General features: G+C 35.9%; 2 protein-coding genes and 1 long non-coding RNA gene across 4 annotated transcripts; 1 reads left to right on the top strand and 2 right to left on the bottom strand.

Moving 5' to 3' along the window:
* Positions 1 to 2255: 2255 nt before the first annotated feature.
* LOC114480417 (proline-rich protein HaeIII subfamily 1-like) lies at positions 2256 to 3751 on the bottom strand. Its single transcript, XM_028474551.1, has 2 exons — positions 3409 to 3751; positions 2256 to 2540 (listed from the first exon to the last, which is right to left on the bottom strand). Exons 1-2 carry the CDS (start codon positions 3663 to 3665, stop codon positions 2384 to 2386), a joined length of 414 nt encoding a protein of 137 aa, XP_028330352.1. The 5' UTR covers positions 3666 to 3751; the 3' UTR covers positions 2256 to 2383.
* Positions 3752 to 13037: 9286 nt separating this feature from the next.
* LOC114480416 (nuclear RNA export factor 1-like) lies at positions 13038 to 21963 on the bottom strand. Its single transcript, XM_028474550.1, has 7 exons — positions 21911 to 21963; positions 19364 to 19431; positions 17789 to 17837; positions 16683 to 16751; positions 13406 to 13581; positions 13264 to 13324; positions 13038 to 13188 (listed from the first exon to the last, which is right to left on the bottom strand). Exons 2-7 carry the CDS (start codon positions 19423 to 19425, stop codon positions 13150 to 13152), a joined length of 456 nt encoding a protein of 151 aa, XP_028330351.1. The 5' UTR covers positions 19426 to 19431; positions 21911 to 21963; the 3' UTR covers positions 13038 to 13149.
* A 1441-nt stretch (positions 21964 to 23404) lies between these two features.
* LOC114480420 (uncharacterized) lies at positions 23405 to 58123 on the top strand. Of its 2 annotated transcripts, XR_003676093.1 has the most exons (7): positions 23405 to 23513; positions 28211 to 28262; positions 34333 to 34421; positions 57348 to 57438; positions 57508 to 57573; positions 57647 to 57695; positions 58109 to 58123. It is a non-coding gene; the product is annotated as an uncharacterized LOC114480420 (long non-coding RNA). The 2 variants fall into 2 exon arrangements; XR_003676092.1 differs by lacking the exons at positions 57348 to 57438; positions 57508 to 57573; positions 57647 to 57695; positions 58109 to 58123 and adding exons at positions 52711 to 52849; positions 53248 to 53262.
* Positions 58124 to 61824: the final 3701 nt, after the last annotated feature.

Raw genomic sequence — 61824 nt, 5'->3', positions numbered from 1 at the left:
AGCCATGGCAGTCGCCGAGGCAAAAGCCCGGACATGGGAGGAGTTTGGTGAGGCCATGGAGAACGACTTCCGGATGGCTTCGAAGAGATTCTGGACCACCATCCGGCGTCTCAGGAGGGGGAAGCAGTGCACCGTCAACACTATTTATGGTGCGGATGGTGCGCTGCTGACCTCGACTCGAAACGTTGTGGATCGGTGGGGGGAATACTTCGAAGACCTCCTCAATCCCACCGACACGCCTTCCAATCAGGAAGCAGGGCCCAGGGACCCGAGAGTGGGCTCTCCTATCTCTGGGGCTGAGGTTGCCGAGGTGGTTAAAAAGCTCCTCGGTGGCAGGGCACCGGGGGTGGATGAGATCCGCCCAGAGTTCCTCAAGGCCCTGGATGTTGTGGGGCTGTCATAGCTGACAAGACTCTGCAACATCGCGTGGACATCGGGGGCAGTGCCTCTGGATTGGCAGACCGGGGTGGTGGTCCCCCTTTTTAAGAAGGGGGACCGGAGGGTGTGTTCCAATTATAGAGGGATCACACTCCTCAACCTCCCCGGTAAGGTCTATTCAGGGGTACTGAAGAGGAGGGTCCGCCGGATAGTTGAACCTCGGATTCAGGAGGAGCAATGTGGTTTTCGTACTGGCCGTGGAACTGTGGACCAGCTCTACACCCTCAGCAGGGTCCTTGAGGGGTCATGGGAATTTGCCCAACCAGTCCACATGTGTTTTGTGGACCTGGAAAAGGCATTTGACCGTGTCCCTCGGGGATTCCTGTGGGGGGTCCTCCGGGAGTATGGGGTATTGAACCTCCTGATAGGAGCTGTTCGTTCCCTGTATGACCGGAGTCAGAGTCTGGTCCGCATTGCCGGCAGTAAGTCGAAATTGTTTCCGGTGAGGGTTGGACTCCACCAGGGCTGCCCTTTGTCACCGATTCTGTTCATAACTTTTATGGACAGAATTTCTAGGCGCAGTCAGGGCGTTGAGGGGGTCCGGTTCGGGGGCCTCAGTATTGCATCACTGCTTTTTGCAGATGATGTGGTCCTGTTGGCTCCAACATACCGTGACCTTCAACTCTCACTGGATCGGTTCGCAGCCGAGTGTGAAGCGGCCGGAATGAGAATCAGCACCTCCAAATCCGAATCCATGGTTCTCGACCGGAAAAAGGTGGAGTGCCTTCTCCGGGTTGGAGATGAGGTTCTGCCCCAGGTGGAGGAGTTCAAGTACCTCGGGGTCTTGTTCACGAGTGAGGGAAGGATGGAGCGAGAGATCGACAGGCGGATTGGTGCGGCATCTGCAGTGATGCGGAGTCTGCACCGGTCCGTCATTGTAAAAAGGGAGCTGAGCCAAAAAGCGAAGCTCTCCATTTACAGGTCGGTCTACGTTCCAACCCTCACCTATGGTCATGAACTTTGGGTCATGACCGAAAGAACAAGATCACGGGTACAAGCGGCCGAAATGAGTTTCCTCCGTAGGGTGGCTGGGCTCTCCCTTAGAGATAGGGTGAGAAGCTCAGTCATTCGGGAGGGGCTCAAAGTAGAGTCGCTGCTCCTCCGCATCGAGAAGAGCCAGAAGAGGTGGCTCAGGCACCTAATTAGGATGCCCCCTGAACGCCTTCCTAGTGAGGCGTTCAGGGCACGTCCCTCCGGAAGGAGGCCCCGGGGAAGACCCAGGACACGCTGAAGAGACTATGTCTCTCGGCTGGCCTGGGAACGTCTCGGGGTCCCCCCGGAAGAGCTGGAGGAAGTGGCCGGGGAGAGGGAAGTCTGGGCCTCCCTACTGAGGATGCTGCCCCCGCGACCCGGAAACGGCTAAGCGGGAGAAGATGGATGGATGGATGGATAAAAACACAAATCTTCAGCTAATTCAATACAAGGTCCTCCACAGATCCCACATTACCCAACAGAAAATGTATAAAATGGGCTTCTCCCCAACAGACATCTGCTCTCAGTGCACCCAGGGAACAGCTGATTCATATTTACATGCCGTATGGCTTTGTTCACCAGTTCAACAGTTTTGGTTTCTAATCACTGAAAAACTGTCCTCCATTTTGGACTACAGGATTCCTCTATCTCCAAATCTATGTCTGTTAAGAGACCTGACTATGCTTGATATTCCAGCAAACAAATCACAATCCATCCTTGCGGCACTTGCCATAGCAAAAAAAACAATATTAGTGAATTGGAAAAATAAAACATCGTTAAACATAAACCAATGGCGAAATCTCCTCATGGAATTTATTTCCATGGAAAAGATGTCTGCTCTCAGAAAAAATAAAACAACCTGCTTTAAGGAGCGTTGGACTGCTTTTCTAATTGCATTGAATCTTGAATTTTTGTTTTTAGCCTGATGATCTAGCAAGCGACTGCCAGCACCACTCTTTACTAACACACTGATCTAACTGTAGTCCTGGACCTCTATGAGCTTGTGGGGTGGCCTTAACCTGGATGGCTTAGGTGGGTTGCTGGGGTGTTTTGGGTGCCTCTGCGTGGGCCCGTCTGCGCCATCTACCCTCTCCAGTGGCCCGCTATGCGGACGGGCCGGGCTCATACCGGACAGGCCTCCTACATGGCCACTTCACGTCACTCACTCCCAGCTGATCTGGCTCACCCACTTGTTGCACCTCACTCATACCCAACCCTTGGGGGGCTGGATGGTGGGGCTGGGGGTGGAGGGGGCCGCCGCCTGTGCTACTAAGTAGTGGCGCGGGGGCAGCACTCCCACCTCTAGCTGCCCTACTAATCCCACCAATTATAATTACACCTCAACACACCACCCCCCGGAGGGTGGGACCACCACTTCTACCCTCCGGGGCTATTGCATCACACAAATATATACACAGGTTGGATGGAGAGGCACCATAACAGGGTGGTGGGTAGCTTCACACATTTGGGCCTGTCGGGTGGGGGCCCGGCCTCTCTGTTGATGGCTGGGCTACCGTGTAGAGATCAGGAGGGTGCGGTCGGGCGTGGCGGTGGGTCTCTGGGGGGTGTGGAGGGGTGTTGCTGGGGGCTCTCTTTGCAGGGTCTCTCTGGGCAATGCCGGCCTGGTGGGGCATGGGGGTGCCCCTTCCCTACGAGTGGGGCTTGGTGCCTGTCTCATCGTGTGGGTCCGGGGCGGCCTGCCTCGCCTGTGTGGGGGGTGGGCGCGCTGACGGGGTGCTGGCATCTACGGCGGGGCAGGGGCAAGGTCGCTTGGCGCTCCGGGATGGTGCTCTTTGCTGGGAGGCGGCTCTAGCTGTTCCGGTGGTTAGGGTCGGTATCGGCCACTTGGTGGGTCAGTCCTGCTATCTGCGGGCTGGCGGGCGGGTGGGTTCTGCGCCTTTGGCTGGGGGCTGCTGCTTCGCATTGGTTGTGTGCCATTGGGGTGCCTCTCTCCCGCGGTGGCGGCCGCCGGTCACTCTTGCGCCGGGGGGGGCATTGCCCCATGGCTTACGCTGTCCGGTGGGGGGCGGGGCCTGGGCTGCTGTTCTTGCGCCGTCTGGGGCTGTGCGTTCCTGCTGGGTTGTGGCCGGTTTGTGGGCCGGGGTGGGTTGGGCGCCTCTCATGGGGGTTTGGCCCTGGGGCTCACCCTTGGGGGTTCCCTGTCCTGCGATGGTGCCCTTCGGGTCCGGCAGGCCCGGCCGGCTGGTTGGACCGGTCCTGGCGGGTGTCTTCCGGGGCGGGTGGTGCGTGGTCATGTGGTCAACACATGCTAATTACTAATTTCTTGCCAAACATAAAACATGCATATTTAACCTGTACATTCCTACTTCACCTCCTGTAACATCTACAGACCATCAACTTTCCTGCACCTGTGGCTAACCTTAAGTTTTAAATCCTTGGTAAGAAACTAAACCAACAAAAACACTATTCTGGAAGAAAATAGAGATTTTAATTGTGTGGGAACAGATTCATTTAACCACCAATGTACAGGTTAAATATGTATGTTTTATGTGTGGCAAGAAATGAGTAATTAGCATGTGTTGATCACATGATCATGTGTTATCATATTCATGTTACTTTTTGTAGCTTTTCATATACATTAACTATATATAAAAATATTCTTTATATAACATTGTGTTCATGTAAACTGAGATGTGTAAGAATTTGAAGATGCAAGATAGTATTTTATTTCTTGATGTCAATTTATTTATTTTAAACTGTTTTTAAGTTTCCATTTACATGATCAATATAAATCAAATGAAATCAAACATTATTCTATATAATTATAACTGTATATAATGTAATACACTGTATTGTCTTCATAGAGAAGGTATTTATGGCTCCAGGAGGACTTTAATCCAGGTGAGATGAGGTTAAATGGTTCCTTGTAGAGTAAAGGTTACAGACCCCTGACCAGGGGAAGAGGGTTAGGAGACCCCACTATCAGAGCTGGACCCTCTGAATTTAATTCATGGGGTGAAACAATGCAGATTCTAAGTTGGTTATGTTACTGTTAACTTAATTCAAGTACAGCCTTTCTGCAAAATAAAAAAAACAGAATACATGTAACCTGTTGTTATGATTTGCTGTTATTTAAAAAAAATGTTCCGTCTTCTTTTAAAATTGTATAAAATAAATGACCTGTTATTTCAGCCACTGCTTGTTGCAGAAAAACTTAATATTGACACTAAAACATTGAAAAACTTAGCAAATATATCTCGAGTCATTGTCAATCTTTACTTCATACAAAACTACGATACACCAGTTAAGTCAACTATTCATCAGCATGTATGTCTATCCTGTACACTCTCCACCCCTGCTCAAAAAAAAAAAAAAAAAAAGGACAAAAGTGTGAGACCAAATTCTGTGCTGGTGAGACCAGCTGAGAAAGATAGTTGCACCAGTGCCACCACTGGAAAAGTTAGTGTAGAGGTAGATCCCTGCATACCACAATCACAACCATCATCATCCACACATTCATAGTGTTGTGACAGGAAAGCCAAATATGAATATAAATATAGATAAAAAAGCACAAAGCAAACAAAAATGTATAACATAACAGAATGAAAAATAACATAAAATCAATAACACTAATGAAAAATCAATATAAAAATACAACACAATTACCAAATCATTTATAACATAACAAATGGCAAACCTTTAAGAAAGTACACACAAAAACTAGTGGTGTAACAATACATCGATACACATCGATTAATTAATTAACGATCCAATTACATCGATGCACAATGAAAACATCGATAAACATAGTGAACTTTAAGATACACCTTTATTTTGAAATTCACATAGCACGTCTGTACGTCCGTGCCACCATTTCCTGCTTGAGGAGAGTGGCATAACGGAGCAAATGCCACGTGACAACAAAGCCTTGCAATGCCTGCTGCCACTAGGGATGGGCGATATTGACAAAAAAATGTATCCCGATAATTTCTAGTATTTATCATGATAATGATAAAAGTCACAATAAATAAAAACTATGAATAAAAATAAAATAAAAAAATTCACAACTTAGTGTAAACAGGTTCCTTAAAAACACAAATAAATGTGAATACATCAACACTAGACACATTTAAAAAGGCTACAATAACTGCTGACTCAAACAGCTCATGAGCTGATATTTTATGGAATATAATTGTGCATGTGGATCACTATTAGTGTTATTGTATGTAATTCATTTATTTCCTCACTTGAAATAAAATTATTAAAAAAAAAAGCACATTAAAAGCACAAATAACTTCAATAGTGTTTTTACTGCTGATGAAATATAAAAATATTGCGTTTCACAAAATGGGATGATGGAATAGTGACATTAGTTATTATGTTAATATTTATTTCACACAACGTGTGACATGTTCATTTTTATCCTTCCATACAAGTGTTAAATCTGACCATAAACAAATCTGTGGTTTTATGACAGTAAGACTTGTGGCCCTCGCTAATTTCAGACATGGGAATTTATCGTTTATATCGAGGGGTGACAAATTCTTACCGGTGAGAATGTTTTTGACGATAAATCATAAACGATAAAATATCGCACATTCCTAGCTGCCACCCTCAGCAACGCGAGGAGTCAATGAGAAAAAGCCACCAGAGGAAAGAGGTAAAAATGATGAACTATACATCAGGAAATTAAACAATAATCAAAGTGCAGCGCAATAGTAGTGATGCTGATTTTAAGATGATATGAATTAGGTTGAAGAAGGTTGTTTTGTTAGGGGTTTAGCACACACGTGAGTGCACAGACACACACACTGAGATCTGATACTTTCAGTATTTGGTCAGTGCTCGTAAATGGGTTGATTTATACAAACTCCTCACAACAAACAACGTCTGTTCATGTAAATAAACAGAACTACTGAATAACAAGTGTCTGGAAGTCCACTTAAGATATTTATTTAATATTAAAGAAGTTTTATCAAAACCATATATGTAGCATTATTATCTGTGTACCCTTCGTCCTTTGGTTATTCTGTTTTAAAACCAAATCAAAATAAATAAACCATGTGGTCATTTTTGTTTTACACAAATTCATTATATGCCCCTTAAAATACGTTTTTATACTTAGTTATATAACAGTGTGGATTCATTAACATGTCAATGTTAAAATAATAATAATAATAATAATAATAATAATAATAACATGCCAGTGACACTTTTTTCTCCATCTGGTTACAGTTTGTTACAGTGAAATCAACTGTTTTTAAAGCCATATTTTTGTATTATTAAAAACGTATTACACCATAGTAATTTAAATAAAACTATAGATACTTTTTATCACTCACACAATTCAAAGTTTAACACTTAGTTCAATGTTACAGAATGGTGTTTATATTGTTTATTTAATGCCTGAAAGACCTTAGAAATAAATTGGTTAAATCATATTTCTGTTGTTTTTAGTGAGCTGATAAACATGTAAATGATTGTGTGAGGTGATCATATGATATCACATCATATCGATCACAGGCTTGTGAAACTAATCAAATTTGTATCGTGACAGACTTTGTGATATCGGCAAACATCGTATTGTGATGAAGCTAATGATTTACACCCCTACTAATAACTATATCTCTAACTCAAGTAAACAAACATTCCATTTATTTTCATGCTCAGTTATTCTGTTGTTATTTGTTGCTATAATAGTTTCTAGCGTATACTGATGATAAACTCTATTATTAAAGTGTTTTATACATATATTTGATATAGTTTTAGCTTTAAAAACAGACATTTTACCCAGCAAGATAATCAGATTCAAAAAGTGTTTACATTTACCTTCAACAACACAAAATATTCTGTGGTGTGATTCACAAAACAATATCTATAGACCTTAACCATGACTGTACATTGACCCAAAACTTAGCCACATGTGGACTAAAATAAAACAGGGTTGCGGGGGTCTGCCAGTGCCAATCTCCAGCTCTCATTGGGCGCTGGGCGGGGTAAAATAATAATAATAAAATAAAATTAATAAACAGCATTTGTGTTAATATCTCTTTCATAGTACTTAGAGGGGAAATTATTAACGATTGCCTAAGGTTTTCAGAGTTTATCAAAATGGTAGAAAGTCACGTTTCATATATTTATATATATTTAAAAGGGCAGACACAACAAAGACTGTCAGTTGCTCTCAGGGTACTACAGTTATTTTTTTAAGTTATTACTAATTAATGACATTAATACTGGATATTTATGAAAACATAAATCAGATAAAGTATCTTCTTAACTATATTTGCTGTAGTAAATAGAGAGCCCTAATAAAGACTGTCCACAGGGTTATTGGTGTTATTGTTGACGCTTCCTTTGGGGGTGTGACTTTGTAGACGGTCCCTGCCCACTCCTTAGCTCATTAACATAAAGTGTGTTTTTCTGTAGTTTGTTCTCTGTGTTCCACTGAGTACACACAGGTTGTTCCACCTTTACATCGTCACATATTGATAGAGAAATGTGAGTGTGAATGAAGTGGGTCACCAGTTAAACTAGTCTCCAGTGTGTGTGTAACAGCGGATGAATGTGGTGAGTGAGTGAGTGAATGAATGGAAACACACGGAGTGTTCTAACCTCTTCCTTCACAGAGCACACATCTGAAAACTCCTCCGTTTCTTCTTCTCCGCTTTTCTCCATCTTTGGAGCAAACATTCCGTCCCACACATGGTCGGGATGACGAAGCTCCTCCAGCACAGCTTTCCTCCTGCAGCCTTCATCATCATCATCATCATCACTGTCCGTCTTACTCATACTCAGCTTCACTTCCCTCAATAATATTTGTTCCTTTTCCTCTTCTTCTTCTAGTTTAACGGTAGTCATCATCCAGCTCTGTCCGTCCTCCATTTCACTGCTTTGTTCCTGACTCTAGCTGGTTGCCAGATACAACCGACGATTCCCCGCATGAAATATGTTGAATATCCACAGAAATGCCCCAAAAACCATCCGTTCATCATCCAAATAAAACATAAATATCACCTTTAATCCAACGTTAAACTGTTTGATCACTAAGTTAGTTATTTTATAATCTCACAATTAGCGGGAAAATAGTCAACCTGGCAACCACTCAACTGTTGCGCTGACGTCACAATCAACTTTTTATAAACTTTATGACAAACCAGTCAGAATAAATGTGATTATTGGTGATTTAAGAGTGAATGAAGTAGTTACAGCCTGAAGGATTTGGTCTGTGGATGATTTAATGGATTTTAGAAGAAATTTGTTGGGAAGTAATTAAATTATGATTAAATTATGATTGGTTTGTTCTCTAAAACAATAGATATTGTAGATAAATATTGTACAAGCAGTGAAAGTAAAGTCACTGTAGATCAAATTAAATCCACAGTTGCTTTTATCTTATTTAAAAAAAAAAAAAAATATTTTTGTTTTTTTTAAGGAAAATAAATTATTTAAGCAGGCATTGAACCATGATGTTTTTCTTCTAACTTTGAAAATAAATTATATTTTAAAAGCTATTCTACGATGGAGCATTGTAGTCAGTAAAAAAAAATGTTTTTTTTAAATCCTTTTTCCGAATTAATTTTTTTTTTTTCCGTTTTCCGAATAAAAATTTTTTTTATCCGTTTTCCGAATTAATTTTGCTTTGAGTGTCTGTGAAAAGCACCAAATAAAATCCAATGCATCATTAATATTATTATTATTATCCAAAGGTATCCGTGAATTTGCCGTAGTATTGTAGTTGTTGTTAATGAATTCAACCAGGACTCTAAGCTATGCTTTATGACGACTGTGTCCTCTAGAACTAAAGTATCATCTTTACCTGTCCGTCACTCATGTTAAAGTTGTGCCAACTGCAAATCCTTAATATCTTTATATTTTAATTCGAAAAGTAAAAATCAATAAATGGATGAATATCCAGCACTGTGGATGACACCATTGTGATGAACTCTGACCCGAAACCAGTCTCTGTATTAAAAAAAAAAAAAAAAACATTACGAGATAATCCCCACAAGAAAAAAAAAAAATAGTTCGTTAAACGGATTTAAAAAAAAAAAAAATTAATTCAGAAATGGATTTAAAAAAAAAAAAAATTCATTTGGAAAACGGATAAAAAATAAAAAAATTCGGAAAACAGATTTAAAAAAAAAAAATATTAATTTGGAAAACGGATTTTTTAAAAAAATTAATTCGGAAACGAATTTAAAAAAAAAATATTCATTTGGAAAACGGATAAAAAATAAAAAAAATTAATTCGGAAACGAATTTAAAAAAAAAAAAAAAAAATTCGGAAATGGACTTTAAAAAACAAATTCATTTGGAAAACGGATTAAAAAAAATATTCATTTGGAAAACGGATTTAAAAAAAATAAATAATTTGGAAAACGGATTTTAATTCGGAAAACGGATTTAAAAAAAAAATTAGTTCGCAAAACGGATTTTAAAAAAATTATTAATTCGGAAAATGGATTTTTAAAAAAAAATTAATTCGGAAAACTAATTTCGAAAAAAATATTAATTCGGAAAACGGATTTAAAAAAAATATTAATTCGGAAAATGGATTTAAAAAAAATTATTCCGGAAAACGGATTTTGAAAAAAATATTCGAAAACAAATTTTAAAAAAAAAGATTAATTTGAAAAACGGGTTTAAAAAAATATTACTTCGGAAAATGGATATAAAAAAAAAAATTGATTCAGAAAACGGATTTTAAAAAAAAAAAAAATTCGGAAAACGGATTTAAAAAGAAAATTTGGAAAACAGATTTAAAAAGAAAATTCGGAAAACGGATTTTTTTTTTTTTTTACTGACTACAATGCTCCATTGTATGGATCAGAGGTTCTCAACTTGTCTCACCCTGGGACCCACATATTACCACAGTCATTAAATCGTGACCCACTTTTTTTTTTTTTTTAGAATTCAACCAAACAAATGTAGTTTTTCAAAAACACACACACACATATATATATATTTTAAAAATATATAAATCTATATCATGTGCAACATGCATTTCGCAGAATGCCTGTCAAAAATGTTTCTTTCAAATTAAGAGACAAGTCCAAATGAGAGACATTAGGTATTTATTTCTTTTTGACTAGCTGTCTGCGACCCAACCAGTACAGGTTCAAGACCTACTTTGAGCTCCGACCCACCAGTTGAGAATAGCGGACGTAGATTACCCAGTGTTTACCAGTTATATAAATAAATAGATTTTTCAAGCCTTTTTCTTTATCTACAAACCTTTTCAAAATAAAATAGTACCATGCTGACTTTGTGATAAATAGTAAATAACACCGTTTAAATAAATCCAGTGATGTTTGGTTGAACCTGAGGAATTATTTACATTTTATTGACAGATATTTTAACTTATTTTGAAAAACAACAGGTTTTGCCGCTGGGTGGCGCTGCTTTATATACTTGGGTTGGACGGACACTCCTCCGTTTCTTCTTCTCCGCTTTTCTCCAAGTTTGGAGCAAACATTCCATCCCACAGGTGGTCGTGATGACGTAGACAGCCTTCATCATCATCATCATCATCACTGTCCGTCTCACTCAGCTTCACTTCCCTCCATAATATTTCTTCTTCTTCTTCTAGTTTAACGGTAGTCATCATCCAGCTCTGTCCGTCCTCCATTTCACTGCTTTGTTCCTGACTCTAGCTGGTTGCCAGATACAACCGATGATTCCCCGCATGAAATATGTTGAATATCCACAGAAATGCCCCAAAAACCATCCGTTCATCATCCAAATAAAACATAAATATCACCTTTAACCAACGTTAAACTGTTTGATCACTAAGTTAGTTATTTTATAATCTCACAATCAGCGGGAAAATACTCAACCTGGCAACCACTCAACTTTTGCGCTGACGTCACAACCAACTTTTTTATAAACTTTATGACAAACCAGTCAGAATAAATGTGTTTAATGGTGATTTAAGAGTGAATAAAGTAGTTACAGCCTGAAGGATTTGGTCTGTGGATGATTTAATGGATTTCAGAGGAAATTTGTTGAGTATAAATTAATTTATGATTAAATTATGATGGTTTGTTCTCTGAAACTATAGAAAAAGATCTAATGAATACATATTTAATGAGCAGTGAGAGTAAAGTCACTATAGATCACATTAAATCCACAGTTGCTTTTACTTTATTTGAAAAAAAAAAAAATGTTTTTTAAAAAAGAGAAAAATGATTTAAGCAGACATTGAACCATAATGTTTTTCTTCTTCCTTTGAAAATAAATTATATTTTAAAAGTTATTAGCTCCGATTTTTGTGGAAAATATTCGGAAAACAGTTTAAAAAATATAATTCGGAAAACGGATTTAAATTTTTTTTTAAATCGGAAAAAGAATTAAATAATAATCATTTGGAAAACGGATTTTAAAAAAAATTATTTGAAAAACAGATTTTTTTTTTTTTTACTGACTACAATCCTCCTTCGTAATCTATCAAAAACACTCACTACCAACAGTATTCAGGTCAAATATCTGATAAAACGCTTCACATGAGTTCACTTTGACTTTATTTAAAGGGGACATAACATGGTTTTAAATCCTTCCTTTTTACATATAAATCATACAGTTGTGGTCTATATAAAGCGGAACTGCACTGCTTGGGTCTGAATTCCTCATTATTATAGCTCCACCCCTTTTCTGATGTGCTTCTAAGAGCAACTCGTTTTGGTGTGGTCTCTTTAAATGCAAATGAGACACTTCATACCCCGCCCCCTCTCCAGGTTCAACTCCACCCTGCTCGGCCATTTTTGTAGTTTGATATGAAGAGATACGGCTATGTAGCGGCGCAGAAAAAGTTTATTCACACGTTATTTACACAATGTCAACAACAGAAGACTTGTCCATCCAGCCTTACATGTTCCAGCCAGAGTCTGACCCAGTGGAGCGAGATGAAAATGAAGATGATGAACCTGCAGAACCCTAACAAGTGAGCTAACACAAGCACCGAGCTAACGCTAGCGCCAAGCTAACATCACGAAATGCATTTTAATACAGTCTTTTCAAAGACAAAACTGGCAAAATGAAATGACTAATGAAAACTTTAGACTTAAATTAAATCACGTAGGCCATATCATCAAGGATCTAAAACGAGCACACAGCGCTAACATATGAAGACGGTGCAACTGCTAATGCTAACAAAACAATGACAGGGACGTCTTATCATCACACTTTTTAGCGTTATTTACAGCTTACCGAAGTGCTCTGTTCATCGTCTCCAAAGATAGAAGGAATTGAACCCTCAATCAGACAAAGTCTTTCTGTAAATCCTTCTTTATACTGGTGGAGGTTGATGAAGCAGTCATCATTGAAGTGCTTCACACACACAAAAATGACCTTACCCACAGATGTGGTACATTTCTATAAAAAATAAAACTCAACCAGGCACTTTGAAAAGGTTCTGATGCTGGGAGACGGTGTAATGAAGCGTGTGGGTTACTACATCCAACAACCCAACATTTTGACTTATCCTCTCGTAACTTCAGCATCCTGGAGCTCGAAGTGTTGGGCCTGGAGTTGATGTCCTAATTTGGCAGTTCCGCTGACGTTATTGTTCAAAAAACATAATAGAGAATCGAAAAATCGAAACAGATTGAAAAATATGACCAAAACAGAATATAAAGATATCAACGGAGCACCTGAAGAGATTAATTTGAACTTTTCTGTGCTTCTAAACAATCTAAATATACATCAAAATGCATTTAAGGGCTAAAAAAGTGGATTTAGTACGATATGTCCCCTTTAATACAAAAATACAAAGACGTTTTACTTTAGGAACAACAAGTCTGGGATCTTTCTTGCCGTCTGAAACAGAAACAGTTGCTACTTTAGACATCAGCACATTTAAACCATGACGTAGATTGTTTAGAGTCGTGTCACCTTTAACTGAGTGAAGATATGTGCTGCTTTGTTCAAGTCCCACTTGTTGTCCTGCAAACACCTGCAACACACAGACAGTGTTTACCAGTGAGCTGTGACATTCATCCTAGTCTGGTAGACGTCATTAGGAGAGGACACCTACTTCAGGGACCATTCCAGGTTCATGTCTGACTTCAGGGAGAAGGTGCTGAGCATCTCCTGCTGTGGGGCAGTGAGGGTGGGCACTGGGCTGGAGGAAGGGGGCGGGGCACAAAAGCTCTGCTGATCTGCTCCGTTGTAGCCATTCTGATGAAGAGCTGGTCGTTGATGATGCACAAACTGTTCAAGTATGAACGAGGACCACAGGGTTCAAAGGTTAGAGACTTTCTATGGTGTTAATATTACAGTAATATAGGTCACACCAAGGCTGTGTCCCTATAGTCCCTCCTATCTCCTTTCCTATCCACTGTCCTTTAACACCTGGAAGTGTTTAAGTGGTGGCTGTGATAAAAGAGCATTTTCTGAGGAAAGGAGGCGTGGCCGTAGGATTATTACATCACCTAGTGGAAGTGCGTCTGATCGTCAAAACAAACGTGATCACCTTTTCCTAACTGCTCTCCTAACACCTTTCCTTAACTCTATGACATCTTCCACAGGGTTAAGGAAAAGTGGAGAGGAAAGGAGATAGGAGGTACTATTCAGACACAGCCTAAGCCTTAGTTCATCTTTAGTTTGACTGTGAGCAGGGTTTGGGGTCAACTACATTATTCAGTTACAATTACATCTTCAATTACGATGACAGTAACATTTTATCCAATTACAATTATTTTTTTATCCTCTGAAAGTCAGTTACAATTACATTCTCAATTACTAAAGTCCAATTACAATTAATCACAATTACTGATCCTGAAATAAATAACCTAATAAAAGTTAACACTAATACACTAAATATCTATCATCTAATTTATTTCCTATATATTACAAAGAAGCTTCCTAATCAATGAAAATATAGGTTTTAATATTTTTAAAATGATAAAATGTGTTAAAGTTTGATATGAAACATATTGTTAACTACATATGTATAGAGCTGTACATATAGAACTGTAACATGGTTTACCCGTTTAGCATTAAATTATAATTGACAATTTTTATAAAATTTTCATGGCAATTACAATTAATTAGTCAATTATCTGAACTCAATTACAATCTAATTACGATTATGACAGCAACAGAGTTAAAAAAAATGACAATTATAATTATGCTATAATTGTAATTAATGATCAATTAAGCAATTATAATTATATTGTTGCTACAATACAAACATATGTTGGTTTGATATATTTGTTAAAGTTGTTCGTTATTATTATTATCATTATTATTATTATTGATATGAGAAATAAATATGGTAATAACAGGAATATTTTGAGATTACATTATTTAATATTTACTACCACACAAAAGTAATAAAAAGTGGTATCGTTGAGTACCGATACTGATTTACGAGTACCGAGTATCGATTTAAATGTGAAAGGTGCCCATCCCCGGTAATCTCTACAAGGGGAGTGGTGGCCTAGTGGTTAAGGACGCTGGGCTTGTAATCGGAGTGATTGGCGGTTCAAGCCTCAGCTGGGCCATCACTGTGGGTTGTTGAGCAAGTCCCTTAACCCCGAACTGCTCCCCAGGCGCCGCAAAAATGGGTTGGATGGGTTAAATGCAGAGGACAAATTCCATGTATGTAACAACATTACATGGCCAATTAAAGGCGAAAACCCTGATTTAATAATTTAATAACAATGGTTGTTGTGTAAAAGTATTAATGTTTATAATTTTAATTTATGGACAAATAAATATAAATATAGTAAATATAGGAATACACAGAAAACACATGTGGTGAAACTGTTTGTTCATTCCAGTCATACTAGTGGAGGCCAGCATTATCTGAAGCTACAGCTGATAATGAGCACTTTGGTTTTACGTGTGTAACCTACCCAGAATCCACTGCTGGAACTGTGATGAAAACCTTGTAGATTCTTTAGATTTATCATCTACAACAACTGAAAAAGCCAGGAAAGCGTTAGTGAGCAACAGACGAGTTGCAGTGGATCTTCTTAAAACCATGACGATAATGATACTGACCTTCTTTGACGACTCCGCCCACTGTGAATGACAGCAGCATATTCTGTGAAAACAAAGCAGTTTGGCTGAGAGTGAACAACATAAATGCTGTAACTCAGTGTGTGGCAGATCAGACGTGAACTCACTGTGTAGGCGTTTACGTCCACGGTGAAAGAGATGATGTCATGCTAAGTTTTTGGAAGCTCGTTGAGGAGCGCCACCACATTCAGTCGTGTGTGCTTCAGCAGATGGAAACGCATCGCTAGGGCAGTTAAAAAACAAGACAAACATCAGGTGGGCTCCATCATTACTAGGGTTGGGTATCGGTTACTACTCGCTACGTTTTCAACGCTTCTGGTACTTAATCATTATTTTAAACTAACTTCAAAATATCAAAATGCCCTTTTATTTCCAGAGCCAAATTTAACACATTTAACTAAACAAATAAACTTATTAGATAAACTTCACATCAGCGTTTCCCACACATTCATTTATTTATGGAGGATAATGTCATGCACCTTCTTTCAGGCCATGTTTTGTGTATGTGCTACGGTTAGAAATGAGGCCATTGATCAACGATCTGAGCAGCGACAACAACGTCATGTGTATCAAGTAATGTGTGGCACCGAAATCTTTGTTCTTATTGGACCCGGTTACTAGCGTTTCCATGGGAACTGGTCCCATACTTGTTCCAGGTTTCGGTACCCAACCCTAATCATTACAAGTCATACGTTGACTTCAGGAGAACTTACTGGAGTCTTTGGTCCTCTTCAGGTTTCTACTGTCTTTGAAATATTCTCTCAGAACGCTCCTGAAAAACAAAGACATCAGCAGCACTCAATTAAAACGTAGCCATTTAATCACAGTTATACACCTGTGTGTGTGTGTGTGTGTGTGTGTGTGTGTGTCCTTACATTGATGGATTCTGGACGTTGTACGGTGTTGTTAGTGATAATAATACCTCATCATGGTAGACACCCAGCAGTGACTGTCTGTCTCCAGAGTCGTACACACTGTAGTACCTGTGAAACAAACAAAACACACTCTGCATATCACCACCAATCACTGATGTCATTTCCTACTTATTGTTAGAAACGCTGTGAAGCGACATAGGGAAAAGTGTTAGAAACTCACTGTTGCAAAAAGCGCTGAATGTAGACGTTTAGCGTCATCAGAGTCAAAGCAGCTTCTCTGTGTGATCCTGATTCTGATTCATTACAGAAAAGAAAAGGCTTGAATCTAAAAATATAGTGGCTTCTATATTCTTGTACTTTGACAAGTGACGTTTTGAACACAACAGACAATTCAGCATCACACTGACTAACCTTACAAGGTGGGAGAGTGGTGGGTGTGTCCACATCAAAGCCAATGGGTGGGGGGAGGTCATTTCCATCCTGATGAGGGACAATACACAGTTTAGTACAAGTTGGAAAACATCAGTTCATCTGGTGAATATCTGGTGTTATATGAAACATAACATTGTCCTTAAAAACCACTGGAACAAAACACAAACTAAACTCAAGGTACCAGAACAAATCTAATCTGTGACCTCTGAACTAATCTGGTTGGTCCATGTGGATAAAAACAAAGTAAATGAACCAGTCAATAGATATATAGTGACTGGTACATCGTACTCAGGTCCAAAGCTGTAGAACTCATTACCACAGAACTTAAAACCATATCTGAGTTTAAAATGTTCACTTCTAGGGTTTAGTCTGAAAACAAACCAAAGTAAATAACACTGAGTCTGTGTGAATGTACGTGTGATGGTGTGTGTATGTGTGTGATTGAAAAAGTTTTATACAAATGTTGTATTAATGTGTAAAAAGGCCCAACCAGGGACATGAGCTGTGAATTAGCATTAGCTAGAAGCTCTTTATGCGTCGCATCAGCTGTAAACCTTTATTGTAACAATGTTGACTACATCGTCCCTAAAAATAAAGAAATAAATATTTGGGGGAATAAAACTATTTAATTATTTGATGATTTTACATCTTGTAAACAACTACAATAAACTGTACTTATAGCTGCTAGATGTGATCTTTTTTTCTTTATTTTTTTAATCAGATAAAGACATACTGTAGACCTCAGATTAATATACTCTAAATGTAAAAGGTTGAAATTGTTGCTTTAAAGTTAATTTCATTCATATCAGGATTTCTGAGTGGTTCGACTCGACAAACTTTCAAGCTGCAATTTCAACTTTTGTTATTATTTTGCCATGCAATTGATGTTTGAGTTATAGATCTATGGAGGCCTACACCATGTCTTTGATCTGATAGATAATTATTGTTCACAGCAGCTTTAACACAACTGATAATTGACTAAAAGCCTTTAAACACTAAGGTCCTCTAGTATCAACACTATGGTGGTAGAAATGAAGAGTGAGTGACCATAAACTGCTGATGAATGAATGAGTGAGTAGACCTACCAACTTCAGAAGCTGAGGAACCTTCTGGCACACAGCACTGGTATGTAAACTAAATAGAAAAGCAGAAGAATTAGTGTGAGAATTCAAAGTTGACACAATAAGCTCATCACTGTAAAACTCAATAAGACCTGCTGCTCCACTAACACATTCATTTTGTTCACTGCAACACTACGCTGTGCTGTGTAGAACAGCTGGGAGATCACATCTGCATTTAGAAACATCTGTTTCAATATGACCAGCACCAGGAAGGATTTCAGCTTCCTTATTGTTGAGTATACGCTAACATACATGTCTGACCATGTCCCACGTTCACCTGAACGCCCACCCTGGAGTGTACTTACCAGCAGGTAAACTCACCCTCTGCCCCATTTTGGTGATACACACAGATTAGACGTGGCAAAGCAACACATACACAAACACGGTCGACCAGTTTGAGCTGAAAACTGCCAAACAAATGGTTTTTTCTAAAGAGAGAAGTGATACGCTGCTGGGAGAGAGGTGGTTACCACCAGTCTGGTCTTAACTCCTCCCACTCTGGTCAATATGCAGGACAACCAACAAGTCACCGTCACTCAAGAATAAAACAGAGTTTTTTTTATAAAAAATGTTTTTTTGAAGTAATGATCTTTTCATAAACTAGATCAATGAGAGTAAATGTAGCCTAAGAATGATTACAGTCTTCACTGCTCTCCCTTAGACTGAGCTTTATGTACTGATCACAACCATCACAGGATTTTCAAGGGATTTTCCTGATCATTTTTCAGGCAAAGGCGGAGCTTCAACCTTCCATCCAATCACATTTACATCTGCAGTTTAACATATTAGCCAAACTCTCCACTTCAATGAAAACAAGAGGCTTGTTTTAGGCCAACACCAGACTGTGAGTGAAGGCGGACTCTTTTTACGTCTTTGGCTTTCCACTGATTATGAGCCCCGCCCCCTCTCCACCTCAACCCAACAGCATCACCCGTAGAGTCCTGTTGTCTCCATCGTTCATGACTGCACGACATTGAAAACATTGATTTCATTAGGTTTGGACTTAACTTTGATGATCTAACTTTTAAAGTATCCACAGTATATGAAGATACACAGATTGTTGCTGATTGTCGAACGACCGTTACCTGAGGAATGTTTTCTTCAATGATCTTAATGACGGCCTCCATGTTTGTTTTCCTGTTTAAAACCACTTTGATATCCTGGGATAAAAGTTTCAACATTCACGTCCACTTATGAAAGAATCCACAAGGTCATCATGAAACAACACAATTCTGAAGATCTTAAATATTTAAACCACATTTTAAGTAATAATACTAATACATTATGAAACCAACTGTAATCAATGAATAATAATTCTAACCACAAAAATGTAAACTGTATATAAAAGTATCACCTGGTGCTTCCAGCCTGTTAACCCAGTAACACAAACCATTTAGATTGTGTTTTTAAAAGCAGTGATTGATAAATACTTCCACTATATAAAACAACACATTCACAATCCAAGGTGTTTCCTTTGAGATGTCAAAGGAAGTGGTCAACATTGTGAATAATCTAATGCAAAAGATGTGGTGTGGTTACCTGTGTCTGTTGGTACTGTTCAGATCCAAAGCTTGTTGTGATCCATCAAAACGTTTAGACATGCATTGCTAGAAAAGAGGAAAAAAACATCTTTAAAACAGTTTAAAAACATTCTTTTAAATCAGGGATGTTCATAGTTCACTATTTAACCATTAACAGACAACAACTTTGACCAATTAATGCTAACATATTACTTTCTGCAAGTCCTAAAAAATAAGATGTACTAATGTATGTATTATTTTACATGGATATTAACATTTGGCTATGGTATTATTATTTAAAATAACTCAAAGTGTCCAGTAAATTCATAAACATCATTCCCATAATAAACGTTAAAGAAAGAAAGAAAGAAAGAAAGAAAGAAAGAAAGAAAGAAAGAAAGAAATAAAGAAGTCTTTGGTCACGAGTCCAAGTCAAGTCTCTACAAAATAAAAGTCTTCTGTCTCTTCTGGTTGTAATGAACCTTCTGTCATCTGCTGCTATCTGGTCTCTGAAGAATACTGCACAGTTATATCTAAGAAATTCAAAGTATTGACTGTATTATTATCACTCCTTTATGTATTAGCATACAGTACCAGTACTGATTAGTTGGTTGTTATATGATCACTTTAAACAGGCTATTACAATATCAATCTTTGATTTGTTTACTGCAGACTCAGCAGTCAGCGCTCCTTTTGTTGTTGGTACCGTCCAGTTTGAAGTTGTTGTAACCAAATGTGATGATAAATGGTACAGCTGCAGGTTGCACACCTTTGAACCAAGCAGCAGCCATGTTGAAAGTCTCAGGTCAATCTGAGCCTTAATCATTAAACCTGATCAGATTCAGTAAACCATTGATGCCTGAGAGGAACTATAGTGACATTAATGTTGTTCTCATACATCTTTATATAACATATAAATAATAAAAAGGAGCACTCAGAATAATCCATGTCACTACAACTTACATGTACCTTTTAATTGTATCTTTTATTTTTGACATACATTTAGTTAAAAACTAATATTTTCTTTAAGAAACTATAAATATTTCTAAAAAAACAGAATTTAAAAATGTATTTTATAGGGCCCTACTTATCCACAGACATATTTGAGAGACACACACACCTTGCTTTATAAATATATACTGTAGTAAGAAACAGGATTGTGATAATTAAATATAATGTCTGGGTTAAAACATGTGGTATCATCTCCAACTGTGAACCACATTTTGAAAAAGCACGTCTTAATCACATTGGCTGGAGCGCTGCACATCTATTCATTATTATTGTATTACTGCTACTTTTTCATTTACAATGTATGAATTGAATGTTGTTTCAGGAATAATATGTATTCTTAGACAACATTTAATGAAAGTCAACACTTACTATTAAATGAAGTAATGATCAACATTGTCATCACTGATATACCAAGTATTTATAGATACATTTTATTTATAACAGAAAGCAAAACAACTTCTGTCATGTTCATATCAGATGGTTTGGCTGCACTTGTTTCTGCAGGAGATGCTGCTGCTTTTTGTGTTTGTTAAAACCGTATTTCAAGATTGTGCCTTTTTGAAAGACTTCGTTTAAGTATCATTAATAAATGGCTTATAAAATCACTTAAGTCATTATTTCAAAATTCCTCTGAACTTTTAACATTTTTTTTTTTTTTTAAACATGGTGGGCTTCACTACCCCCAGACATAGGATCCAAAAGTGGGTCACGGACAACTGGTCAAAATAAATAAATACTTAAGTTAATGTCTCTCATGTTGGACTTGTCTTTTATTTTGAAATAAACTTTTCTTTTGATAGGCATGCTGTTAAATGCATGCTGCACAGGAAAATACATAGATTTATATTTTTAAAAATATTATACATGTGTGTTGTCGACAGTTATTTTTGAAAGACTAAATTTGGTTGGTTGAGTTCTAAAAAAAAGTGGGTCGTGATTTAATGACTGTGGCAAAATGTGGGTCCCAGGGTGAGACCAGTTGAGAACCTGGTTTACAGGATAATAGACTATTAATTACAGTATTGGTTATTTACAAACTTTAAATAAAACAATAATAAAATAAAAAATAATAAACTGTATCTTTGTTAATATTTCTTCTGTAGTACTTAGATGTTGTTGTTTTCATGGTGCTACAGCTATTTTTTTTTAAGTTATTACTAATTAATGACATTAATACTGGATATTAATGAAAACATAAATCAGATAAAGTATCTTCTTAACTATATTTGCTGTAGTAAATAGAGAGCCCTAATAAAGACTGTCCACAGGGTTATTGGTGTTATTGTTGACGCTTCCTTTGGGGGTGTGACTTTGTAGACGGTCCCTGCCCACTCCTTAGCTCATTAACATAAAGTGTGTTTTTCTGTAGTTTGTTCTCTGTGTTCCACTGAGTACACACAGGTTGTTCCACCTTTACATCGTCACATATTGATAGAGAAATGTGAGTGTGAATGAAGTGGGTCACCAGTTAAACTAGTCTCCAGTGTGTGTGTAACAGCGGATGAATGTGGTGAGTGAGTGAGTGAATGAATGGAAACACACGGAGTGTTCTAACCTCTTCCTTCACAGAGCACACATCTGAAAACTCCTCCGTTTCTTCTTCTCCGCTTTTCTCCATCTTTGGAGCAAACATTCCGTCCCACACATGGTCGGGATGACGAAGCTCCTCCAGCACAGCTTTCCTCCTGCAGCCTTCATCATCATCATCATCATCATCATCATCATCACTGTCCGTCTCACTCATACTCAGTTTCACTTCCCTCAATAATATTTGTTCCTTTTCCTCTTCTTCTTCTAGTTTAACGGTAGTCATCATCCAGCTCTGTCCGTCCGCCATTTCACTGCTTTGTTCCTGACACTAGCTGGTTGCCAGATACAACCGACGATTCCCCGCATGAAATATGTTGAATATCCACAGAAATGCCCTAAAAACCATCCGTTCATCATCCAAATAAAACATAAATATCACCTTTAATCAAAGTTAAACTGTTTAATCACTAAGTTAGTTATTTTATAATCTCACAATGAGCGGGAAAAACTCAACCTGGCAACCATTTAATTTCATTTTATTGATTCTTTTTTCATGGTAATGCAACATAAAATTGGTACAACAATCCAGCAAACACAACATGAAAAGAAGAACAGGAGTAGGATGAAGAAAAAAATCTTATAAACTCCTCCCCCATTCACAACACTCAACTTTTGCGCTGACGTCACAACCAACTTTTTTTTAGCAACTTAATTGACAAACCAGACAGAATAAATGTGTTTAATGGTGATTTAAGAGTGAATAAAGTAGTTACAGCCTGAAGGATTTGGTCTGTGGATGATTTAATGGATTTCAGAGGAAATTTGTTGAGTATTATTTAATTTATGAATAAATTATTATTGGTTTGTTCTCAGAAACAATATATATTGTAGATTAATATTGTACGAGCAGTGAAAATAAAGTCACTGTGTAGATCACATTAAATCCACAGTTGCTTTTGCCTTGTTTAAATTTTTTGTTGTTGTTGTTTTTATTATTATTATTAATATACATACATGTATATATATATATATCTGATGATATATTTGTGTTTGCTGAAAGCTAAAGAAAGTCAATTTAAACTGTTAAATAATATCTACACATGTAATGATTTCTTACATCAAATGTTTATTAAATGAGATTCATTATTCGTCCCACAAGAGGAAATTTGCATTTCAGTTTCATCTCCGTTCAAGAAACATTAAAACACAATCACATAAAACATGGAGAACAGGAGATATATTTATATTTATAGTAAGACAGTTGAGCTTTTGTTTTGTTTACATGTAAGTATGGTACACTCAAAAGATGTAACCACATTTGATATTATTTTATAAGTAATTGTTTTGAGGCCACTTATTATTATTATTATTATTATTATTATTATTATTATTATTATTATTATTATTATTATTATTATTATTATTATTATTATTATTATTATTGTGTACTTAGTAAAAGTAGTCCTGTGAAAATACTATTGTAGAGGAGCGGAACCTTCGGCACTATAGATTGCAGTTCCCCGGTTACATTAGTGTGGACTCACTTCCTGTTTCCGCTCATACGTAATCTGGGAGAAGACGAGTGTGCATCGTGGTTCCTACTCTAACACTCTACATGTACTTTACAGGTTAGTGCTTGGTTTAAAACAACTATTAATTAAAGCTTTAGGCTTTGTATTACTTTATAAGTCACTTTGTTTTGATAAGTTGTGCAACTTGTGATGTCAGTTTTATAGACTTTAACAGCGGTAGAGCCGAGCCGCCTCGCCACGGTAGTCTCGCGATATTTAGTATAATTCCCGCTATAGTTAAAGGTATTGTGGACGATGTTTAAAAAAAGAAACGCCCTCTCCACATTTTGGGAAGAAAAAAAAAAAAACGCGCATGCGCAACACGCCTACGTGTGCGGGAGAGCGTGCACGTGCCTCGTTTTCCTCGTGCACAGCTCTGTTTACAAGTTGGTGTGGACATCGGTCAGACAAGCTTACCTTACAAAAGAAGATTTGCACTTTTCCCACTATGTCAGACTCGCCACCGGTAAGTGAAAATCTATTTTCAAAGGACCCGGTGCGCACCGGGCACGAGCACGTACGACGGCCTTTAGTAAACATGATTGACAATTAGGAGGACCAATAGTCTTGATGATCCACCCGGAAGCTAAACATCGTCTACAATACCTTTAATATATGTAGCTAGAGGCACCGAAGGGTAACTGAATTTTGCACTATTTACATGGAAACCTATTGCACATTAAAGCTGCAGTATGTGTCAATTTCTGTTATTACAATAAGTCATCTGGAAATGTAATAAGCAGTTGTTACATATGGTTTTGGATAACAAAAGATGAGTGAACATGGAATTGCACTTTATTTTTGATTTAATTCATCATTGTTTGTACTGGATATTGAAAGCACTGAACTGTATTATTATAAATGAGCTTCAAAGAGAGAATTAATATCTGCAATCTGGGAAAAGACGTGTGCAGCGTGGTTCCTAGTCTTATACTTTACATGTACTTCACAGACATTCTCTTTGTTAACGTGGACACCGTGCCAGCCGGGGCCCGTAACATAAGCACACAAATATGGTACAGATTTCATTACAGGATTACATTTTTGGTCTGGATTCTGGTTTTCAGATTAATTTTGTTATGAAGAAAAGTTTTATTTTTGTAAAACTACATTTTTCATTCACAAAAGTATATATTTAAAGCTGCTTTCACATTTTCTAAATGAGTTTAACATGTTTTTAACTCATTAAGTTAGTGGTCAAAAGTTTTAATTACAGTTTTTCCAATTCTTAATATAATTTACATAATGTACAAATATTTTAAGTGCCAAAAAATACAAATATAATATAAAGACAGGGATACAAAGTGGTGGATTGAGCGGTGCTGTTCCAATCTACTCCCCGACAAAAAAATTAAACATGCCTGTGGCACACACACACAGCCTACTCAAAGGGTAAACAAATAAATAAATAACAAATAATTTTTTTTTTTAACTAAAATTTGCTAAATAAAAAACGTTCTTATCTACAAATTCGATGTATCGATTAAATCGATTTTTTGTCTAGCCATAGCTAGAGGCACATGAGAGTAACTGAGTTTTGCGCTATTTACATAGAAACCTATAGCACATTAAAGCTGCAGTATGTGTAAATTTCTGGTATTACAATCAGTCATCTGGAAATGTAATAAGCAGTATTTACATATGGTTTTGGATAACAAAAGATGAATAAATATAGAATTGCATTCTATTTTGACTTAATTTGTCATTGTTTGTACTGGACATTGAAATGTATTGTAAATGAGCTTCAAAGAGAATTAATATACACAATCTGGTAAAAGACAAGAGTGCTGTGTGGTTCCTACTCTTACACTCTACATGTACTTAACCGTGTTTTGCAGACATTCTCTTTGTTAAGGTGGTCACCGACCGGGACTCGTAACATAGGCAGGACCCTAAAAGCTCATCCTGTACATTGCTTTGGTTAAAGACTTATCTTTTAATATAACCCTTAGTAAGATAATGTACTTTCATGTGATTAACTGAATTTATAATGTTCATGTTTTTAAAAAAATATTTGAACAGATATGGACAAATCAACACGAAGGGGAAAAAATCCAAGATTTATTAATTGTAAGATTATTATACGTTAATATTACCTTGTTCTGATTACATTTTCCTGCATGGTGAAACACATTTATTAGCTCTTATTAGGGGTGGGCGATATGGGAAAAACATCATATCACGATTTTTTATTTGTAAAATCACGACCACGATTTTTTAAATTCAAATCATTAAGACTATTTTAAAGTTATTTACTAATAAAACAAATTAATTCACCTTCTTAAAACTGTCGCCCTAAATAAGAAAAAATGAATAAAAGATCATTTAAGACACAGTCATTTTCTAATAATTTTTAAAAATGTATGTAAGTTATTTATCAAACTGGTTCCAAGTACAATTAACATCAAACAAAAAGGGTGACAAGTTATTTTAGTCTCAGTCTTTTTACTTTGTTTAACTAAAGTGGTGTAGCATTAGCATCACTTGCTACATAACAAGGCATCATATCAGTCTAGTGATTTGTTTGTTATTGAGTAACACACTCATAATAATAAAATCCTACTTTAAACAGTGTTTGAACGCTTCATTTCACACAGTTTATACAATCATATCCTTTATAAGATAAAACGTTACTGCTTTGGTTACATTAGGCCTGGGGGATATTACGGAGCGTATTTCTGACCTGTTTAAGCACTTAATAATTCTTTGGTGTCTGTAATGCTGACATGCTGACTAGTAGTGGTGCAACGGATCAAAAAACGAACGGTTCTGATCGTATCAGGGTTTTGATTCACGGATCGGATCATTTTTCTGATCAGCAAAAAAAAAAGAAAAAGACCAGACGAATAACTTTACTCTCCATTTATTTAGTAGAACACTTAGTGCAACATTTCTCTGCTCATTAAATACAAACAACATTTAACTTGAGGTGTCAATCCAATGCTTAAATAACATTTTTAATCATATAAAGTGTAATATAAGGCATGATACATCATCCTTTAAACAGGTAATTATATGTAATTACTATACACATAAATGTATGGTAATTACAGGCAATTACTATACACATAAGTGTATGGAGAAAAAAAAAAACTAGTTATGACACCTTTTTTAAACATGGAGAGTGAATTAAAAACTAGTCTATGTCCACATCATCAAAAAAAGCAGATCTGAGTTTATAATTTAATTGTCCTACAATAGTCAAGGATGGCCATCTGGACTAGAGCTAATATTTATTTAATAAGAGCTTTAAAAGACATGGATGGAGACATGACGACATTCATACAGACTTATTACGCACACAGAACTGTTCCTTTCTCTGCCTCCCTCTGTGTGTCTCTCTCTCTTCAACTCTCACACAATCACACACAGATACACGGCCAGGAGCGTGAACCACACATGTGTGGGTACGGTCGCTCTGTCACACACACACACGGACGTCGCGAATGGAACAGGCTTCATCGAGGCATTACTAATAATGATTTAAAAATAATAATAATTATTTCTTCCGTCAACCAATCCGTGGACCACGTGCGTGCTGAACCGTGGAGAGCGATCCGTGCCGATCATGGATCAATGATGATCCGTTGCACCACTATTGACTAGAAAATGGTGTGATTTGGCAGAGAAAAACCTTTGGATGTGCTGTGTATTGACCACAGACGGCACCGCAAGGGTTAAAATGTGAACTACAGACGGTTCTACATTCTCCGTGATTTGGGAGATCGTCATGTTTTAATCCTTAATGATCTAATATCGTCAGATCACACATCCTAAGCTCCTATACTATATCACCAGATACCAAAGCACAGCTATCCTGCTCCCTCCTTATTTACTTTTCTGAACATCTAGTCCATCTATGAACATTTAGTACTGCATGAAAAAGTACCTGGTATTTTAGAAGATGCAGGTGCCTTTAATTAGGACATAAGGAAGTCCTTGTCCTTTTTCAGCTCCCTGTTGGTCTCCTCCAGGTCTACAATGTGGTCTTCAAGATTTTTAATTGTCTGTTGATCCTTCTTGGCTTGTTCTTTGAGTTTGGTAAACTCCAGAGTCCTTGTTGGTGCCCTGTGCACATTTATTGGTAAACAACATGATTTTATGTTTTCAGACATTCATAGGGTTTATTGTATAAATGATTCAGGTGTACATTTATAAAGATATATTAAATATAATAGACTTACATTGTTTCCTTGGTGAACCTTTAATGGTTGTCATTGAGGAGCGACCTCTTCTTTATCTTGTGACTGTTCAGCTACATTTTTCTCAACCTCTTCCATCAGGTCCTGACTGGTTTCATTTGTTTCCATCTCTGCAACATGTGTTCTTTTACTGAAACCAGTTTCTATCTATATGAAGTTATGAAAAAACACCATGACATCTCAGCTACATTAAACTCATGGTCCTGCAGTTTATTTTCAGGAAGTAAGTCACATGTGTATTAGGAGGATATCTGACGTTTAGAACTATCAGTGGTGTGAGATGTTCAGTGGACGGTGAGGGAAACTATAAGTTCCTGGACAGGAGTCCAAAGTAATATTTATCCATCATATTGGCTCTCATTATGATGAAATCACTTTTTATCAATAATTTACAGTTTTTTTAAAAACAGAACATCTTTCTGTGTCTTTTTAAGAGATATACAGTATTTGTTGTGTGGATAGGAAGTAGCAGGTTATAGACCAGAAATGAGGGTATTTTATATTGACTGTTTTCTGTTTCCATCTTAACATATAATGTCTATGTTTCCACAGGAGAATCAACAGAAGTGTAAATGACATGGATGGCAGCACTGCACAACAACAGGTCAGTGTAGCTGCTCTCCACCTATTAAAAAAAATCTCAGATTTTTAAAAAGAAAAATTCAAGTTTTGATTTGATTTTCAATATTTTTTTAATGCACTTTAAAATGACTGCAGACATCAGATTTCTTGTCAAAAGTGCAACTTTATTTCTGTGATTGTCCTCAAGAGTTAAAATCCATAGAATAATCTCAAAATAAAAGTAAATAAGGCTGTTATTCAACAATTTCAAACTTTAATCCAGGTTTAAGCAAAAGTGCAACAACAACTTCACAGTAGCTTAAATTTTCTAATTAAGAAATCATATAACTACATATTCTATAACATTACAGTAAAAAATAATAAACTCTTCCCTTATCATCTCAGCATAGTGTGAATAAAAAATTGAACATGCCACATTAGGCTCCAGAGCCACAGGTTGCAGACCCCTGTCCTGAGAGAACCACAGCTGAACATCTGGCCTGGCTTTTGCTTCATGACTCGAGCTGTTGGTAAAAGCAAAGTCAAATCAAAGAACCACCCACAGCAAGGGATGTGGGTGGGTCATTCTGTCCAGGCTGACGAGTTGATAGCTGATCACACAATTCCTGCTTGTAGTCACTATGTATTAGCAGGCTCGGGGAGTAACGGATTACAAGTAACAGTGTTACGTAACCAGGATACAAAAAACATGTAACTGTAATCTGTGACAGTATATTAAAAAATCTGTAATCAGATTACATGTTTTTTTTATAAAAATGGGGATTATTTTGAGGGATTACATTTTAAAAGCAAGCAGAATATGCATCAGTGCATCAACACACAGTGCACCAGTTCACTACAACAAAAGAACACGTAAAACAAGCTGTAACAATCTAGTGATGACGTAAACAGCGCGGACACCGTGCGCTTGTCTGGAAACAGACCAACGTGTCCGTGGACTCACAGAGCTGAAGAGTTTTCTAAACAGAGTTGATGGATCAGTACGTGTGTTTTATGTTTCTGTGTCACATCAACACTGTAGTACCGTGGGACCTCTACACAACAATCTGAAGCAGGGCACGTATGGCGTTATATTTGTGCCACAACTCTGCTGTCAGTGCATGTCTGAACTTTATCACGACTGTAAATGGTCCACATTATAAAGATTATCTGTTGATTGGATTAAAAGTAAACCAGCGAGTTAAAGACATGTACACAGAGCTGTGTGTGAATCTAAAGAAATAAATATAACCAATAGAAGCTGATTTTTCATCAATAACTTTAATGCACTTTGTGTTTTAATTAGATAAAATATTTAATGTGACTCTTCCAACAGCTCAGTTATAGGCCTGTACAACATTATTTAATGTGTGAGTGGGGTCAGGTTAAACTATTTTATTTTATATTGTGCATTGTTGGAATGTCTGTGCTAAATAAACATGTTCTTAATATTAATGTATTTATTCTTTTAAGCATTAATATTAATTTATACAATTGCAATGTTTTAATTTCAGTGGTTAGAACTAGAGATGGGGGATAACGATAAAAATCACGATAAATAAAAACTGTAAATAAAAAAATTCACAACTTAGTGTAAACAGGTTCCTTACAAACACATTTAAAAAGGCTACAATAACTGCTGACTCAAACAGCTCATAAGCTGATATTTTATGGAATATATTTGTGCATGTGGATCACTATTAGTGTTACTGTATGTAATTCATTTATTTCCTCACTTGAAATAAAATTATTATTATTAAAAAAAAGCACGTTAAAATCACAAATAACTTCAATAGTGTTTTTACTGCTGATGAAATATAATTAAAAATATTGCGTTTCACAAGTTGGGATGAATTAATAGTGACATTAGTTAATATTTATTCCACACAACGTGTGACATGTTTAGCTTTTATTCTTCCATACAAGTGTTTAATCTGATCATAAACAAATCAATGGCTCTGTGGTTTTATGACAGTAAAAGATGTTTTTTTACTTGGTCTATTAGTCCTTATATGGAGTGGTTAGCGTTAACCCAGTCTGTGTGTCGGTGGGTTAGCTTAGCATAGTTAGCTTTAGTTGAGTTTCCAGTTCATAATCGTTGCTACAGGTTCATCTCTGTTCAGTGTTTGTAGAACTTTGGGTGGATCTGATGGAGGAACTTGGACTGGTTCACTTTGTTGGATGGTTGTTTGGTTTTAACCCAGTAGTGGTCCATGATGTTTCACTGCAAGGCAGCTTCTGGTAGCCGTGACAAACACCTCACACACACACAGAGGGTGGTGTGTGGGCGGTGGCGGTGCACGTCAGAGCTTCTGTAAACAACGTTCCGCTCCAGAGAATAAGTTGTTGACAACAAACAGTCGCAGTTTTGGTCCGTGGAACATGTTTTTTTTGGGGCATTCTTGGCTAAATTGAGGGACAAATGGCCCGTGGCCCTTGCTAATTTCTGAATTTATTGTTTTTATCGAGGTATGACAAATTCTTACCGGTGAGAATGTTTCTCACGATAAATCATAAACGATAAAATATCGCACATTCCTACTTAGTACACATTCAGAGCCAGAAATGCAATGGGGGACTAATAATTTGCATAATTTCTTTTGGTGTTTCAGTTTCGGCCAAAAAATTTCATTTGGGTGCATCCCTAATGGAAACTTCTGCATCATGTTTCATCATTGATTTGACTTTGCTTTTATCGACAGCTTGAGTCATGAAGTAAAAATGCAAATGGAAAAGACTAAGACAAAATGAAAAAAGCAAAATGGAAAAAGAATGACTTCATTTGTATATTTTTTCATTATTGATTCTCTTTATATTTCCACATGCATTTCCTTTTAATTTTGGCTTTCCTGTGATTCCATAGAATCTAACATTTTAATATGTCTTGCTGCCTGTAGATTAGTAGGAGGGCATGGGGAGGGACCACACCACAGCTCTGCCCAAAAGGTTTTTTAAGGATGTGATTATCACAGTTTTACAGGCTTTAATGGAGGTCATAGTAACCTGTAGACAATAGTTGATGCTAATGATAAACAATCAAACACACAAGGAACGTCTAACACAGTCATTCACTCACACTTCCCTGTGGAAATGGAACGTAAGATACTGTCACTCTTTCTTCGCTTATGCCCCGCCCATTCCCCAGCTTTCTAGCCAACCTACACTCAGAATACATGTAAACAAAACTCACATTGGCAGAGAAAGCTGCATATAAACATGATGCCTTCACGACCATGGGAAACTATAGTTGTTCCCTGTGCTCCAGCAGCAAATGATGAGAATGAGCAATGAAGAAAAAAAAGGTGAAAAATGAAGTTTTCTTGAAGTTTACTGTTCACAGGAATTTAAAAGTATTTTCTTACATTTACCAAAGACCTGACTTATTACACTTTAAGGCAATTCAGAATTCTTTTAATTTCTGGATGTTTGCTTTTATTTACAATTATTTATTTATGTTTATGGTTGTGTCTCTTATTATACAGTTATATTTGTTGTGCAACCACTGGAACATTAGAACAAAACCTTTGTGAGATTCAAAGGAATGAGAATGTGTTGAGTTTACAATGTGTCTGTTACCACTTTATTTACACAGCCTGTTCTGTGCTTTGAATTGATTTAAGTCATTGCAGTTTTGGTGTGTGATCTGACGATATTAGATCATTAAGGATTAGAACATGACGACGATCTCCCAAATCACAGAGATCTTAGAACCATCTGTAGTTCACATTTTAACCCTTGCGGTGCCTTGTCTGTGTCATATGTCTGTGGTCCATACACAGAACATCCAAAGGTTTTTTTATCTGCTAAATCACATCATTTACTAGTCAGCATGTCAGCATTACAGACATTACAGAATTATTAAGAGCTTAAACAGGGCATAAGTACGCTCTGCCCCCCCCCCCCCCCCCCCCCAGTGCACAGACACACTCCATCAGTTCTGAGTGTTGGAGCACTGAGACACGTTTGAGGAAACACTGCATGTATTTCTCTTCTCTAACTAACTCTCTGTTGCTCCACAGTAACAGAGCTGCTGCTGCAGCTCAATGGGCTGTTTACACTTTCTTAAAGAGACAGTGTCCTGAATGTGATTTATTTTAAAAACGACTTTCAGTCACTCAGAGCTGCCCTGAAAGAAGCAATGCTACAGAATTAATAAAAGGGTCTTTGTGGCATTTTTCTCCATTGACTTTGGGCCATTATTGTTTTTCTTGTAAAACTATTAATAAAAATAAATGGTTTATATCACCTATTGCCATTTTAAGGAAAAATAGAGAGAATGAATATTGGTCCATATCACCCAGGCCTAATGTAACCAAAGCAGTAACGTTTTATCTTATAAAGGATATGAATGTCTAAATTGTGTTAAATGAGGCGTTCAAACACTGATTAAAATAAGATTTTATTAATATGAGTGTGTTACCTCAATAACTAATTGAAATCACTAGATTGATCTGCTGCCTGGTTATGTAACAAGTGTTGCTAATGCTAATGCTACACCACTTTAGTTAAACAAAGTAAAAAGACTGTGTGACTAAAATAACATGTCAGCCTTTTTGTTTGATGTTAATCGTACTTGGAACCAGTTTGATAAGTTGCTTACATACAGTTTAAATGATCTTTTATTCCTTCTTTTCCATTTAGGGCGATGATTTTAAGTAAGTTTGTTTTATTAATAAATCACTTTAAAATGGTCTAAATTATTTGAATGAAAAAAACTGTGATGAAATTGTGATTGTGAATCGCCCACCCCTCTGCTCAGGTCATGTTCACAGTGGTCGGTTGGCATGCAGATATCTTGCACTGAAGAAGAGTTGCTATGCTAGCAGACAGAGCTCATAGAAAAACCTGACTTTTACAGATATTCACGTAAAATTACAGATATTTTTTGGTGCTTAAGGGGTAAGGAATCATTTATGAACATGTTTAAAAGTAGAAGGCGGCCAGATAGAAAGTATTAGCTGATTACGCCCGCCGCCAACTCTTCTGGATAGCAAATTTAAATTTTCACAATATCGATGTGAATCATGATACCTATGAATCGATTTTTAACTGCCTTACGATTAATTGTTACATCCCTAATGAAATTCAATTATTAATGTAAATATTCAAATTTTTACTAATGCACCAAGATAAAGCTGTAGTTTCTACTATTTACATCATTCGTTTTAATGAGTGTTTTTCATATCCAAGTAAAATTGGTACTGCTTGATATCCTTAAATCAATCAAAAGTGAATCGTGAATCAAATCGAATTGGGCACTCGTTATTCGAATCGATTCCCAGCCCTAATGATACTGATACCGTTGCTATTTTTATGACACCACAGTATTACCGTATTACCGCCCATGCCTAGTGTGTGTGTGGAGTGAATTTCTCCCCAACGCGGTGTCAGTTTGGCCTGAACCTTTTTTTAACAGCTTCCACATAGTGGTGTAACAATACATCGATCCACATCAATTAATTAATTAACGATCCATTTACATTGATGCACAATGAAGACATGGATGAACATCGTCATCTTTAAGATACACCTTTATTTTGAAATAAACATACGTCCCTGCCACTATTTCCTGGTTGGAAATAGACTGTAGCTCTGGTGTTAGCCCCGCCCATCGTGACTAATAAATGAATGATGAACCTTTTCCATCAGTGTTATATGGTTGGGTTTAGATCTTAACTTGCCATGTGGCAGTAGATTAATGCCCTACATTACCTACATGACCTGTGACCTTTCATCTACAATAGTTTAAAGTAGGGGCGTTACATTCTCATATAGATATCTGATACTAGTCCAATATTAGCAAAAAACTATTATCACATTATATAGGCCTGCATCTAAAATGTGTGATATAAACACTCTGATCTAATCAGTTCATTCCATACTCCGCTCCAGCTTTTCTAATTAATAGGTCAGTTTTTTTCTTTTTTTTTTTTTTTCCCTCAACGTTGCAGAATCAGTAAAGTTAAACTGTTTCCACTGAAGACCTTCCTTTTCCTCCACATCATGTGATCTCTGAACAAACTGATAGTTTTAGTCAATTTCAAAGTGATGACACTGCAAAGGATCGATGAATATTTCTAGATCCTTCATGTTCTGTCTCTTCCATCCTTCAGGTGGAGCTGATTCCATGCTGATGTTACAGGTGAATGGAGGATTGTGGAACCACTCAGCCGTGACAGCAAACATGGACTCCTCAGAAAAGGTGAGAAATGAGTGGAACAAAACCAGTGAATGTAGAACCAGTGAAAGACACCATTATGGGTGTACTCATACTGCCAGCTCAGGCTGTTCCAAGCTCACAGCAGGAATCCCCCCTCCCTGTCCCTTTTCTGGCACGGTACAACGGACGTGATCACCAGCTCAACTCGGTTCCCACAGAGAAACTCGTCATCTCGTTCATTTACGACACACATGGCATTACGTCATCATTAAGCGACTCTGTTCATACCTGTCAAGTTTTGGATTTGAAAATAAGGAAATTTTTCTGGCGTCCACTACGAGCCGTCCCACCCGCCCAACCGAGCTCCAGTATTCCTTATATTTTAAAATAGGTGTATAAGAAATCTAAAATAGCCACTTGTCAACCACTTACTAAATACAATTATGTGATTAGAATCTGGTAGGTCGACATTTATTAACAAACAGATGCACAATATGTGCACTCAGAAATGCATCTAACTGAGCTTTACATGATGTTCTGAGAAGTAAAAGCAGTGAAAACTAGTATTTTGGTACATAATAAGCTATTATTTATATATATATGAAATATTATAGTTTTCTATATCGCCAAAATAGAAAACTCGATACATCTTGAATCTCGATATATCGCCCAGCCCTAATTCCTAAATTATAAAACAGCCTAAATAGCAACATAAATGTGTATATGAAGCACATGTGTTTATTTAATATACTTACAGTTTATATACAAGTCAACACATTGTATATTCACGTTGCTTGTCTTTAAGTTAAACATTTACATTTTATTTTCATTATATATTTTCTTATAGTTTCTCATACTCACTCATGTGGTTCTCTGGTATTCACTAATGACTTATTATAGACATTTATTACAGACTTTACATTATTTAACACTTTTTTAAAACAGTGTATATTTGTGGCGCTTGTGATTGGCTGATTTTTCATGGTGACTTACGATGTTCCTTCTGCTGTGGTAAACGCTAAAATCTCAGTTACTAATCTCACAATCTTACAGAACGTGTAACTGTGTCCCATCCTGCTGATCTATAGGAAGATAAACTCTCTGTCACATTTCACAACGTATTTACACAAGTTGTTTTTTCACCAGAACGTCTTCATTAATCATCTCTTTTCTGAGTTGTTTCCGGGTTTGTTGCTGCTGTCAGCACTAATCTCGCGAGAACTGCCACTCAGGCCATTTCAGGTGGCAGTTCTCGCGAGGCTAGTGACGGCGTTCAGTTTAGTAAGGCATTTTTAAATTATTATTACATTAAAATACGGGATATTTATGGGAAAATACTAATTCGGGAAGATGGCGGGAAAGAGGGGTAAAATACGGGAGTTTCCCGGCTAAAACGGGATACTTGACAGGTATGACTCTGGGTTTGTTGTTGATGGTATATGCAGTTCATTTAATATTTTCTGTTGCGTAGGGTAACTATACGTCCAGATTTACCCTGACACGTCCTCTTTTCACGATTGAAAAATGTAAGATGCCGCTTTGTTTTATCGAAATTGACACGAGGAAAAGAAAAAACCAAGTGAGTGAGAAAGAAAGAGAAATGAAAAGAGAACAAATAACGGTGGATTTAATTGAAAATGAAGACTCTAGGATGATAAAAACACCATGGATGGAGGTTCAAAGAGATTTGAAAACAAAGAAGGAAACTGAGCCTATAAAGGTAAGATCAGTTTAATTTCTGGATCAATAAATGCTTTTGTGGAGCTCGTCTTTGTGTTCATCAATATAAAATTAAATGGATGCTTTTAATGTGTGAGATAGTTTAGGACAGAGTATTTGTGTTTAAACTGTGTGTGTCTGTGTGTCTCTCCATCACTTTCAGTTTTTATTTTGATGAACATCCAATGTAATGACAATATCTAACTCTTCTTTCATTTCTTCTTCTTTAAGTCCATGCAGAGTGGCCACGCCCCCCTGGACATTAAAACCATGAGCTGATCTAGTTTCCATCATCTGGTCTAGACCCATCACTTCTACAGACAACAGACAGAATAAAGCTCAGAGTCAACATGGGATGCACTTATTTATTGAAATGTATATTAAATGATTATTTAATGTTCTGTCATTTTAATTTCTAGAAGATGATTTTCATTGTTACACTTATTTAGAGACTAAAGGAGGAATTGTTTGATGTTTCAAGGGCAGATTGTTATAATGCATAATAAAGGTGATTTACTTGAGTCACCACTAATTTCAGAGACTTTAACCGGACAACAATGATGTGCAGAGCTTCAGTAATGTTGGTCTCGTATAATAATAATATTAATAACCACTGCACACGCCACCAGAGAACCTTCCAGTGAATATTATACAAATCATAGAAAAGTTGACTGATGGTGACATTGAGATATTGTGTGACAAAATAATCAAAAGTTTTTATTTTGAGAAGTCATATTTATGATTAAAAGTTAGAATTGTATTATATTCTAAAGTTTAGAGTTATCTGGCTTCTTTCTGTATTTGGTTCTAAAAATGTGTTTACAGCTAATTTTACTGATTATTGTTACACATCATCCTGCATGTGCATTATATACAGTATAAATCTGTAGAGAAATAATTTCATTAAATACAAAGCAAACGACATGCAAACAGAAAAACAAAGGTAGAAATCATGTAATTAAATTGTGAAATTAGTGAGTTGTTAAAAATTGCTGAGGTGCAGCGGAGGGTCTTCTTCTGCAGAGACGTGATGATAAGGGGTTCGAGTAAAACCCAGAATTCCGAGGGAACAAATATGCATATAAACACATATTACTGTTATATTAACCTATATAAACCAAATAATATGGAAATGGGACGGTCTTACTGCTGCAAATGTGTAACATATTACTGGTATTTTGAGAACAGGACACATTTTTTGGTTTATGTGGGTTAATATACAGCAATATGTATTTATACCCTCGGAAATACCCGGACACGATGATGAGCTGCTGTCCCGCTGTCGGCTGAGCAAAGAGAAGTCCTGACGGTCACGTTGTCCTCTGCCTCTTCTGTGAGATGTCGTTCATATATCCTCAGGTAACACCAACTCTGACCTTTTCATCGGCCAACAAAGACTTCTGACAGCGCTATCATTGCGGAATGCAGATTTTTATGTGCTGTAAAGCGTAGCGCGGTACCAACGTCATCACGTTTCGTGCGTGGGTAGCGTCGAGTTGTGCGCGCATGCGCAGCCCACTGTGCCAGTCTGGCACGCTGTTTGGACCACCTCTTCCAGCAGGACCATCGGGCCGTTACCCCCCCTGCAGTACAGTTCACACCTATGCAGGCCAGACAATGGCCCCCATGGTTTCACACATGCACAGAGCTGGTTAGGAATGGCCCTGGTTGCCAGTGTGAGTACACAGTAAGTGTGACATGTGAGCTTTTATCTTTCCATAAAAGTGTTAAATCTGACCAATAATAAATCTGTGGCTCTCTGTGGTTTAATGATAGTAAGATGTGTACTTTTTACTATTGTCTATATAGCTATATACTATAGCACTGAGCACAGCCTTATCTGGCAGTCACACCGCTGTTACCGGGAGCTCCCAGTAAGAGCGCTGAGCTCCCGTTAACAGCGCTTAGCTCCCGTTAATAAGGAAATATTCTTACCTCGGGTTGTCATGATACTAAAATTTCAAACTCGATATCGATACTCAGGAAGGAAAAAAAGGGGGGGGGGACTCGATACCATTTTCCATACCTCGGGGCAAAAAAGACAAAAATTTAGAAGCATAATTTCCTTTAATAAAGTTGAGAATACAAACTATGAACCATATACAAAGTATTTTTAAATTAAGTGAAACATAGTGCAACATTTAACACTTGTAAACAACAAAAACTATTACACTTTTTTGAGAAAGTATAACAAAATGTAGCAAATATTCCCTTCTCATTTTTGTCTAAAACTGGTTGCTCAGGCCCCCCAGCAGCACTAGCCATGCTGCAGCCGTGCTGACAATTCCGTTTTATTTCTTTCTAAGTTCCATGTTTTCCACTTTAGTTTTTGAAACTTCCATTTTTTTAAGAAAAAAAGATATATAATACAAAATAAATACTAATGAATAAAAAAAAATTAAACAAAAACGTATGTCAAAAATAAAGTAAGATACAATTAAAAGGTATATATAAATTGTAGTGACTGATTATTCTGACTGCTCATTTTTAATTATTTGTCATATAAAAATGTATGACAACTCGACCCGCGCGCAAAATGTGATGACGCTGGTGCCGCGCGACGCCTTAAGGCACATAAACATCCGCATTCCACAATGATAGCGGTGTCAGAAGTGCTCGAGTTCAGAGATGGAGTTACCTGATATATATATATATGAACGATACCACAGAGAACTCAAAGAGGAAGAGGACAACATGACCATCAGGACTTCTTTGTTCAGCCGACAGCGGGACAGTAACGGAGTGTAGCAACTCAGGTCAGGGTATTTCCGAGGGTATAAATATACATATAAACACATTAATGGTATATTAACCCATATAAACCAAAAAATATGGAAATGGGACATTTTATTGCTGTAAAAGTGTGACATATTACTGGTATTTTGTGGACAGGACACATGTGGTTGGCTATTATATAACCCAGAAAAAAATGGAAATTGGACATTGTACTGCTGCTAGTGTGTGTGTATATATATATATACACAGTAGGTATATCTATATGGTGTTTTGGTGTTCTGGGACACATACAAACTCTGTAGAATAAAAACACTGTTTTGGGGAGCAAAGTGTAGTGTATTTATTTATTAATGTAAATGTGACCAAAAACAGAACATCACAAATACAAGCCCAAATAAATGAAATGTCTGAAAGAAAGGGTAATAATTTGCCAAACAAAAATAAATGAGCCAGAAATAAAGTGCAACCTTTTGCAAAATTTAACATGAACCTTAAAAACAAAACATTTAAACATTGGCAGTACAAGGATTGGAATATTATGACAGCAGAACCTGGAACAAGACTGCCAATTGTTGCAACTATTTATTTTAAATCTTATTGTAGTTCTCTTCTTAGGTCGTGTCATGTTAGTGCACATGTGGCAATACCAATTTTCAGTATGTGGAGTTCCTGTTAGTCCTGCACAACTATAATGATTTGCTCAGAAATCTACATGTGTCCTGTTCTCAAAATACCAGTAATATGTTACACATTTACAGCAGTAAAATGTCCTATTTCCATATTTTTGATTCATATGGGTTAATACTGTATACCAGTAATGTGTTTATATGCATGTTTATATCCTCAAAATTGCCATGGAATTTTGGGTTTTACTCAAACCCCTCATCATCACGTCTCTGCAGAAGAAGACCCTCTGCTGAACCTCAGCACTTTAACAACTCACTAATTTCACAATTTAAATAAACTATTTCTACCTTTGTTTTTCTGTTTACATGTTGTTTGCTTTGTATTTAATAAAATGGTTTCTCCAACAGTTAAATCTACACATTTATACTGTATATAATGTACATGCAGGATGATGTGTAACAATAATCAGTAAAATTAGCTGTAAACACATTTTGTAGAACTAAATATAAAGTTATGCTGTGAACAGAAAGAAAGGAAGACGAGCCAGATAATTCTAAACTTTAGAATATTCTACAATCATAACTTTTAATCATAAATATGACTCTTCTCAAAACAACAAACTTTGATATCTTTGTCACACAATATCTAAGCTTCCAGTGAATAATTTACAAATAAAAAAAAAGTTCACTGATGGTGACATTGAGATCTCAATGTCACCATCAGTGAATTTTTTTTTTTATTTGTAAATTATTCACTGGAAGCTTCTCTGGTGGTGTGTGCAGTGGTTGTTGTTATTATTAACATTACTACAGCTCTGCACATCATTGTTGTCCTGTTAAAGTATTTTTATATAAAGACTTAAAAACAATCTGAAATTAGTGCTGACTCAAGTAAATCACCTTTATTATGCATTATAACAATCTGTTCCTTAAGTCTCTAAATTATTGAAACAATTAAAAACATCTCCTAAAAAATAAAATTACAGAAAATTAAATAATCATTTAATATACATTTCAATAAATAAGTGCATCTCATTCTGTCTGTGGAAGTGATGAGTCTAAACCAGACGATGGAAACTAGGATCAGCTCATGGTTTTAATGTCCAGGGAGGGGCGTGTCCACTCTGCATGGACTTAAAGAAGAAGGAATAAAAGAAGAGTTAGATAATGTCATGTTCATCAAAGGAAAACTGAAAGTGATGGAGATAAATATGCTCAGATGGACTCGCACACACACACACACACACACACACACACACACACGCAGTTTAAACAAACACACAAATACTCTGTCCTAAACTGTCTCACACATTAAAAGCATCTATTTACACTTATATTAATGTACACAAAGACTAGCTCCACAAAAGCAGAATGACATTTATTGATCCAGAAATTAAACTGATCTTACCTTTATAGGTTCATTTTCCTCCTTAGTTTTTAAATCCATTTGAACCTCCATTCATGGTGGTTTTTATCGTCAGAGAGAGTCTTTCATTTTCAATAAATCCACCGTTATTTGGTCTGTTTTAATATCTTTCTTTCTCACTCACTTCGTTCTCTCTGTTCCCTTGTGTCGATTTCGTCAAAACAAAGCAGCATCTTTAATGTTTCTGTAAAGTGTGAGTGGCTTTAAAGAGCAACTTATTATCCTTCATAAATTGGTGGAATTTCTCCGATAGAGCAAATATGAGCAGAGTTACGGTCATTTAAATTAACATGATGCGTTCAGGGGCCCTGGGAAATCCAGTCCGTGAAAAGAGCACGTGTCTGGGTAAATCTTGGTTTATAGTTACCCTACGCAACAGAAAATATGAAATTAACAGAATGTACTGTCAACAACAACCCCTGAGTCGCTTAATGGTGACGTAACGCCATACGTGTATCATAAATTAACGTGATGATGTGTTTGTTTGTGGGAACCCAGTTGAGCTGATGATCACGTCCGTTCTACCGTGCCAGAAAAGAGACAGGGAGGGGGGGATTCCTGCTGTGAGCTTGGAACGGCTCCAGTTGCCAGTGTGAGTACACCCTTAATGACTGTGGCAAAATGTGGGTCCCAGGGTGAGACCAGTTGAGAACCTGGTTTACAGGATAATAGATGAAATGACTATTAATTACAGTATTGGTTATTTACAAACTTTAAATTAAACAATAATAAAATCAAAAATAAAAAACTATCTTTGTTAATATTTCTTCTGTAGTACTTAGATGTTGTTGTTTTCATGGTACTACAGTTGTTTTTTTAAAGTTATTACTAATTAATGACATTAATACTAGATATTAATGAAAACATAAATCAGATAAAGTATCTTCTTAACTATATTTGCTGTAGTAAATAGAGAGCCCTAATAAAGACTGTCCACAGGGTTATTGGTGTTATTGTTGACGCTTCCTTTGGGGGTGTGACTTTGTAGACGGTCCCTGCCCACTCCTTAGCTCATTAACATAAAGTGTGTTTTTCTGTAGTTTGTTCTCTGTGTTCCACTGAGTACACACAGGTTGTTCCACCTTTACATCGTCACATATTGATAGCGAAATGTGAGTGTGAATGAAGTGGGTCACCAGTTAAACTAGTCTCCAGTGTGTGTGTAACAGCGAATGAATGTGGTGAGTGAGTGAGTGAATGAATGGAAACACACGGAGTGTTCTAACCTCTTCCTTCACAGAGCACACATCTGAAAACTCCTCCATTTCTTCTTCTCCGCTTTTCTCCATCTTTGGAGCAAACATTCCGTCCCACACATGGTCGGGATGACGAAGCATTTCTTCTTCTTCTAGTTTAACGGTAGTCATCATCCAGCTCTGTCCGTCCTCCATTTCACTGCTTTGTTCCTGACCCTAGCTGGTTGCCAGTTACAACCGACGATTCCCCACATGAAATATGTTGAATATCCACAGAAATGCCCTAAAAACCATCCGTTCATCATCCAAATAAAACATAAATATCACCTTTAACCAACGTTAAACTGTTTAATCACTAAGTTGGTTATTTTATAAGCTCACAATCAGCGGGAAAATACTCAACCTGGCAACCACTCTCAACTGTTGCACTGACGTCACAATCAACTTTTTTTTATAAACTTTTAAAAACAAACCAGTCAGAATAAATGTGTTTAATGGTGATTTAAGAGTGAATAAAGTAGTTACAGCCTGAAGGATTTGGTCTATGGATGATTTATTTGATTTCAGATGAAATTTGTTGAGTATAAATAATTTTATGATTAAATTATTATTGGTTTGTTCTCTAAAACTATAGATATTGTAGATATATATTGTACAAGCAGTGAAAGTAAAATCACTGTAGAGCACATTAAATCTACTGTTCATTTTACCTTATTTAGAAAATATATATATATATATATATATTTTTTTTTTTTTAAAGGAAAAAAAAAAATTGAAGCAGGCATTGAACCATAATGTTTTTCTTTTTCATTTGAAAATGAATATATATTTACAAGTTATTAACTCTGATTTTAGTAAAAATATTTTGATGATATATTTGTGTTTGCTGAAAGCTAAAGAAAGTCATTTTAAACTGTTAAATAATGTCTACACATGTAATGATTTCTTTCATCAAATGTTTATTAGATTAGATCATTTATGGAAATTTACTTTTCAGTCTCATCCCCATCCAAGAAACATGAAATCACAATCACATAAAACATGGAGAACAGGGGGTATATTTATATTTATAATAAGACAGTTGAGCTTTGTTTTGTTTTTGTTTACATGTAAGTACACACATGTTACAGATTTCATTACAGAATTTCATTCTGGGTCTGGATTCCAGTTTTCAGATTAACTTTGTTTTAAAATTTAAGGGAAAAAATAAAGTTTTATTTTTTATTTTTGTAAAACAAAATTTTTCATTGACAAAAGTAGATATTTAAAGCTGTTTTCACACTCTCTAAATGAGTTAAAAATATTTAAAAACTATTTAACATGTGTCTGCTACATCAGAATAAACACAATCTGCTTTCTGCAAAATAGATTAATTCATAATAATATCAGACTTGTATTAGATTGAATAGATTATGTACATTTAGTAGAAGATAATGGTATTATACTTTTTATAGAATTATTTAAAGCTTTTGACAAACAGACAGACACCAATTTATTTTATTTTTATAACTGCATTATTTTGGATTTGGTTAAAAAAAAACAATATCTAATTATTGCAATGCTTTATAATAGAATTATGAGTGCAGTTTTATTTTAATGTGGTGTTATTAAATGATTTAATATAGACAGAGGTTTACGCCAGGGAAACCCAGTCAGTCCTCTGTTGTTTATCATAGCAGCAGAATTATTAGCTTTATATATTAAATATGATGATGATATTAACCCATTAAATGTTGTGGGTAATCCTATGATAATATATTATGATTATGACATATATCATATATATAATCTTATAATAAGCAGATGACACAGCATTATATAATTTTTAATTCTGTCCAAATTCTCATTGACCTAAAAGTAGTGTCCACTTTCTCAGAGGCTTCAGGACTATATTTAAATATTTAGAAAATGTGAAATTTTGACTAATTATAATAACACACAGTTTAATTCTCATATTTCAGTCAAAAATTAGATAAAATATTTGGGAATCACTATTAGTCCAAATATTTTTAGACAGGGAATGTTCTAATATTGAAATTGTTACAAAAAAAATAAAATAAATTTAAATAGCTACAAAGAAACATTTCAGTATTTGTTAGAATATTGTTAATAAAAACTGAAGGTATTTCCAGATTAATCTACCACATTCTCTCTCTGTTCCAGAAATATGTATTTAAAAATAATCAAATTATTAATAATATCATTTAATAATAATAAAACACATGTAATAATAAAAAGTGATATAATAAAGTCAGTAGAAGAGGACGTTATGAATGTCATTGACTGTGAGACAATAAACGGTGAAATCACATGAAGGTGTTTACAAACTTTAGTTAAACATGAAAATGATTTATGCTTTACTTTATACCAGCTTATCTTTGTCAAAGGGTTGGACCAATCACTTTCTTCTAACATGTGATTTTCATCCTTTAAGTGATCACATGATCATATGCAGGTGTTATTATATTATAAAATACTTTATAATCACCACTTCAGTCCACATAAAGCTACAATCTGGAATAACAGCTGTATTTTATACAAGAGGAAAACTTTATTCTTTAAAGATTGGATTGAAAAGGGACGATAATACATTTAATGGATGACAATGGTAATATTTACAATCATTGTGATTTTAAAGATAAATGTTCTCAGAAACAACATTCATTAGTAGTCAGGGCTATTCCTTTTGCCTTGATTCATTTCATTAAAGGAATATTACAGTATTCATCAATATCCACAAAGATCAATAAACTGTTCATTGGAAGTTATTGTTTTTTAGACACTATTATTTATTAAACAATGTTTTCATCTTCAAGTAAAGAGACAAATATTATCTTCAAACTTTTAGAAAACAGATATTATCAAAATTGGGACAAATATTTATCATTTCCTTTATTTCCTAAAATGAAATAGATTAATTTTAAAACAATGAATGATGTTTATCCATGTAAATATATTTTTAATGATTAGGTTTAATATGGATGATTACAGCTCCATGTTTAGTCAAACTAATAATGAAAGTCAACAACACGTCTTTTTTTCCTGTTCTGTGGTGAAGAGGTTTTAGGAAAGAGTTGATGATTGGCTGCTCACACACACTGTGATACCTGGGTTTGATTAGCATTTGGTTACATTTGCTTTTATTTTGAAGGACAGGGATGTGGAATTTATATGTAGCAATTTGATGATATTTGGAAAACATTTGATACATAAATGTAGATATTTAAAAATATCCCAAATGTTAATGTACCCCTGTAATTATTATTATTAGTATTATTATTATTATTATTATTAGTAGTAGTAGTAGTAGTAGTAGTATTGCTGCTTGGATATGTGGATTGGTATGATGTTTGTATATGAATGTAGACTGATCAAAAGAAAATACACAATGAGAGAAACAGGAAAAAAACAAAACTTAAAACTATCCATCCATCCATCTTCTTCCGGGTCGCGGGGGCAGCATCCTCAGTAGGGAGGCCCAGACTTCCCTCTCCCCGGCCACTTCCTCCAGCTCTTCCGGGGGGACCCCGAGACGTTCCCAGCCCAGCTGGTGGCCGGGCAAAGCACTCGAGCTCGCACTCGAGCCCCAACCCCAGGTGGGGCCCCGGTAGTGCCAATCCGGGCGACGTGAACTGCCTTTGTTTTTTCTTTTTCATATATGGCTATTGAACCGCTCTTAGTCGGACCCGTCACCTGGGACCTGTTTGCTTTGGGAGACCCTATTAGGGACATTAAGCCCCCGACAACATAGCTCCCGGGATCATTCGGGTACTCAAACCCCTCCACCACGTTAAGGTGGCGGTTCATGGAGGAGAACTTAAAACTAAAATAATTAATTTAACAAAACATAGTTTATAAGAAATCACTACATGTGTAGATATTATTTAAAAAGAGTTTCTTGAGCCTTCAGCAAACATAAATATCTCACAAGAATATTTTTACTTAAATCAGAGGGAATACATTTTAAAATATAATTTATTTTCAAAGGAAGAAGAAAAACATTATGGTTCAATGCATGTTTGAATATTTTATTTTCCTTAAAGAAATAAATAAAACTTTTTTTTTTAAAATAAGGTAAAAGCAACTGTGGATTTAATGTGAGCTGCATTGACTTTACTTTCACTGCTTGTACAATATTAATCTACAATATCTATAGTTTCAGAGAACAAACCAATCCTAATTTAATTTATACCCAACAAATTTCCTCTGAAATCCGTTAAATCATCCACAGACTAAATCCTTCAGACTGTAACTACTTTATTCACTCTTAAATCACCATTAAACACATTTATTCTGGCTGGTTTGTCAATTAAGTTTATAAAAAGTTGGTTTTGACGTCAGCGCAACAGTTGAGTGGTTGCCAGATTGAATATTTTCCCGCTGATTGTGAGATTATAAAATAACTAACTTAGTGATCAAACAGTGAATAACGTAGGTCAAAGGTGATATTTATGTTTCATTTGGATGATGAACGGATGGTTTTTAGGGCATTTCTGTGGATATTCAACATATTTCATGCGGGGAATCGTCAGTTGTATCTGGCAACCAGCTAGAGTCAGGAACAAAGCAGTGAAATGGAGGACGGACAGAGCTGGATGATGACTACCGTTAAACTAGAAGAAGAAGAAGAATTGCTTCGTCATCCCGACCATGTGTGTGACGGAATGTTTGCTCCAAAGATGGAGAAAAGCGGAGAAGAAGAAACGGAGGAGTTTTCAGATGTGTGCTCTGTGAAGGAAGAGGTTAGAACACTCCGTGTGTTTCCATTCATTCACTCACTCACTCACCACATTCATCCGCTGTTACACACACACTGGAGACTAGTTTAACTGGTGACCCACTTCATTCACACTCACATTTCTCTATCAATATGTGACAATGTAAAGGTGGAACAACCTGTGTGTACTCAGTGGAACACAGAGAACAAACTACAGAAAAACACACTTTATGTTAATGAGCTAAGGAGTGGGCAGGAACCGTGTACAAAGTCACACCCCCAAAGGAAGCGTCAACAATAACACCAATAACCCTGTGGACAGTCTTTATTAGGGCTCTCTATTTACTACAGCAAATATAGTTAAGAAGATACTTTATCTGATTTATGTTTTCATAAATATCCAGTATTAATGTCATTAATTAGTAATAACTTAACAAAAATGTTTATTCATTTGTATTTTATTTAAAGTTTGTAAATAACCAATACTGTAATTAATAGTCATTTCATCTATTATCCTGTAAACCAGGTTCTCAACTGGTCTCACCCTGGGACCCACATTTTGCCACGGTCATTAAATCACAACCCACTTTTTTTTAGAATTCAGCCAAACAAATTTAGTCTTTCAAAAATATCTGTCGACAATACACATATAATGTTTTTAAAAAATATAAATCTATATATTTTCCTGTGCAACGTGCATTTCACAGCATGCCTATCAAAAGAAAAGTTTCTTTCAAAAATAAAAGACAAGTCCATCATAAGGCATTAACTTAAGTATTTATTTATTTTGATCAGCTGTTCACGACCCACTTTTGGGTCCTGACCCAGGATTTCCCCCAGAAAACGTGTTAAGTCTGGGGGTAGTGAAGCCCATCGTGTTTTTGTAACAAAAAAATGTTCAAAGTTGAGAGGAATTGTGAAATAATGACTTATGTGATATTATAAGCCATTTATTAATGATACTTAAACGTTGAGTCTTACAAAAAGGCACAATCTTGAAATACCGTTTTAACAAACACAGAAAAAATACAATTAAAATAAATAATATCAATTGTTTTCACTTAAGTGAAATCCTAGTGAATCTTAAAACAAGCCATTGCTGGTCACATTTCAAAGTAAAATAAATGAACATAAATAAAAAACATGGCCAAGGGGTAAAACCAGGAAACTCAGAGGCTTCAGTGATTGACAGCCTACATCATGAAAAACATATAAGCTTTTAGTTATTTTCATAATAGAAATTTCATTTTAGTCAGTGTACTGTATATACATTATTTATTGGTTACTTTAGCTTGCTGCCATCTCAATGCTAGTGCCATGGTGTAGAGTCTAGGGCTGCAACTAATGACTATTTTAATAATCGACTAGTCATCGATTATTGAAACGAGTAATCAACTAATCGGATGATAAATCGTACAATTATTTGCTCTATAATGCTACAATTTTTTTTACATTTGGCTTGGGTCAAAGTACGACAAATAAAAACAATAAATAAATGAATAAAACAATTCTCAACTTAAAGTGTAAACAGGTTCCTTACAAACACAAATTAAACTGAATAAATCATCACCAGAATGTGTTTCATTAATAACATTTACTAGGGATGTAACGATTAATCGTAAGGCAGTTAAAAATTGATTCATAGGTATCACGATTGACATCGATACTTTGAAAATTGAATCGCAGTACTTTTTTTAAACAGCCAAGGCCGCTATATATTTATCTCTTCTCTTGTCCAGCAGTGTACCGGCGGGCGGAATCTGCTACTATTTTCTTTCTGGCTGCCTTCTACTCTTACATGTTAATAAATGATTTCTTACCCCTTTAGCACCGAAAGAATATTTGTAATATTACGTGAATATCTGTAAAAGTCACGTTTTTCTATTAGATCTGTCTGCTAGCATAGCATCTCTTCTCCACTGCTAGATTAGCTGCATGCCAACCGACCACTGGGTTACCAGCGCCCTCTGCTGGTCCAAACAATTATCTGACATAAATCAGTTCAATGACGTTTTTTTTTTTTTTTAAAGTCCAATTGTTAAGGCACAAAATACATTTTCAGTAGCACTTTTAAAAAGAAAAATAACTATTATGTAGTTTAAATGAGAATTTAAATGAACAGGCTTCTTCATTTGTATTATTCCTTTATTTATTTCATTCAAGATTTATTTTTAGTTAAATTGTATTGTTTTGAAGAGTTTATCAAGGGATTCTTTTGACAATGAAAAATAAAAGGAAAATAGAACAGTATTTTCTAGTTTTTTTCCCCAAAAAAATAAAGGAATATTTTTCAGTCATCAATTGTCTACAGTCCCATTTTGTAAAATAAATCGTGAGAGAATCGTACCGTGAACCCAGTATCGTGAATCGAATCGTATCGGGAGTTGAGTGAATCGTTACATCCCTATCATTAACTTATTCAAATATCATTCTCTTACATGAAAACAGCAGATCATCAGTATTAAGTCCCTCTCTAACGACAGATGAGATGGTAAGAAAATATTGTTTAATGGTTTTTAAATAGTTTTTATTTGTAAATAATCATAAAAAATATAATAACTTATCAATGACTTCTTTAACAGTTACTGTAATAGGCTGAAAACAACTGACAGTCTGTATTATGTCTCTCTCTCTATCCACTACATTAAATATATTATTAATAATAATAATAAAACACTTTCTAATGCTTTTTATTGATTAAATAACCTTAAATATTATCATTAATCAGCAAGGACTAATTTTTAAAAAAATTGCTCTCGTAGCATAAAAATAAATTCATAAAAAGATAATTTATTGTGCTAGTAAGATGATTATTATCATTATGCAGATCTATCCTAGAATTTAATGTACAAGAGACAGACCTGATAAAGGTAGTTTGTGGTTTTCAGGTTAATAGAGTGACCTTTGAATAATTTATTGGTAATAATTTCATTATTAATTAGTGATGCACTAAAAATCTGACCAAACATGATGTTATAAAGACGTGAGTAAACGACGCAGTCAGTGCACGCTTGTCTAGAAACAGACCAACTTGTCTGTGGACTCGTGGAGCGTCTGTATTTAATACATGTGAGCACTACAGAGTTGATGGAGCAGTAAGTGTGTTTTATGTGTGTGTGTCACTTAGACACTGTAGTTACATGTAGCCCTCCATTAACACAGACCTTTAATACATCACAACTGTACTTGGTCCACGTTATAAACATCATTACTCTGATAGAATTAAACGGTGTAATCACAGCTTCAATGCATTTTGTGTTTTAATTAGGGCTGCACCATTTTCACAAAAAGCCTAATTGTGATTTTTCTGACAAATATTGTGCTTTCGATTCGATTTTGCAATTTGTAAAAATATTTCAAACATTTAAAATGCATATGCGCTTTTTTTTTCTTCCAAATTCTGTTTTCCACATCAATTTTTTAAAATTCTGTTTATTTTAGAAATATAATCTAATTATTTCTGAAAATATTAGTTTTTAACTCCTTATTATTTTAGTTTTGTTATGTAAAATAAGTTTGTAATATGCTGCTCAAATGAATAAATAAATGAAAAAATAAAGTGCATACAATTAAAAAGAAGATATAAGTTATAAATACTAATAAAAAGAAAACTATAATTAAACAAAAACGTATGTCAAAAATAAAAAATGTAATTTAAAATAACGAGTAAGATACAATTAAAAGGTATGTATTAGTTGTAGTGACATGGATTATTCTGACTGCTTCTTTTTAATTATTCATGTCGTATAAAGATGTATGAGAACAGCATTAATGTCACTATATTTACCCTCAGGGATCAATGGTTTACTGAATCTGATCAGGTTTATTGATTAAGTTTTGATCAACTTAATTTAAATTAACCTAATTTAAATGATCCTGATGACATCATTCCAGACCGTAATGATTAAACAAAAATAAATGTGCAAGACATCACGTGTAAGAAGTGTTTTTTCACCACTAGAGGCTAGAATATTTTACAGTATCAGAAGTTATCAATAATCTACGATGTTTCAGACTCGACAATCCCTGGTATTGATGGTCTCGTCCACAACAACAGAATAACTTTATCCAGATCTTCTGTAGCTCTGATGAGATGTTTAAATGCTCTGAGCAGGTGAAGCTGATTAAAGCTCACCCACTTGTTGCACCACACTCACATACCTAACCCTTGGGGTCTGGATGGTGGTGCTAGGGGTGGAGGGGGACGCCACCTGTGCTACTCAGTAGTCGCGCGGGGGCGGCACTCCCACCTCTGGCTGCCCTACTAATCCCTCCAATTTTAATTACACCTCAACACACCACCCCCCAGCGGGTGGGACTACCACTTCCACCCTCCGGAGCTATTGCACCACATACACATATATACACATAAGTTGGATGGGGAGCACCGCTCCCCTCCATCCATTCTTTTTAATAAGCACTTCATACATTCACTAAACACTAGGGATGTAATGATTAATCATAAGGCAGTTAAAAATTCATTCATAGGTTCATATCGATGCTCTAAAAATTGAATCGCAGTATTTTTTTAAACAGCATAGGGCGCTATAACTATTTATCCTTCTCTTGTCCAGACGTGTAGGCAGTGGGCGGAATCTGCTACTACTCTCTTTCTGGCCTCCTTCTACTCTTAAACATGTTAATAAATGTAAAAGTCACGTAGCATAGCATCTTTTCTTTACTGCATGAATATCTGCATGCCAACCGACCGCCGGGTTACCAGCGCCCTCTGCTGGTCCAAATAAATATTTATAATCACTGGTTTTTTTGAAGTCCAATTGTTAAGGCACAAAATACAGTTGCACTTTTAAAAAGAAAAACAACTACAGTATTATGCAGTTTTGCATTGTTTAGAACCAGAATTTAAATTGATAAGCTCCTTCTTCATTTGTAATATTCCTTTATTTATTTCATCCAAGATTTATTTTTAGTTAAATTGCATTGTTTTGAATAGTTTATCAAGGGATTCTTTTGACAATGAAAAATAAAATGAAAATAGAACAGTATTTTCTAGTTTTTTTCTAAAAAAAAAATAGAGGAATATTTTTCAGTCATTAAGAAAACACCTCTCCCAACACTCTCAACCTTCTCTCACTTCTCACCTGTTCTGTCCACTCCACCTGAGGTCAGGTGTAGTTCTACAATTAGACACTAGATGGAGCCCCAACATAAGTGTTGGGTCTAAGCTCCTCCTTCTACTACTTTGACTGAAAATCTATCACACCTGTGTGTTTGGACTCTCAGATAATGCAGTGGAGGAGCTCAGAGATGTTATTGGTGAGTGTTTTCAGATTTATTGAATTATTATGGGTTTTTTTAAGCTCCTAAAAGCACGTATTTAAGTTAGAATATAGGTCATGTTAAAGTACACAGGCTGATTCCATGTTTATATGTATTTTGACCCAAATGTAAGTTAACTCTACAGCCAAAGTGTTTGGCTTTACCAGTTTGTTTGTTTAGTGACATCTTAGTCAAAATACATTAAGGTACTATTTGATCCAATTGATATAATATATATATAGTGATTTCATAGTGTAATTTAGGTTAAAACGATGAAGGATAAAATCAGACATGTTAAGAGTAATAAACATTGGTTAGGAGTTTCAGATAAATATGTTTACATAAATACTAAAATTCATAAATAAGTTTATGGGTAAAATACATTGTTAAAAAGTTAGACTTTAATTGAAATGTTAAAATTTGTACAACAAAGCACATGATTTAATTTTACAAATACAAATAGTTAAACATTTTAGGTTGATTCAAAAACATTAAATATTAAATAGCAGAAAATGTATTTATTTAATGAATAAAAGATTTAAAATAGGAAAAGATCAGTTGGTTCATTCTTTTAAAAACATTTGATTAGAGCTCATTCTAACTTTCTCACTTTTTCATCCTTTTCTTTAAGGTTTTCAACCTGCTACAAAACCTACAACAAAACTGAATAAACTTTTAAAAGCTGAGGTGACCTCACGTCTTACTTGTGTTCCATCCATGTTATTTCAAGCTGGACAAGCATTGTAGAAAATAAGCTTAACAAGTATCTGGTATGGTATTCTGCAAATTAAATATGATTTAAAATTAGATTTAGATTAATTAATTGATAAAAGAAGTAAAGGAAGTTCCTCACTTTCTACATTCATAAAAAGATAATTTATAAAAAGCGTGTGTGATTTCCCTGGTTTAATTCTATGGGATATGTGCATGATGAATGTTGTTTGGTGTATTTTTCTGTAATGTATGTTTTTTGGAGTCATGTGTATTCAAAAAAAAAGAAGGAAAAAAAATAGGCCAAGATTCACGGCTCTGCCCAGCTGCAAACACCGTAAAAGTTAGCAAAAATCCATTTTCCACATTGAGCTGGTTTAGGGCTGGAGGTTTAACAACTGATTCACAAATGTTTGTTTGGTTCCTTCTCTGTGTTTAATCTCTAACTGTTCTACAGGACTCTGGAAGCCAGAACAAAGTGACACCTCAACGCTCTCAGGACGATGAAGCTCAGCCACAACAAAGAAACAAATCTAAGAGAAAAACTTCAGAGCAAAGAGTTCAACAGCAGAGCCAAGCTGGAGTTAAAGCTAAACATACATGTGACCAGTGTGGGAAGGCCTATAGCTGTAAATCATTACTCTCTAGACATCAAATAATTCATTCTGGAGAAAAATTGTTCATCTGTGACCAGTGTGGAAAGAATTTTAGTCAATCTAGAACCCTCAGTCGACATCTCCTCATTCACCGCGGAATCAAAGCTCACAGATGTGAACAGTGTGGAAAGACTTTTACACGTAGATCACATTTAACGAGTCACATGCAGACTCACTCCAGAACAGAGTTGTATCGCTGTGACCACTGTGGGAAAATATATAAACAGAAACATCACCTCATCATCCACCTGAGATCTCACACTGGACATGAAGTGTGTCCCTGTGACCAGTGTGACAAAGTTTTTACAACATATCAACAGTTAAAATATCACCAAATCAGCCACTCATCAGAAAGACCTCATAAATGTGACACATGTGGAAAATCTTACAAGAGGAAATCTGACCTTAATCACCACCAACGAGATATTCATGAGAAGAATGTTTTCAGATGTGATGAGTGTGGGAAGACCTTCAGCACTTCATCTGTTCTCCACTCACATCTCTGTGTGGATGGAGACATGGAGCAGGAATCATCTTCAGATCCCAGCGACACACGGATGGTGACGACACCTTCTGGTTCCAGTGTTGGACTGAAGAACCCAGAGATCAGGCTGCACAGGATTCCAACATAAACCTGCTGTCAGCTGGAAAATGGACACCAACAGTTCAGGAAGTTGTTGATCTTTGAAGGAGTGGTCTGAAAGAAAAGATCAATACAATGATCAGTTGGAAAGGAAGCAGGAAGAAGTTTCCCTTTGTTCACTTTCTATACAGGATATACATTCTATAGCTTCTGTGTTCATACATGATGTATATGAAGAATGATTCTTATTCTTATTATTATTATACACTAATGACAGATTATATATCAGGGCTGTCATACTCATTTTACTTGAGGGTTCAAATACGGACCAGTTTGAGGTATAAAGTATGTTTTTCTACAGTTGAAGTGAATGTGATGAAATGGTTCCTGACAGGGAAACCCTGCGAATGGATCATGCAGTGTGCTGAATGAATATCAGGGGAAGGGGAGCCCAAAGTGTCCAAACACTCCCATTTTATCACCATATTTACATTTCTATCAAATCTGTGATTATAGCTCATAGATTTATTCTAACTCTGAAATGTTCTTTAATCTGTTCTTTAGCCTGTCCAGCCTTTCTTTAGAACTTACAATGTTCTATGTAACCATGATAAATCCTAAAGTTCTTCTTAAATCTTCCTTCTGACATAAAGTTTGAATCAATGTAAATGTAATGATATCAAATGTCCAGTGAAGCTTTGTTCCTTTAAATAAAGACGTGTTATTGTCTGTGCTGGATTTCTTTGAACAGAGAAACATGTCAGAGAGAGGGAGAGCTTTTCATTGGATAGCACATAATCCTCCATCAAACACACATGGTTCCCATGAGAAGAACATCCACTGGATGGATCTACGAACAGGAAGTGAAGGTTCCTCTGGAAACAGTGTTTAGTGAAGCTGAAGGAGTTTAAAAATAGACTTATAGTAACCGCTGCTTTCACATCCAGTCATGATGTCTTTACAACAAATTCTGATAAAATGAGTCAAACAAGTGCAGAATTCTTTAGTTTGAGATTGTTTCTACATTAATAAGGCTTTTTATTTAAATATAGTGTTGTATCAACATCTGAGACAGTGAAAGAGTTCCTGTTTTGGTTCTAGAAGGATATGAATTATTTCCAATGAACAGCACTGACTAAAAGGGGGTGGAGTCTCACTGTATGTGGACTCAGAGTGGAGGTGTGTCCAGGTTAATCACATGTCTAAGTGTGTAAATGAATATAATATAAAGTTGTATATACAGAACACCAGGGTGGTGCATTGACACACTGAAGAACACATTAGCTGACATGTTTCATAACTCTGATGATTCAATAAAATACAAAGTGTTTGGAGTGACTTCATTATTAATATTATGAATCCAAACAGACACATAAAGACTTGTGATGTTATACATCCAATGTACAGCTGTGGCCTGTTCTTAGTCATTCTAAAGACAAGCAGAGTCACATTAGACACTGACACATCCATCATTAACATTTGGACACATTCAGCTGATTGGAAAGTAGATGGAGGATTATTTAGAACTGATATCAGTGAACAGCTTCCAGTTACAAACCAGAGCTGGGCTTAGATCTATCAATGTGATCATTCAAACAATGTCTATGATGTCTTTATGTCCACATTAGTGATGCTACATGCGAAAAACTGTCCTTTAAACAAAGAGCAGGAAGCAGAAGCTTTAGAACAAGCCTTGGATTACTGAGGCCTTAGAGACTGTATGCACTAAGATACATGTCCTGAATAAAAGCTTTATAAACCTAAAGAAGCAGAAGATAAGCATAATTGATATAAAAAAAACAATGAGTAAACATTATGACAACTTTAAAATAAAATGATATTTATTAGGCAGTGGCTATCCGTACGGTTTGTATCAATATACCGACATTCTATCCGTACGTAGCGCCCCTTATTGGCCAGTTTAGGTCACGTGACTAAGACTAAACCTAACCCTAAGAATTGTGATATAGAGTTATAACCTAAACCTAAGTACTTTGATAAATGTACGAATAGCACGTGGGGTTGTCCGTTTGGCAACTGAACAAATACACACTTTCTATATATTAACATGAAAAATTAGAACAGAATAAGAGTAACATTAAAAAACATGGACTGGTGTAATCATCAAAAAGAACAGATTATCCAAATAATTTAATAAAGAGTAATGATGTAGTGAAAGAGTAACATATATTAATCCTGAATTTAACAGGTATTTGGTGAATGTTGGATACGACCTCACTAAGGAGATTGTTGAGCCAAGAAACACAGATGAATTCCAAAAAAGTCAAGTCAATAAAACTTTATCTTCATTGTTTGTTCTGTAGATTATTAATAAATAGTTCACATTGTTAAAAAAATGCATTATGAAATGTCAACTTATTGCTTTAAAATTTACTTTTCATGAATTGCTTTTATCCCTCCCATGACGTCTATCAAGTATGCAAAAATAAAAGATGGAGGAAATGATAATAATTACTGCATATTGTTCATTGTACTTTTTATTTGAAAAAAAAGGGGAAAAATCACAATAGATTTTGTTGTTATTGTTAATTTGATTTCTATTTAAAACATTTATAAGAATAACTGCAGATTGTTAATCACACTTTTTTTTGAAAGATGAAATATTAAAGATCATAAAATATTTGTTCTATGTTTATTTGATTCCTATTAAAGACACTTTGCTAAAAATAACTGTATATTGTAAATATAGGCTTCAAAGTTTCTTCTTGTTGGGTTTTTTCTTTCTTACTATGGACTTTATATTTTGTTAAGCGCACTAACATGACTTTGTTGTTAATGTTTTTATTTACATTTCTAATTATTGATGAGCCTTGGATTTATTTATTTTTAATAAAAAGATGTAGGTTGGTTAAAAAGATATAAAAACAGTGAAGCTACGCTGTGTAAAAACAATAATAATCCTGATATAAAATGTGTCACTGGTACAGACTAACTCACACAAACTGGTTTAGATGGTCAGTCTTCAACAGTGTCTAAACCATGTCCTTCTTTCTAAATAACTACATGTAAAAGTCCACATATAATGTGACAGGAGGTAGTTTCTCTCTATGCTGTTATCTGACACTCAGCCCACATTTAGAGCAGTGATTGGGGGCGGAGCTCTGTGCTTAAAACCAGGTGTGCAGTAGCTCCTCCCCCTGTTTCTACTGTGGTGGTGGTGTATGAGTTGGTTCTTGGATTTAGGAACTTTGGATGAGTTGTGCTCAGCTGGAGTGAATAAATCCTCCATCATCCAGGTAGAGCCTTTCTGTGTTGACATGTACGATGTGTGTTTGACGTTTGTGTCATTCCCTACAGCGTGACTGTGTAAATCCTCTCCATTGAGCTGTGGCATTAGCCAGGGGATTGTGGACGTGCAGTTATTGGCGTGTTCAACCCGGTTCTCCAGGTAGGAGCTCGGCTGTATTGGCTGTGGTGGATGTGAGACATCGGTGGTACATTGTAGCTCTCTCTGCAGCGAGGCTGAGCGTGGGAGTTGTCGGGGACGGTAGCTGCTGTCTCGGTGCTTGTTCGGCCCGTCCCGGTATGTTGATGCTAACTTACCTGTTAGGCTCTTTAGCTCACTCCACTCACTGATTGCTTTTACTCATCCTCAGGTTGTGTCTCGTTGTTTGATACCGGGCACGTCGTTGTCACAGAAGGCTGGTAATATTTCATCACTACGGCCACATTCCTGCTTGTTACTGCTGTTTTGGCCTTATTGTGTTTATTAATATTTCAGTGACTTGTAGTTCCTAGACTGCTGCTCTATCATCTGCTGACAGTGTAGATGGATTAAACAATACTGTGTGCTAGGGCTGGACACTCTCCCTACACTACATCTCAGGATTCACTATCTCTACAGTACTTTTTAAAGTTTACTCTTTGTTAATGTTGTTCATTGTCTGTTCTTACTTTTACCTGACCATACATCAAATATGAGTTTATTCTGCTATTAATACTGAGGACAATGTTTGCCTCTAATAGCTCTTTATAATTATTGTGGTGTGTGTCTGGTCCACTTTAAGTGTTGGTCCTGGTCAACTTTTTAATCTTTGTCTTTTGTTTAATGTTTGCAGGTGTTGTGAGATCACCTTGGTGGGCTCAGATGGAGGATTAGCAGAACAAAGGAGGAGCAAACACGATCGGTTCAATGCTGCATGAGGAGACTACGTCAGTTCCTACACGTAAAAAAAAAAAAAAACTAAGATTCTGCTGTGATATTTTCAATGTAAACGACTGTAAGACATTTAAAAATATTGTTATAGTATATATGTAACTGTTTTAACCCTGGAAGTGTTTAAGTGGTGGCCTTGATAAAGAACGTCTGAGTTCTCTTTAAGCTAAGTGTGAGGGAAATGACAAGCTTCTCCCTCACTGAAACAAGATGGAAGCAAAATGTGTTTGGTGGTTTTATTTTGAAAAGTTAAGATGCTGTAATTTCTGTTAGCTTTACTTCCAGGTTGGCTTTCTTCAAAGAGTGCACACTTGATGAAGGCTGGGAACACCTGACACCAATGATGTGAATTGGAAGATACCATGTTAGGAAGGGGTTCTACTTTAGTTATCTTTATTAAAGATGTAATAGTTATTTTGTGATCTTTGTTAATGATTAATTTAAAATGCTTAACTTAAATATATACTTAAGTTGATGTGTAGTCATTAGTTTGATTCTTGGTTTTTTTTGTTTAATTAAGGCAAAATGGTACATCTGGGCTGGGTGGGAATAAATAAAGGTGAGCTACATGTTTTCAGGAGGAGTTGCCAGAGTGCTGTTTGAATGCTCTGTTGCATGGTTGAGCTGCACTGTAAAAATGCATTAAAGAAAAAGGCTGGGCACCAAGCCAAAATGGACTATTGCTGTTTTTTCTCCACAACAACTCTCATACCGCTCGTAGTCACTCCCAAGTAGAGGTTTAACACCAGCTAAACCCTACACTAAGGAAAAAAGGCTCAATGCTTCCTTTATAACCTCCTTTAGCCTAGGAAACACTGATACATCCTTTACCAAAGAAGACGAGCTAATGCTGACCCACAATTTATTGCAGTGACATTTAAAGGGACACGCACACGAGCGCTGAAAAGTAACAGATCATGTAAATTACAAATGCAATAATATGAACAACTTTAAATAAGTAATCTAAAACCCATATATTATATGTAGACATATCAGATTATATAGTTTACCTTTAATTCCTTGTAGCCATGGTAACCTCTTTTCCTTTGATTTACATTCAAACCTGTGATTTAAGACGGATCAGTGGAAAGTGTTAGAAATGTTAAAAATTTTTGTCCATTTTAGGAAATGTGTAGTTTTTTCACCACGACAGACATCACTAACCTTCACCACCGTCAAATTATTACGTCACCTAGTGGAAGTGCATCTGATTGTCAAAACAAATGTGATGGCCTTTTCCTAACTCCTCTCCTAACACCTTTCCTTAACCCTGTGACATCATCTACGAGGGTTAAAGAAAAATGGATAGGAAAGGAGATAGGAGGGACTATTAGCACGCAGACAAGGGCCTCAAAAGATAGGAAGTGACTTTAAGGGGGTCACATCATGCTAAATCTACTTTTTTAGCCCTTAAATGCATTTTGTTGTATATTTAGAGTGTTTAGAAGTACAGAAAAGTACAAATTAATCTCTTCAGGTGCTTCGTTGATACCTTTATATTCTGTTTTGGTCATATTTTTCAATCTGTTTCGATTTTTCTATTCTGTATTACGTTTTTTGAACAATAGCGTCACAGTATTTGCAGCGGAACTGCCAAATTAGGACATCGACTCCAGGCCCAACACTTCGAGCAATCCGCCATTTTTATTTCTCGCTTTTACTTTGTAGTCCAAGCTCCAGGATGCTGAAGTTACGAGAGGATAAGTCATAATGTTGGGTTGTTGGATGTAGTAACCCACACGCTTCATTACACCGTCTCCCAGCATCAGAACCTTTTCAAAGTGCCTGGCTGAGTTTTATTTTTTATAGAAATGTACCCACATCTGTGGGTAAGGTCATTTTTGTGTGAGCTAAGCACTTAAAGAATGACTGCTTCATCAACCTCCACCAGTATAAAGAAGGATTTGCCGAAAGACTTTGTCTGATTGAGGGTTCAATTCCTTCTATCTTTGGAGACGACGAACAGAGCACTTTGGTAAGCTGTAAATAACGCTAAAAAGTGTGATGATAAGACGTCCCTGTCATTGTTTTGTTAGCATTAGCAGTTGCACAGTCTTCAGACTTCATATGTTAGAGCGGTGTGCTCGTTTTAGATCCTTGATGATATGGCCTACGTGATTTAATTTAAGTCTAAAGTTTTCATTAGTCATTTCATTTTGCCGTTTTTGTCTCTGAAAAGACTATTAAAATGCATTTCGTGACGTTAGCTTGGCACTAGTGTTAGCTCGGTGCTTATGTTAGCTCACTTGTTAGTGTTCTGCAGGTTCATCCATCCATCCATTTTCATCTTGCTCCGCTGGGTCAGACTCTGGCTGGAACATGTAAGGCTGGATGGACAAGTCTTCTGTTGTTGACATTTTGTAAATAAACATTTTCTGCGCCGCTACATAACCGTATCTCTTCTATCAAACTACAAAAATGGCCGGACAGGGTGGAGTTGAATCAAGTGTCACCTCTGCAACCTGGAGAGGGGGCGGGGTATGAAGTGTCTCATTTGCATTTAAAGAGACCGCACCAAAACGAGTTGCTCTCAGAAGAACATCAGAAAAGTGGTAGAAAAGGGGTGGAGCTATAATAATGAGGAATTCAGACCCAAGCATTGCAGTTCCGCTTTATATAGACCACAACTGTATGATTTATATGTAAAAAGGAAGGATTTAAAACCAGGATATGTCCCCTTTAACATTTAACATTTAGATTTAACATTTAGACTTAGATTTAACATTTAGACTTAGATTTAACATTTAGATATAAGGGGCTGACACGGGCTAGCTACCAGTGTCAGCAGGAGGCTCTCACTACACAGTGATGTGGGTCAACCCATTCATGGCTACGAAAAGTCTTAAAGGAAGAATACCCCGAGTCTGCGAGAGCGGAGGTGGAAGATGACTCATTGGTCCGATCCGATCCTATTTAATTTAATTTAATTTAATTTAATTTAATTTAATTTAATTTAATTTAATTTAACTTAACTTAACTTAACTTAACTTAACTTAACTTAATTTAATTTAATTTATTTTAATCAAATCAAATCAAATCAAATCAAATCAGATCAGATCAGATCAGATCCGATCCGACCCAAATCAAATCAAATCAAATCAAATCAAATCAAATTAAATTAAATTAAATTAAATTAAATTAAATTAAATTAAATTAAATTAAATTAAATCAATTTTAATTTAATTTAATTTAATCAAATCAAATCAAATCAAGTCAAATCTAGTCAAATCTAATTTAATTTAATTTAATTTAATTTAATTTATTTTAATCCAATTTAATTTAATCAAATCCAATTTAATTTAATCCAATTTAATCAAATCCAATTTAATTTAATTTAATTTAATCTGATCTGATCTGATCTGATCCGATCCGATCCGATCCGATTAAATGAAATTGGATTGGATTGGATTAAATTAAATTAAATTAAATTAAATTAAATTAAATTAAATTAAATTAAATTAAATTAAATTAAATTAGATTAGATTCAATCAAATCAAATCAAATCTAATCTATTTTAATTTAATTTTAATCTAATCTAATCTAATCTAATCTAATCTAATCTAATCCAATCCAATCTAATCTATTTTAATTTAATTTTAATCAAATCTAATTTAATTT

The sequence above is a fragment of the Gouania willdenowi genome, chromosome 18 (assembly GCF_900634775.1).
Source record: "Gouania willdenowi chromosome 18, fGouWil2.1, whole genome shotgun sequence".
Lineage (NCBI taxonomy): Eukaryota > Metazoa > Chordata > Actinopteri > Blenniiformes > Gobiesocidae > Gouania > Gouania willdenowi.
The sequence above is the reverse complement of the archived record's forward strand: the minus strand, read 5'-3'. Positions and strand labels throughout refer to the sequence as shown.

What these genes read in the sequence shown, in the direction of transcription:
- LOC114480417 (XM_028474551.1), bottom strand. Translation starts at nt 3,665, where the DNA reads ATGACCACGCACCACCCGCCCCGGAAGACACCCGCCAGGACCGGTCCA. An exon ending in GGACAGCGTAAGCCATGGGG is followed by an intron (nt 2,541 to 3,408) that starts CAATGCCCCCCC and finishes AGGAGGCCTGTC; the next exon opens with CGGTATGAGCCCGGCCCGTC.
- LOC114480416 (XM_028474550.1), bottom strand. Translation starts at nt 19,425, where the DNA reads ATGTCTAAACGTTTTGATGGATCACAACAAGCTTTGGATCTGAACAGT. An exon ending in AACCTGGAATGGTCCCTGAA is followed by an intron (nt 13,325 to 13,405) that starts GTAGGTGTCCTC and finishes TGTGTGTTGCAG; the next exon opens with GTGTTTGCAGGACAACAAGT. An exon ending in ATATCTTCACTCAGTTAAAG is followed by an intron (nt 13,189 to 13,263) that starts GTGACACGACTC and finishes TTTCTGTTTCAG; the next exon opens with ACGGCAAGAAAGATCCCAGA.